The sequence below is a fragment of the Pteronotus mesoamericanus genome, unplaced genomic scaffold, assembly GCF_021234165.1.
Source record: "Pteronotus mesoamericanus isolate MK-2021 breed Mesoamerican mustached bat unplaced genomic scaffold, CSHL_Meso_final contig_1201, whole genome shotgun sequence".
NCBI classification, from domain to species: domain Eukaryota; kingdom Metazoa; phylum Chordata; class Mammalia; order Chiroptera; family Mormoopidae; genus Pteronotus; species Pteronotus mesoamericanus.
Window position 1 is genome coordinate 217,655 of NW_026555042.1, and position 66,346 is coordinate 284,000.

At 69.6% G+C, this 66,346-nt stretch overlaps 3 protein-coding genes across 3 annotated transcripts in view; all 3 read right to left on the bottom strand.

Moving 5' to 3' along the window:
- Nucleotides 1–13,200: 13,200 nt before the first annotated feature.
- Nucleotides 13,201–14,349, bottom strand: UTF1 (undifferentiated embryonic cell transcription factor 1). Its single transcript, XM_054585062.1, has 2 exons — nucleotides 13,803–14,349; nucleotides 13,201–13,679 (listed from the first exon to the last, which is right to left on the bottom strand). Exons 1-2 carry the CDS (start codon nucleotides 14,347–14,349, stop codon nucleotides 13,201–13,203), a joined length of 1,026 nt encoding a protein of 341 aa, XP_054441037.1.
- Nucleotides 14,350–18,743: 4,394 nt separating this feature from the next.
- On the bottom strand, nucleotides 18,744–58,212 carry KNDC1 (kinase non-catalytic C-lobe domain containing 1). Its single transcript, XM_054585064.1, has 30 exons — nucleotides 58,111–58,212; nucleotides 52,955–53,153; nucleotides 52,478–52,536; nucleotides 47,498–47,638; nucleotides 47,024–47,141; nucleotides 45,473–46,125; nucleotides 44,504–44,618; nucleotides 43,753–43,824; nucleotides 43,593–43,654; nucleotides 40,102–40,260; nucleotides 38,917–38,994; nucleotides 38,328–38,421; nucleotides 37,684–37,846; nucleotides 36,938–37,614; nucleotides 36,565–36,709; nucleotides 35,819–35,919; nucleotides 35,019–35,425; nucleotides 27,862–27,955; nucleotides 27,680–27,777; nucleotides 27,252–27,472; nucleotides 26,412–26,525; nucleotides 25,665–25,812; nucleotides 25,412–25,591; nucleotides 24,683–24,889; nucleotides 24,081–24,163; nucleotides 23,803–23,953; nucleotides 21,270–21,392; nucleotides 21,135–21,194; nucleotides 20,343–20,500; nucleotides 18,744–18,975 (listed from the first exon to the last, which is right to left on the bottom strand). Exons 1-30 carry the CDS (start codon nucleotides 58,210–58,212, stop codon nucleotides 18,744–18,746), a joined length of 5,214 nt encoding a protein of 1,737 aa, XP_054441039.1.
- Nucleotides 58,213–64,443: 6,231 nt separating this feature from the next.
- Nucleotides 64,444–66,346, bottom strand: part of ADGRA1 (adhesion G protein-coupled receptor A1) — a 3,906-nt gene continuing 2,003 nt past the window's right edge. Inside the window, exon 3 of the mRNA XM_054584916.1 lies at nucleotides 64,444–65,656. Within this exon, the coding sequence (XP_054440891.1) occupies nucleotides 64,444–65,656 (1,213 nt within the window). The remainder of the gene's footprint in view (nucleotides 65,657–66,346) is intronic.

Consider the following 66,346-nt stretch of genomic DNA (forward strand, 5'->3'; position numbering starts at 1 on the left):
CCCTCCCCCCCCCCCCCCCAGCTCTGGAAGCCCTGTGCCCAGGGGGCCCCAGGAGCGGCAGGGGCCTCTGAGGGCCACCTCTCCTTTCCCCAGCCCACAGGCTCCCTTCCGCGTGTGAGGCCTGGGGCCCAGATCTGGTTTCCTGTCACTTCAGCTCTTCGAGCCCCGTCCTCTCGAGATTTAGCAAGTAAAATCCCGGGACGTCCGGCTCCAGGGAAACAGTAACTGACTGTGACCCGGCCTTCCTCGCAGCTGAGCCGCGCGCTGGTGGGGCTCCCCGCCAGTGGGCCAGGCAGCCTGTCCCGTGCGCTCGGGGGGGACACTGGGAGTGGACCTGCCGGGTCCCAGGCCAGACAGACGCGGAACCTCGTGGCTCCCAAGGGGTGGCCGTTGCCAGGCCTTGGCGGCTGCCCCTCGGGGTGGAGGGCGCCTGGGTGCAGAGCGGGGCGGACCGGGAGCCGGCGCAGAGGCCCAGCGCGCCCTCAAGGGTTAATGGCAGGCCGCAGCGGGGGGGCGGGGGCGCAGACAGCTGTGGGAGCCAGCCCGCCCCCGCCGGACCGGAGCAGGGAGGGGGAGTGCAGAGTCCCGAAGGCCGCGGCTTATCGCGCGTCCACTGCGGCTCTGCGCCGAGCCCATCCCCCGCGGCCCACAAGGACACCGACTCCCAGGCACAGGGAGGCCTGGGCGCGGCCCGCCTGACGCTGCAGGGGCCGCGCTGGGTGTTCGGTGCCCGGTGTTGGGCCGGGCCCAGCAGGGAGCCCTGCTCGGGGTGAGGGGACCCGGACTCAGAGGCCGGCCCGCCTTCCTGGGCACGAGGTCGACCCGGAGGGCCCCGAGCCGCCCTCGCCTGGCCGCCTGGGGTCGGGCCCTGGAGCCTGGCCTGCAGGGCCTCCCTCGCTCCCTCGCAGCATCCCTGCCCCGCGCTGCCCCTGGGAAGCCCAGTGTGGTCCTGAGGGGAGAAGCAGGGCCGCGCGGCCCCGTGGTGGGCTTCCGTCCACGCGCTGAGCCTGGGTCCGGCGGGGCTGCGGGGGAGCTGAGTGGCCACGGGGGGCCCAGGGTCCACCGGCTGGCGCCTCCCGGGCCCCGCCCTGCAGAACAGGCACGGGAGGGGCTCCGACCCCGAGGGCAAGCTCTCCAGGGGACGGGGCCAGGCGGGTGCCTGGGATTGGAGCCCCTCGCTGGGTGTCCCCAGCCACCTCCTCCCTCTGACCGGCTCCACACGCAGCCAGAGGTGGGCTCCTGGGCACAGAGTGGACTGTGTCGTCCCCTGGCCTCCAGGACACGCTGCCGGTCAGGAACCGGCCGCCCCACGCAGGACCCTTGGCTCCCCAACTTCAAGTGGAAAGGAGGTGTTGGGGACAGTGAGGGGGCGGCCGGGAGAGCAGCGAGGCCCTCGAGGGCAGTTCGGGGCCCAGATCCCCGTCCTTGTCTGTGAGATTCTCTGGGTTTTCAAAGTGCTTCAGCGCCTGCTGGCCCGATGTTATAATCAGGAAAAGCAGCTTTTTAAGTAAAATGTGAGGGACTGAGCACCAGCCTGTGAACCAAAGGGTCGCCGGTTCGATTCCCAGTCAGGGCACAGGTCTGGGTCGCAGGCCAGGACCCCAGTGGGGGGTGGGGAGTGAGAGGCAACCACACACGCGTGTTTCTCGCCATCTCTTTCTCCCTCGCTTCCCGTCTCTCTACAAATAAACAAACAGAATGTTGTTTGAGAGAAAGGAAACGATGCGAAGCCCCGGCCGGGTGCCCCGCGGGCTGGAGCATCATTCCCTTGCAGGAGGCTGCGGGTCGCTGTCTCCCCCCCCTTCCTCTCTATCTGAAATCAACAAGCACCTCCTCAGGTGAGGGGTGCTGAGCTTAGGACACTCAGGCCCTCGTTCCGCCCCCGCCGCCCTCTCTGTTTGTATCCACGGCTCCCTGTCCGGTTGCCTCCAGCCCCTCGGCCCCCCCCGCCCTGCAGACTTGGCCGGAGCCTAGATCGATGGGAGTCAGAGGGGAGCGGGGTCCCCACTCCTTGGGGGCTTCACGATCAGCCTGAGGCCCAGGGGGGGGTGGGGGATGGCTCCCCCCAGGGCCTCAGAGAGGTGAAGACTCTGAACATGAGGAGAGTGTGCCCATGAGGGCTCGCATGGGGGTCCCCATTCGCCGAGGCCGCACCCTGCCGGTCCCCCGCAGCCTGCGGCCCAGCGGCCGGGTTTGGAGGAGGCCGACCCCGCCCAGGGACGCAGCCCACACTCCAGCCCCCGGCCCCTGCTCCCACTCAGGCCAGCGTCGGCAGCCTCTCAGGTGCAGCCCACAGCCCAGCGGGGTCCGGGCCATGGCGGGGCCCCGTCAGGGGGGCCTGGGTGTGTCCTCCGACACCTCTCACCTGTCCACCTGCACCGCCACCCCCAGGACCTGGCTTTGTGCACCCGGGAGCCCACAGCCTCTCCAAGGGGCCGTGGGTGCACAGACACACACCACATGCAGGGGAGCTGGCCGCCTGCCTGAGCCGTGCGGGGAGCCGGGTGGCGTGTCTGTCCGGACCCCCGCCCTCCCCGCTGTGAGGCAGCCTTGGGCCTCGAATCGGCTGCCCCTCCTCCTCTCGCCCCAAGACTGCAGGGCCCCTGCCCCACTTCGGAGGCCCCCGGCCGCGGCAAGCGGAGACTCGCTCCTCCGGGCAGACTAGGGGGCAGGGCGGCCCCTGGGCTCAGCGCCCTGGGCCATGGGCGGGGGGGGCGGGGGTGCTGCTGTCCCCGAGCTGGGCGCAGGGCGGCGGAGACAACCGTGTGCGTCCTCCGGCCCTGACGCAAGCAGCAGCAGTCGGGAGATAAGCGCTGGAGGAGGGTGGCCAGGCTGGCTCCGTCCCAGGGCCCAGCCAGCAGCCCCCAGGCTCCCCGCGGCCCCGGTCCCTCCCACCCGCCTGTAGGGCGCAGCTTGGCGATCGGCTCAGAGCAGGGCTCTGTGGCCCCGTCTTGCAGATGCGGGGGTGGCCCGGCCCTTTGGTGACCGCCCCTGCCCTTGCGCCCGCCCCAAGGTCTCCCCGGCGCATAAATGGGGTGCGCACCCCTGCTGCGGAGCCTGCAGACGGCTCCGCGTGCTCCGCCAATGCACCCCCAGGCTCCGCTGAACGCGCCAGCAGCCCAGGACGGGCATCGAGGCAGCACCGGGTCAGGCGCGGCTGGCGGCCTCGCCGCCGGCGGAGCTCGCGCCCACGGGACCCACCGAGGCCCTGCAGGGCCCCGCAGCACGGCCGTCACCACCCTCTCGCGGTTCCTTTTTCCTATGCATATACTTCTTTGAAGATCTGGCTTAAAGAGGTGTAAGGCATGGGAAAATGGGGTGACGAGGTTCTTCTTCACCGGTGCGGCCTGCGGACACACCCTCCACCGCCGGCAGGATGAGGAACCGGGAGCCGTCGTGGGCGGGGGGGGGGGGGCCGGAGGTGTGGGGACGCCCCACGCTGCCTGGCCTGCGCCCCTGGGGCCAGGGCCCGGGGAGGTGAGGGGGCGGCCCGACGCTCGCGGGGATTGTCGGGGGGGTGGGCACCCCTGCGGCGGCGGCTGCCTCCTACGATTTTGCAGCGACGAGCAGGAGTGGGTGCTCCGACCCCAAGTGTCAATAAAGCCAATTCCACAGAAGCTCCGTGTGGCGCCGGTTTGACAGTAAGTTTAAAACAGAGCTGTGCTTTGGTCAGGGGTGGGGGGGCCCCAGTGGGAAGGACGGTCTTTACGAGGGAACCACACACGCAGTGGGGGGGGGGCGGTGAAATGATTCGCACGCACTTGGTGGGGTCCCCCGAGGCGGGACACTGCCGGGGCGCGCAAGGGGGGAATGGGGAGGCCAGGAGTGCAGGGGGCCCGCAGGGCACAGAGTGCCCCGCCCCTGCGCCCGAACTTCCTAGTGAGAGGCGCCTGGGCATCGAGTTGGAACAACAGGCAGCCTGTCAGCGATCAGCCCAGCAAAAGGAGCAATTAGCTCTTTATCAGCCAGCGACCCGCCCAGGCAGCCTCTCCCTTCCCGACAGGCATCAGCTCCTCCCTCAAAGGACCACAGCCTGCGTGGGGGCGGGGCCAGTGCACCAGGGACACTTTGGGGGACAGCCCCCTCCTGCCCCGCCCCCCGAGGGACAGGGCTGTGCTGCTGAGCCGCAGGGGGCTCCGGTGGGGCTCCTGGGTAAGGAGGGAAGGGGGCGTTACAGTGCCCCAACGCATCGGCCGCACTGGGCCAGAAGCCTGGGTCCCCCACGACAGGGCTGCCGGCACGGCTGGGTTCGGGAGGCCAAGGCTCTGCGCTGCTCCCCACTTCTGCCCTGACAGCAGCCGCAGGAGCAGCAATGCTCCTGGGTGCAGGGAAACCGAGCTGCCCGGGCCTCTGCTCGGCCCGAGGGTCGCGTGCTGTGCCACAGGGTGGGGGTCTCGTGGGCAGCTCCCTGGGCAGGGAGAAGGGCACCAGGGTCCCGACCAGGACGTCAGGTGGCAGCCTAGTGCCCCGGAGAGTCCAATTATTAGAAAAGGTACTGTAGAAAGGGGGTTAGCCCCTCACGGGTCTGCCCCCCTTCAGCAAGCCCACCACATCCATTTACTTCCCTGTGGGCTTTGTGGGGGGCCCAGGGGGCACACACCGCCTGTGCAGCTTTCCCTGCCCACCCGAGATCAGTGTGTGCACGAAAACCGGGGGGCTCGGGGGCACCGAGTGCCCAGCCCAGGGAGCGAAGGGGCCGCCCGCACTCTTTCCGACGCCTTGGGCTGACCAGGCCACCTTTTATCAGATGAACCGCCACCCAGAACAAGTCCCCTCTGGCTTTTGATTCTGTTCACTGAGCCACCAGGAACCTCCAGCAGCTCTCGGTGAAGGGGTGGCTTTACAACGTCTTCAACGGCAAAGGCTGCAGCCTCCTAAGCCGGGTCACGGTCCCATGGCCCCAGGGTCCCTCGTGCCTCGGCACGGGGCCCACAGCAGGGCGCCAGCGTGACATAAACAGACAGGGGCACCATCTCTGCAGGCAGATGCCAGGCGCACTCTGCAGTCAGTGTGTGGGGGAGGGCGCGGCGTGCAACACGCCCCTGCTGCGGCTTTCTGGGCGGGGGCGCTCCCTCAAAACGCGTCCCCGGTCTCCGGCAAAACACACAGGCCCCAGGTTTCCCTGGACCAGGCTGGGCCCAGGGTGTGTGCCCGACTCCCAGGGGCCGGGAGGCAGCACATCAGAGGCTGTTCGCGGCCCCTGGCCCACGCCAAGGCCAGGGAAGCCTGTTCCACTGAGCAGGGGCCCCGGAAAGAGCCACGGGGCTGTGCTGGAGCCAAGGGCCCAGGCAGGGACGCCCAGGGCTGCAGCAGCTGCAGGCAGCTGCCCTGGGCAGCGGGCAGCGGGCACAAAGCCAGGGGCGTGCAGGCAGCTGCACAGAAGGGGACGCTCAGCTGCGAGTCCTGCAGTTGCCGCTTATGTTTCATCCGGCGATTCTGAAACCAGGTTTTAATCTGTGGGAAAAAGAGGATCAGGGAGGGCGACCGGGCTGCCCCCAACCCCGCTCGGCTGGCAGGGCCCAGGCGCCTCACCTGCACCTCAGAGAGCCCCATCTGCCGGGCCAGCCTCCTGCGCTCCAGGGGGCCCAGGTAACGCTGGTGCTGGAAGCTGCTCTCCAAGGTGCTGACCTGTTCCTCCGTGAAGGCCGTGCGGGCGCGCGGCAGCCGCGTGCTGTCGGCCTCCTTGCTCAGTCCTGGGGGAGGACAGAAGTGCACGGGGTCCATTTGGCCACAAGTGACATGTTCCCGTCTCTCGGCGGGCGCCACAAGCTCTGCAGCGGAGGACGGGTGGACCGTGCTCCCCGCTCCTTGGCCTTGATTGCCAACAGCAGCCTCCAGGGTTCTGGGCCACCCCTCTGCCAGGCCCAGCGCACAACGGGGCCCGGCTCCGGACGGCACGGGGCGTGCGCGCTGCCGGAGGAGCGCTGCGGCCTGAGCAGCAGCAGCTGCGGCCCAGACTTTCGGCTGCCGTCCCAGGGCACTAGGTTCCTTCCAGAAGGCAGTTTCTTTCGCCAGCACACCAGGAACCCCGCCCCGCCCCCCGCCCCGTACACAAGGTGGGAGGGGCAGGCGGCGGACGGGCGGGTGGAGTCCACACTAGGCGAGGCTGTCCCCCCAACTGCGTGTCTGGTCTGTCTCATAACTTCTAAATTAAGAGCGGAGGGCCGGAATTCAGCACCCCCACGAGGTACAGACAAGCGGCGTGAACACTGTGCAGAACACGAGGCTGCCCAACAGCCCACGGTGGTCCTGGGAGCAGCAGAACTTCCGCAACGAGCCGCCACGCCCACCTGAAGCGCCGGCCGAGCGCGCGCTCCGGGGGACCGCGGGGGTGGGGCCAGCCGGCAGGGTTACGACGCAGGCGATTCGCGGGGTCTTTTGGGGCGGGAGATGGGCTACTGGTTGCAGAGAATAAAGTTAAAAGTGTCACCTCACTTAAGTATAAAATTACTCAAAGATTAAACTTTAAAAAAATGAAAACTTAGAGATAATACCAACCCCACTTTCGAGTCACAAGTAAAACACAAAAGGAGAACGGGTCGCCAGCGATCGAGAGAACGAGCGAGGCCCCCGGAGCCGAGCGGGCGGAAGCAGCGCGCTCGCAGGCGCGGAGAAGCCAGGCCGCGTCGGGGGCGTGGCTGCCCCGAACCCAACCCGCAGGGGCCCCGGGACGGCGTGACAGCCTGGATGCGACACCAGGCGCCCGCCAGAGGAGCCTGGGCAGGTGTCATCAACTTCACGACGATCTCATCCGCGAACTGGGGCCTTTGTAGACGTGGGTACAGGGCTGTTACGACCAGAAAGCTGTGCGCAAAGGTGCCAACGCCGGCGTGACGGCTCACAGGGGGGCCTGGGCGCGGGCAGCAACGCCTGGACGAAGCCCGACGGTGGGCCGCCGGGCCCCGGTGACAGGGCAGGGACCGGCCCCTCCAACATTTGCTTCCCAGGAGGATCAGGGGAACCCCAGATCCTTATAAGAACGTCCCCTCCTACCCTAGGACACAGGAGGCGTCGGGGGTGCTCGGCCCCTCTCCTCCTGGACCTCCCCCGCTCCCAGCCGTCTGGGAAGGACCGCTCCCTCCGCCCCCGACCTACCGGCCGCGGACGTCTCCTGCGCAGACCCCACTGCGGACTTCACCGCCTCCTTGACCGGGATCCGAGGGGGCTCCCGACCGCTGAGCACTCTGGCTGAGGCAGAAAGGCGCCCCCCGGAGACCTCGGCCGGTCTGGAGGCGAGCGGCGGCCCCGCGCGGCTGCTCTGGGAGAGCCAGTCCACGGAGCCGAAGCTGGAGGTCGGCCTTTGGCCACTGGGCAGGCCGGAGGACGGAGGCATGCCTGGACGGCGGGAGCAGCTCAGGGTCCTCTGAAGGGCAGACGGTGGCGGCGGGCCTCCGGGCGGGGCCGGCCGGGCGGAGAGCACGGGGTCGCCTCGGGCTCAGCAGGGCTGGGCCGCACTTATAGCGCCGGAGGAAGAGGGGTGGGAACCAGATTTGCATGAATGGCTCAAATCCCCCCAGATAAGTAGCATCTAATTGCCTTCAATTCAGAGGCACAAAGGAGACCATTCACACCTCCCCAGGCTCCACGACGTCTGGGGGAGGGGCCGGTCACCTCCCCGCCCCCACCCGGCGGCCTAGCTGCTGCGAGGCGAGGAAAGCCGGTTCCAAACTCGGCACCCAGGCTGGGGACCTGTACCGTGGGGCCCGACCGTCCCCTCTGCCGTGGCTGCTTCTCCTCCCTGCCCCGTGGGTCTGCAGTGCCCGAGGGGCAGGTGTACGACTGAGAAGGGGCGTCGCCAGCCTGCTTTAGGGACGGGGTGGGCTCAGCCAGTGACGCCGCGCCTGCTGCGTCTAGGCCGTCTGGTTGCCTCGCAGGGCAGGGAGGCCGGCCCGTAGGCTCTGCTGTCTCCACCTCCTCCGGCCCCCACCCCCACCAGACCTCCGTCTGAGATGGGCCCCAGGAGCTGCCTCCGGGTTCCGGGGACGGAGGGGGAGGGGCCACAGCGCCACCCCCTCCACTGAGGATCGTGACCCAGCGGCGCGCTCTTTGAGCCGGAGCCTCGGGGACGCCCTAGGGACGGTCACCCAGTCCCCAAGACCGGTTCACTCCTGAGCTGGCCAGGACCGCTTGCAGGGCACCTGTGTTGGGGGCGGTGGGGGGGGACGCCGCGCCCCGGTCGGCGCGTGCTTGTTGCGTCCGAGGCGGAAACCCACCCTCTGGCCGCGGGCTTCCTTCGAGAGCGGGCGCTGGTCCGGCCGCCGAGCAGCGGCGGAGCTTCGTGCTGACCGTGAGGCCCGCGGCCCGGGCCCCTGGGGCGCCGGCGCCAGTCTGGGTCGGGCCCCGACGGCCGCTCTGCGGGTGGAATCAAAGGGCTCGCGGGCTTCGCCCCAGGATTCACACCCAGCCCCGCCTCCTAAGCTGCGAGGGGCCTGGGACGCGGGAGCCGCCCGGCGCCGCCCCGGGTCTTCTTCAGGCCCCTGCGAGCCCGCGGGGTGAGGCCTGGCAGAGCCCCTCTGGGTCGATGGGGTCGGCCGAGGGCTGCCTGGAGCGCTGTTTGCGCCTCACGCACGGACAGGTCTGTGCCGAAGGGCCACGGGGGCCGGTACGCGGCTCTGCAACCCGAAGCTGTGATGGACGAGGCGGCCGCCGCGGCCTTGCGCCCCGATTTCCAAAGCTGCTGTTAGCGACTTCCCGGAGGCCTCCCGACCCTATGCCCGCACCTTCCTGCGCTTCCCGGCTGCGCCATTTCCTCCCCAGTCAGGACCCTCTGAGGCGCCCGCCCCGCCTACACCGTCCGCTCCCCGGACTCCTGCGCAGACGCCCTGTGACCCGCCTCACACGTGGAAGCCCCGCCCCCGCCTCCACACGCGGGCGGCTCCGGGCCGATCCAGCCCCTGACAGCCGCGTCGCCCCCGCCTGGGCCTTGGAGGAGCGTTCGGGGGCTGCTCGGACCCTGCCCCACCCTCGGCGACTCGTGGACGGCAGGCTTTGGCCGCTATGTTGTTGCGACGCCCCCCAACCCCGCACCTGCCCCCGCAGGAGTGCTGGGCCGGGGCCGAGCGGCCGCGCTCTGCACGCTCTCTGTCCCCGTAGGCCCCTCCGAGGCCTGGCAGCCCCGGCCCTTCGGCCCTCCCCCCTGCGCCCCGCCCGCCTCTGCGGCCGAACACTTTCGGGGTAGCCCCGCCCCGTCCGCCATGTCTGCGCTGCCCACCCTCTCGCCTGCCCTTCACACTCCTGAGGCCCCGCCCCCGCTCCCAATCCCCAGTGCGTTCGTGAAAAGAACCGAGTGGGGGCTGGACCCCGGCTGGGGAGACAGCACCTGGTGGGGGGTGGGGGTGGGGATGGCGAACCCCAGATTGTGGGCCCCCCACCCCCATCGGGCAGGTGCTGCGGTTGGGAGGGCGGGCTCACTTCCCTCTGGCTGTTCGGGTCTTCCTGCCTTTGGGTGGGCCCCGCTCCCAGGCAGAGCTTCCCTGCAGTTGCCACGGGAACTGCCTCCCTCTGGCCACCTCCATCCTGCCCTGGGGGGCGGGGCGGGAAGGCAGGGCCCCGGAGGCCAAAGTTGAACCCTCACCGCACGCGGGGTTCTCTGTCCCCAGGGAAGTCGGTCCAGAACCCAAGCAGGCTGGTGTGTGAACGTGCCCGTCAGGCGAGCGCCCTCGCGCCCGCAGCGGGCACCGGGGCACCTGCCCCTCTGTGGAGGCGGAAGACTGTCATTAGGCGCGCGCCGTTTAAAGACAAAATAAAGGGGCGTGGGATTTTAAAAAGCGGCGAAGAGCTAGCGGGAGGAAGGCCCTAGTGTTTTGTACCATGGTGGCCGGGACACGGTGGAGGGAACTTCCACCGGAAGGTCTCAGACTCCAGGCCTCGGACTTCGGGGGAAGGAAGGGGATTTGGCAACTGAATTAAACGTCCGTTGAAAGGCAGTGTTCGGAAGAGCGACCTTGGGCCGAGGAGAGGGAGCACGGAAGCACCGGATGGTTTTATGGAAAGGCCTGAAGGTGGGGCCCGAGGCACACGCGGGGACTTGCCTTCATTTAGATTTACAAAGTCAACGTCTCAGGGTCACAGCTGCGTCTGCAGGGCTCAGTGGCTGGTGGCTGTCGCGCTGGACAGCGCCGTTCTAGAACGTTCCCACATGAGAGTCCTGGCGCACAGGGAACTGCCGCGAGCCGGCACCTCAGACAACCCAGGGGCAGTGCTGCATCCCAGAAACCGACGAGGACCTGGCCCCGGGGTCGTCAGGAAGCGGCTGGTTCGAGGAGCTTCTAGTGGCAACGATGACCGTCGGTGCGGATGGCAACAGCCCTGGGGAGAGATCGGTGCCGCCGGGGAAGTGGGAGAGGGGAGGGTCTGCTGAGAGCTGCTCCGACGGGGCGGGGCGGGGGCTGGCGGGCACCGAGGGCCCCCGGGGGAAGCCAGGCAGGGGCTGTGGCTCTGGCGTGGGACACTGTTGGCACAGGCCAGAGCTGGTCCCAGTGCCCGGGCTGCCCACCCAGAGGGCACACGGCGGCCACAGCCCTGCACAAGGGGGCATGAGGCGAGGAGGGTCCGGGTGAGTCCTCGCGTGGGCCTCGCTCCGCCCTGGACGCCCGGTGGGGGGCGGAGTAAAAGAACGTGGGGAACAGTGCAGCGTTGTCCCGGACGCTGCTCCCTCCCATGGTCACAGCTGGTCCCCAAGCTGGGGAGGGACACGGGTGATGCACACACTTCAGGCCTCAGCGCAGAAGAGGAGGATGCGGTGAGGTCGCCCGGAACCCACGCCGTCAGCAGAAGGGCCCACGAGCAGCTGGACAGCGGGCACCGCGCTGTCACGTGTGGCGCTGCGGTAACTGCTCCTGCCCCAAGAGTCACTGAAGGGTCGGCCACCGTCGACGAGACAGAAAACACGGTTGGCGAGGACGTGGAGAGACTGGAACCCTGGGCACTGCTGGTGGGAACGTAAAGCGGTGCAGCCGCCGTGGGAGACAGCGTGGGGTTCCTCAGGTCGTGGCACACGCAGCTGCTCTTGTGATTCGGCGATTTCGCTTCCATGTCTTTATCCACAAGAATCAAAAGCAAGGTCTGGGCCAGATACTGGCCCACTGGTGTGCAGAGCGCCATGCGTCCCAGCTGCCAAGAGGCAGAAGGAGCCCTGCGTGGAGGAGCAAAGCGGGGGCCGCCCGCACGCGGACTCGCGCTCGGTCTTAAACAGGAAGGGGGCTCCACCACACCCGCAGCACAGGGCCGCAGGGCGCGGAGCTCCCAGCAGTACGCCCGCCACACAAGGCCCGTCCGGCGAGACCCCACTTAGGCAGGTCCTGGAGGAGTCCCGCTCGTCGACAGGAAGTGGGGTGCTCGCAGGGGCTGGGGCTAGTGCCTGACGGGGATGCGGTTTCAGCGGCGGGGGCGGGGGTCAGGAGTTCTGGGGATGACGGTGGGGAACCGCAGGCTTGGAGACGGGTAGCGGGAGCTGTGTGCGCATTTTACCACAACAGAAGGGAAACGTGTGCACCTGCTGGCCAGGAAGGCGGACCAGGGGGGACCCTCTGAACAGCGATCCCGGGAGGCCTGCGGGTCGGGCACCCGGAGGGATGTGCCAGGGACTCCGGTCCCAGCGGCGTGGGGGCGCCTCACTCGGAGGGCCAAACTCAGGGCGCCCGCACAAGACGCACAGCCACTCGGGTACAGGGCTTACCTCGCAGGACCGAGGGCCACAGGCAGCGGGGTCGCGGGCAGGGCCGGGGCCGAGATGGTGGAGAAGCCAGCCGCCAGCTGGGGTGGGCCGGGGCAGCGGCCGGCCGCCGGTGTCCCTGCCCTGCAGGCCGGGCCGGGGTGTGCGGGCCACCCCTGCGAGGGGCGCCACAGTCCATGGGGTAGTACGGCCCGCGGGTTTTCCTGGTGTCCTCAAACTCCGAGCCTGCAGCTGATTTTTCTTGGTCCCTAAACAGCCCTTCTCCAGGGCACAGGGTCCCCAGTGACTTGGCTGATGGACACACCAGGCCACGCCGCCTGGTTTGCTGGGATTCAGCCCCAGGAGTGGGGGGCGCAGACTGTTTGCAAGCCGGACTCCCCGCACAAGCCTCCTTCCAGCAGCTTGGAGGTCTTGGGCCCCGGCGCCCCGCAGGGACGCCCTGGAGCTGAGGCAGCGAGTCTTAAACGAGGCGACCCTCGGAGTCAGTGCCCGGGGTGTGGTCCCCCGCAGGACCTGCCCCGCGCACACCGCGCAGCTGGGCTCACCGGTGAACCCGGCCGGCCCAGCGTCCACGTGAGGCCTCTCCAGTCTCACGAAAATGTCTGGGGGAGGGGCCGCCAGCTCTCACTGAGCTTTGCGGCCGCAGGCGACCCCTGAGGTCTTTGAATGAGCCCCTAGTCGGGGGGAAGCCCCCACCCCGCATTCCCCTCTAGCGCGTATTGTTATGCTGGCGGCGCCTCAGGGCACTTCCTATCTCCACCCGGGCAGGGGGTGCCTGGGGCCCCACCCAGCGCGCTCCTCCCAGCTAGACGCACAGCTCGAGGGTGGGGCTCAATTGCTGTTTGGAAAACACTCCCAATGATTTTTGCAAAAATCCTCTCAAAATTGCAGGGACCCCGGTCTCGGCCAATGTCGAAAGCCTCAGACCCCAGCCCCAGCCCCCTGGGCGCGCCTGGGCCGTCTCCTTCCCTCGCCGGTGTCCCAGTCCTGCTTCCAAGCCGAGCTCGGGCTCCGGGAGCCTGCGGTGCGGCCGCTGCCCGCCCACCATCCCCCACAGGCTCCGGCCCAGCCTGGCGGCCATTCCTGGGGTGAGGTCGTCTCCCCCTTTCTGCTCAGCGGGGCTCCATGGGAAGGCGGACGCGGTGCCCGCCCCCACAGCTAGTCTGCGCCAGAGTCCGGGCGGGCAGGCCGAGGACCCCGACCTCGGATTCCACAGCCCCTCCCCCCAGCAGACTGATCGCCCAGGTAAGGAAGGCCCCAGGAAGGCCCCGGCTGGGATCCCGGTGAGCCCCAGCGCAGCCGCTGCGGGTCCTCCCGCCCCACCCTGAGATCCCGAAGCCGTTTTAGCCTCGCCTTGCCCGCAGGGCGCCGCTCCTACCTAGGCGAGACCTGCACACAATAAGACGATTAAATTGAAAAAAGGCAATCTTCTTTATTGAACGTACCTAGGAGTGGGGGGAGGGCAACAGGATGGGGTGCGAGCCGAGGCGGCCATGGCTACGGAAGGGGCGGGCGAAGGCCCAGCCTCAAGGGCGCGGGTCCCCCAGGACGCCCCGCTCCGCGGCGGCGCTGCCCAGAATGAAGCCCACGGCCAGGGACACGGTCTGGTCGAAGGAGCCGCGCAGCTGCTCCACGTGCTGGTTCAGGGTCAGAAGCTGGTCGCGCAGTGGGCCCAGCACGGCCACGATGTCGCCCAGGTGCCCCAGGGTCTGCAGGAGGGCAGCGTTCAGCGACGGGGGCGCGGGCTGCGGGGGCGAGGGGTTCTCGGGGCGGCCGGGCGGTGAGTCGGGCTCTTCCCAGGCGGGGTCGAGGGGCGGCGGGGAGTCGGGGGCGTGCAGGGGCGCATGGTCTTCCGGGCGGCCAGGCCCGGGCGTTAACGTGGGGAGAGCCGTCGGGGAACTGGCGGCGCGGGGGGCCTCCGAGGACTTGGACGGGGACGAGTTGAAACGGAGCGTCCAGGCGGAATCCACGTCGGGGTCACGGGCGGCGGACACCGACTGGACGTCTGTAATGCGGGGCGGGTGTGGGGTCGGGAACCTGGGCCGTCGCCGTTTCCCCACGGCCAGTCCCCTCCCCGCCCTCCCGCTCCTCTCGACCGGCGTGCCCGCCCCACCCCCACCCCACCTACCCTGCTCGGCAGGCGCGCCGGGGGCTGGGCGGCGGCCGCGCGGGGGCCGTCCGGGCCCGGGGGAGCGGCGCCGGCCGCGCCTGCGCCCCGTGTCGCCGAGCAGCCCCATGAGCTCGCGGATCTGCGCGTCGAAGGGTCCGGGCGGCTGGTCCTGGGCGTCTCGGAGCTTGTCCTTGAGGAACTTGTAGCGGCGGCGGCACTGAGCGGGCGTGCGCCGCACCTGCTGGCGGGCGAGTTCGGCCGACACGCGCCGGTAGGTGGGCAGCGCCCGGCGGCGGTCCAACAGGAGCGCACGCCACACGGCCGGTTGCAGCAACGTGCCCAGCAGCAGCTCCGTCTCGTGGGCGCTCCAGGGCGTGCGCTGCGCTGAGCCTGGAGAAACTGGTGAGCCGGGGGGCTCGGGGGCCCCTGAAGAGCCTGGCGAGGCGGGTCGTCCAGGCGGAGTCCCTGGGACGTCCCCGGCGGTCCGCGGCTCGAGGTCTGGACTGACGTGCGCCAGCGATGCGGGGGGCGCGGGCGGGGGTGGCCGCCGGGGCCGGAGCAGCATCCTGGGGTCGGGGAGGGGGAAGGGGGGCACGCGGCACGGTCCGGGCGGCAGCCCGCACGGCCGCCCACACGCGCTCTGCGGGGTCTGCGCGCTTCCGCCCTCCGTCGGAGCCGCAGCGGGGTCTACGCGGCCCTCCCCCAGCCCCGCCCCGTCCCGCCCCCTCCGCGCGCCAAGTTCAACTCCGGCTGTGCCGGCGCCTCGGTTTCCCGGCAAGCCTTCCGGGCTCCTAGGCCGCAGGTGCCGGGGGCGAAGCTCCGCCCCTGCCCGACGGGGAGGAACCTGCTGCTCTACTGCGGTTGGACTCTTTCAAAGGGTTAGATTGAGGTGCAAACTAACACGGTTACGTGCTTTAGGCGCAAAGTTCAACCGGTGTTCACGCATGTGCCATGCCCTCTCACCGCTGCGCAGAGCTGCTCTGGAACCTTCCAGCCTGAAGGCGCCCCCCGCCCCCCGCACCGCGCGGCTACCCCCTGCTGCTTGGGTGGGTCCAGGATGTCGTTTGCAGATTCGTCTGGACGCTTGCTCTCTGCTCCCTGTTGTTTGGTGTGGTTTGGGGATGCGCACGGGAGGCGGCTTTCGTCGCCGTCTTCAGGCGGCTTGGGGTTGGATCTGTTCAAGGGTTATAACCAGCGGTCAGAACTAGGGTCGTAATTCACGCACTTCACAGAAAGAAACTTCTGGCAGTTCTGGTCGATGCGGAGTTTCCACTGTTACTCTTGGAGGTTAGGAGTCAGGCTGAGATGGCCACTTTTGCTGAAGGTTGTTCCAGAAGTCCTAGCCAGAGCGATAAGACAGGAAAAACGAGTGAGCGGGATGTAGGTCGGAAAGGAAGCAGTCGGACCGTCTTCCGTGGCAGATTGTGTGACTGGACACGGCAGATACAAAGTCATCTGCCACCACCTCGTTAGAATCAGTACGGGAACGTCGGCTCGGGTCACTCAATGACCAGCGAACGCCTCCGTCGTATCGCTGCCCACGAGCTGTAACAGTTCTTGCAGCTTCTTAGATTGGGCGCATGGTAGGTGCGCGGCCGCGGCACAGACCGCGCAGAGCCCCTGAGCCCCCCCCAGACCGTCACACCCGGCCGCCCGTGTCCCATTTCCTGCCCCGGGGTCCCAGCCAGAGCCTGCCTTCGGCTGCCGTGCCTCCGCGGTCTCCGCGGGCCGTGGCCCCCTCCGTCCTGCGCCCTCGCCCCTGAGGACTGGAGAACACTGGGCAGGAACTGTGTGGACGGTCCCGCCGTTTGTGCTGGACTGGGGTCTTTTCGTGGTTTCTGGGAAGGAGGCCACAGGAGCCCCGAGCTCATCTTGCGTGTCATGGGGGCTGCATGGCTGTGGGAGGACAGGGCCCAGCAGGTCTCCCTGAAGGCGGTGCCTTTGTCCGCTGCTGCCAGGTCACCGCTTCCCCGTTCCTGGCCTGCGGGCGGGGGCCGATCATGAAGTCGCCACTCAGTGGGGAGTAGCCAGGCTGCGCCCGGGGCCGGGGGCGCCGGGGGCCCTCCCGGACGTGTCCCTGCCTGTGATTCACGTGCTCCTCCGGCGATGCCGGCGTGGGACCCCGCGCGTTCCTCGGTTCCCGGGCTGCAGGCCCACAGGGGCGGGCGCTCAGGTGCCCCGACGGCCCAGCTCTGGACGCGGGCAGGTCTCGGCAGCTCGCCCTCCTGCCCTCTGTCCTTGGATGTGTTCTCCCCCCCGCGCCCCCCCTGCTCCCCTTTTAGCGCTTCCTCGCTTCTGACACCGCAGGGTGCGCCTGGCCACGTGGAACCTCCCCCCCCACGCCCGCAATCAGCTGTTCAACCCTTTCTCGAACTGTTGTGTGTTTTTTGTTTGTTTTTGAGACCGGGATCTAGAAACCAAGGTCTGGGAGCGGGGTCTGTCCCTCCTTCTAAGCCACTGGTTCTGGGGGTATCCTCCCCCAGGAGATGTTTGGCGGAGTCCGGAGACACCGCTGGTTGTCATGACTTGGGGGTGCTGCTGGCACGTAGCAGGTGACCAGAGATGCTGCAAATCTCCCCGCAGGGCACAGGGCGGCCCCCAGCACTGAGTGACCCCCCGAAGTCGGTTAGACTTTTCCCAGAGCACCGGCGCCACACACTGGGCCCCCTGTAGTGCAGGAGGGGACCTCGGGGGGCTGGGGAGCGTGGCTCGTTGGGGGACCTGAGGGGTCGTCGCTGGCTTTCGGTTCTCGCCGATGGGGTTGGATGGGTGCGGTGAACGGTCGATGGCACCTTACTGCGTCTCAGGGGGGAAGAGGTACCAGGGCTCAGCAACTTTTAGGCTGGCGGGGGCCCAACCATCACCCCTGTGACAGGGACACTGGAGCCACCGCGCCACGCGCAGCTGCTGTCCACAGCAGCGTGACCTTACTGTCGTCTTCTGCCAAACCTGACTCTTCCGAACTTGCCCGCGGGCAGGGTTCCTGATCATTCAGAGACTTGTCCACGCCTCTCAGACTCCGCCAGCGCTTCACGCCCTAAGCGCTGCAAGCCCTCGGCCTCCCACCCCTTCCGCGCGAACCCCGCCCAGCCACGCCCGGCGAGGCCGCACCCTGGGAGCCTCCCGCCGCCGCCCTCCCCGCAGGCGGCCTGAGCCTGGGTGCCCCGTGCCCACGGGGCGTGCCAGGCGGGAGCGGCAGAGCAGCCTCGGCGGTGGCGCTGGGAGGCCTCGGGGACTGCGCTACGAGATTCTGCGGGTTTGCAGTCTCCCCTGGAGGACGTGTTTCCTGCAGAACGAGTTCGCTGTCCACAGGCCTGCGCATCCTGGTGGGCTTCCCCACGCGCCCAAGGGTGCGGCTGCGGCCCAGGCCCCCCGCCCTCGCGCCTGCACAAGCACCAGCCTCCGTCTGGCTGAAGGAGCCCCCGCTGCGACCACAGAGGAGAGAGAGCCTGAGCGGCACGGAAGCCGTCTTGGTAGAAAGGACTTTATTTAGAAACCTGTGCGGCACGTAGGAGGGCGCCATGCAGACCTCGTGCTGAAGCCGAAAGCCCGTCCGTGCCCCTGGCACTCGTTGCGCATGGACGTGTATTTGTGCTGGACGCTCGCATGGCCTCAGGCTTTGTGGCACTGCCTGGTTAAATTCAAAACCTGGAAACGTAAGCGTCGATCGGCAGAACACGATCCTCCTATAAAAGCCTGAAGGGAAAATAAAGCCAGGTGGGCAGGGCCAGCAGGACCGAGTCCCCGGGTTCCGGTCCAGCGGGACTGAGCGTCCGGACTGAGTCCACGTGGGAAAGCACATCTCGACGTGGGTGGGGCAGCGCTTTGTCACCGTGACAGCTTCCCTGGCGACAGCGGTCGCGGGCTGCTCCGCAGTCACTCACGTAACGCTCCGAAGGCCAGGTGCGGGTCTCGTGGTGACGTGCAACGCAAGAACCCGGGCCCTGGGGCGGGCTGGCCTCCTCGGGGTCCGGAGGCCCTGGGGTGCCACCGCCCAGCCACCCAGCCGTGCTCAGCACCAGCGAGGGGCCGACTTCCTTTCCTGGGCAGTTCTGACGAAGCGCGGACGGCGGCGGCGAGCGGTGGAGCCTGGTGGGGGTGTGCGTGCTGCGTGCGGCGGCTGGAGGCGGGTGGGCTCGGCCTCCGCCCGGGGGCACCCAACAGGCAGGTGCCCCTGGCCCCCGAGGCCGCCTCTGCCTGGGAGCCACTGTGTCCTGCGTGGTTTGCGGGGAAGCAGAGCCTTGGCCGGGACGCAGCTGTCCCGCCAGGAGCTGCTCTGAGTGGCGGGGGGCGGGGGGAGGCAGGCACAAGGGCCCCGGGGCGGCAGGGGAGCAGCTGGGGGGGAGCTGCGAGGCGCCTGTCGGCAGCTGGGGGCCGGACAGGGTGGGTGGTGGGAAGGGCTGTAGGGCTCTGGTGCCCACTGGGTGGGCTGAGCCAGGGCAAGTGGGGCTGGGGGCTTGGGCCACTGGGAAGCCTCAGAGGCCCCAGAGGAAGGGCTGGGAACCCCCTGGGACCTGTGGTAGCGCTGGGGTCAGAGGCCAGTCTTGGTCCTTCGTTGCTGGGCACTGGGCGGCGAGACCCGCGGGAACGCGGTTAAACCTGCGTCTGGTTGGGCGGGAGTGGAGGGGGGTGGGCCGGGCCACTGGGGAAGGCGGGGCCCCCCTCTCTCTGATCCTGGGCGTTCGCTCCTTCTGTGTTCGTTTAGAATTTTAAGTTTTAACTTTTCTAGCAGAAACGCCTGGGCCTGAGCTGGCGCCCAGCCTCTCCGGGTCGCGATCTGAGCCCCGCGCTCCCCCGTCCTGGCGCCGAGGCCCCGACGGGCCCGTGTTGGGGTCCCTGGTCCAGGGGGCAGATGCGGCGCCTGCCGTGCTGTGGGGCCTGCAGCGGGCGGCTGGCGGGCCCCCTCCTGCCAGCGCTGCCTCGCGGTGTGCGACCCCACGCCCCGACCGCGGCCCTGCATCACTGGAGCGTGGCTTTCATTCTCCGTAACTTGTCCTGGATCTTCCGAGAATGCTTCTCGCTGGCAGCCTGGCGGCTGCCGGGCCTGCTATCAGCAGCCAAGAGGGCCACGTCGGCACCGCTGAACCTCGCCATCCTCTGCCTCAGGCAGGACTGCAGCTTGGCGTCAGGGGCGAAGGTGTAGGGGTTCTCCTGGAAGGCGTGCACCTGGCTCGCCACCTTGGCGATGTTCCTGGGCCGGGGGGAGACACGGGACGTGAGCCCGCGGCTCGGACACCCCCGGCGTCCCTGGCGTCCCCGGCGGCAGGAGCCGAAGCTCCCAGGGGACACACCCTGGGCTGTCTGGGTCCCCAAGGCCAAACCTCATGCATCACTTAGGCCGGCCATCCATCCCATCTCATCTCACAAATGCCTCCTGAGAACCTGCGTCGCCCCGACGGGTGCTAGGGATCCCAGCGTGAGTAAAGCCCACGGTCCGTCACTGGGGACGCAGAGCAGATGGGTGCGGGGGACGCGGGTGGCGGAGGGGGCGGTGCCAGCGGCCTGCGGGTGCGCCCCACGCGGGGCTCAGGGACGACGGCTCGGGCCACCACCCTGTGAGTGTCTATGCTGGGAAGCGGCCAGCGCTGGGAACCGGGGCCCTTCCCGGGAGGGCTGTGCGTAATACAGCGACCGGCAGTCCCTGCGTGTCACCAAGAAGACTGGGGACTGCGAAGCGAAGCCTGTCCCTGTGCCCGGGGGTGGAGGGCTCTAAGAGACATGGCCGTCCTGAGTTTGGAGGAAGCGGCAGCTCGTCTAGAACGAACGGCTTCCTTCTCGTGAACGGGGAGACGGCCGGTGACACACACACGTGGACCGGCCCCGCAGACCGGCCTCGGCCCTCGCCCTGCTTTCCGGCGTGGCTTTCAGTGTTTCTCCCCCACTTCGCTGACGCGGGTTTGGCGACCTCCCACGTGAAGTGTGCACTGTGGTGTCTCTTAAACACGGGTGCCTGGGGGGCCCGGCCCGGGGCTGGCTCTCCACAGAGCCAGGCCGCCTGCAGGACCTGAGGGTGCGGGGCTGGGCGGGGTCTGACCAGCCCGCCCCACCTGCCTGTGTGGTCGGTGGGGAGGGGACGGTGCGGTGCAGGTGGCGGGCTAGCCCCAGGCGGCTCCGGACGTGGGCCGCAGGGGCCGCGGGGAGGCCCCGAGCCCGGCTGCAGGGAGCGCGTCGGCCTCGGCGGGCGGCGCAGTGCTGGTTTCCACACCGGCCCCCGCTCTGCGCCTTCCAGGGGAGCGCCCGGCTGGGCGGGGCAGGCGAACAGCCAGGCTGCAGCTCTGGGGGAGGCCGGGGGCGGGCGGGGAGAGGGAGATGGGAGCCCCGGGGGGCCGGGGTCTCCCAGCAGGGGGTCACGGCGACCTGGGGACGTCGCTTTGAGACCACAGGTGCCCCGCGTGTGGGACAGGCTGGCCCCGCGCGTGTGGGGGAGGGGCCGCAGGTCACAGGGGAGGGAGGTGGGGAGTCCCTGGGCTGGGGTGAGGGTCGGGGGCCCAGGCCTCGGAGGGGGAGCGGGGGTGGGGGGAGGCCACCGCCACGTGCGCCGCTCCTGTGGGCCCTCACCTGAGCTTGTTCCACCTGTGCGCCCCGTTGGTCATGGTGAAGCCCCCGGTCTCCAGCTGCTGGATGTGCATGGCCAGCAGCCGGGCCGCAGGCAGGGTGGGCTGGGCCCGGAAGCGGCGCCCCTCCATCAGGCACAGGCTGTCGCTCTTCAGGAACACCTGGGGGCCCCGCCGGGCAGGGGCGGGGAGGGTCCGGGGTCAGCCCGGCCCGGCCCACACCCGTGCTCCTGCAGGACGGTGCCACCGCCTTCGGACCCGCGACCCCCCGACGCACTGTGGGGCGGGGGTCACACGTCCCCATGTCTGAGGGGAACCTCGGCCCCCTCCGAAGGCTGCACGCCTCCCCCCACCCACCTTCCCACGGGCTCCGGGCGCGACCGGGCGACCCAGCTACCCAGACGAGACCCAGACCGGGCGGCCGGAGGCAGGGCCCTGTGCCGGGTGGCCGCCGAGGACGCGCACAGCGGCCGGCGGGCCGGGCCTGCTCTGGGGCCTCATTTGGGGGAGATGCCCCATCGCTCCGCACGCTGTTGCCTCGGGATCCCGCGAGGCCGTCTCTGCTCGCTGCAGGCAAGCCCAGCCCTCGGCACCGGCGCCTGTGCCACTGGCCCAGCACGTGGCTTCCGGGCCCCTGAGCTCCTGGCCGCCTCTGCCCAGGCCGGGCGGCTCCGTGCACGACTCCGAGGAGGCGCTGTGCTCGGGGGGGCCGCTGCCGGCTCTGCCCCAGCGGCGCAGGCCGCGTCGTTACGGGGGTAGGGGTGGGGGGCCCAGGCGCATGCAGAGGCGGGAGTACCTCCACAGCTTTCAGCTCCTCCATGACCTCGGCAATCTTTGCGGGTAAGATCCTCCAGGCCTAGGACGAGAGCACCAGTGAGCCCGGCCCCACGGCCGTGGGCAGCGCCGCCGGCCCGGGGCCCCGCGGACTCACCGGGGACTGCCGCACGGCGGGGTGCTCCAGGCCGTCCAGGATCTGCATGGCCGTCGCAAAGTTCCTCTGCTCGTAGCACAGCTTCGCGATCAGCAGGAACTTGGACAGCAGGTTCACCTGCAACTACAGGGGAAAGTGCGCTCAGCGTCCTCGGTCCCGGCGACGCGGGGGGGTCATCGCGGGCCCCATGCAAGGTGGCCGGCGGGGGCACAGGCCTGCACGGCGGAGGAGGGCCGGGCAAGGGGCGGCATCCCCGGGGAACCAGAGGGCAAGTGCCTAGGGGGCGCGAAGGTGGAGGATGAAGGCAGCCTCAGGCCCCGAGGGGACTACCACGCCGGGACAAACTTGTGCTCCAGGAGCCGGGGACACTGGGCTGCAGGCGGCCCAGGAGCTGGGTGGGCGGCTGCCCAGGGGAGGCGGAGCCTCTGCGGCCACAAACGGGAGCTTCTGGCGTCGCCCAGTGGCTCCGTGTCCCGTGCAGGACGCGCCTCAGCGCCTGACCAGGGGCTGGTCCCCCACGGCCCCGCGGAGTCCTGAGTTTGTTGCCTCCGGCGTCAAGGTCACCGGGCTTGTGGGGAAGACCCCTGAGCGGCCCCGAAGGGAGGCCCCTCCTGAGGACACCCTGCTTCACAGCAGGCCCGAGGGGCGGAGGGGACGGGCCCACGGACGCCCAGGAGGCTCTGGGACGTCACCAGAGCCCTCGTTCATAGCTGCCCCTGCCCCCGCACACTGCCCCCCGGCCGAGGCCCTTCTTCACGCGGACACAGCGCCTGCGGGTCCTGAGCAGACTGCCTTCCATGGGGCTTGACCCTCATCTGCCGTGACGCCGACGCGCAGAGGTCCAAGGTCACGTGAGCGGTCCCTGCAGGCTGTTTGCCATCGTGACCTGCCAGCTGCCTGACTCGAGAGGCGGCCGCGGGCTCAGACGCTGGGACCCACGGAGGCGGCCTCTCCGTTCCATGACGGGGGTTTTATGTCGAGCTGTGTCCCCAGGGCTCACCCACATTCCGCCTGCGCCGCAATTTTATTTTGAAGGCGGAGCCGTGGGTGACTGCGCGGAGGAGCTGGGTTGGCTGCTTCCTCTTGGCTACGATGTCCCGAAACTTTTAAATTTGTCTCATGACATAAGAGTTCTGTTTGGCTTTCAAACTCACCATTTCTCATCTAAAAAAGACAACACGCTCTTCCTTAAGGCAAGGGACGGTACTCGGCTGCTCTGTCCGGAACGCACTCCCCGCCCCCCCGCCAGGCTGCCGTCTGGACCGGAGGTACCGTCTTCCCGGGGGGCTCGTCGGTCACCCCATCGCATCCTGAGGCTCCACGTTTAAAGCTAACGCTGCGCAGTGACCGTAGTTTTCAGGTACGCATCGGTCCCTGGATTGCTCTGACGCCACGGCAGGTCCCTCGGAAGGGACAGGCCCTGCGGCGGAGCCCACGTCTGGGTTTATCAGAAACGTGCCCCAGCGCAGATGCCGGGGCTCATCCTGCCACAGGCTCCTGCGTCGCGGGGGGAGCTGTTCACCGGAACCTTCTGTGGACGGACGTGGGGGGCCGTCCGGCTGTGCCTGCCCCCGCAGGCCAGCGTGAGCGTGGGCTCCGTCACGCCGGCTGCGGGGGCCCCTGTATCGCCCTGTTGGACGGCAGCTGCCGTCGCAGGACGGGAACCCGCTGCTCCGCTGCCTCGGGGCTCGGGGTGGAAAAGCTCCCGGGAGGCCGGGGAGGGGCGGTCCTGGGTCACGTGCCTGCGGAGGCCCCCAAGCGAAGGCCCTGACCCGGGGAAGCTAAGGCTGACATCACAGTACGTGTAACGCCGTGGATGAGGGCAGGCTGGCGAGCCCGGCTCCCTGCTCCCACATCCTAGCGGAAGTGAGGGTGGGCCAGTCTGTCCACTCCTAAACTCCTAACCCGAAAATTCACGCCAAAGGGGAAAGAAGTAGAAAACGGCATTTATTAACGGGACTTGAGGCTGCCCTGCGGGGCTTGGGACACAGGGCATCGGAAAAGGAAAAAAAAACGCAGATGCTGTTAATCCCAGGAGTGGACGTGGTCGTGGTCTTGGCTTCGCCATCTGACGGGAGGTGGTGGCCTCCGGGGCAGTTCCTGGGGCCTAGACCCAGGTGACTCTCCCTCTTGGCCTGCCCAGTGCCTGCCTGACGTGGGGGTGTGTTGAGGCTGAGCTACTTCGGTCCAGCCCGAGCCCCGGGGGCCAGGAGCGGCTGGGCCCAGCCCCCAGAATGTGGGGGGTCAACCTCGATGGGACCGCGGACCTGAGTTCCTTTTATTCCGCCGCCTGGCTGAGGGCACCCGACATGCTGCCCGCAAAGACGTGGGGCGCGGCCCAGGGGGCGTCCTCTGAGCGTGTGGGCAGGACAGGAGCTGCGTGTGGACTGGGCAGGACAGTGCACACGGGTGTGAGGCACGTGGGGCTGGGTAACCCACGTGTGCCGTCCACGGAGGCCTGAGGCCTGCGGCCCCCGCCCCAGGGGCAGGCAGCGGGGCCCGAGCGGTCGGAGCCGCGGAGGCGCCCACCCACCTTGGCGCTGTGGCTGGTGACGATCTCCGCAGCCACCCAGGTGCTGACGTCATCTGCGCTGCGTAGGAGCTGCAGCAGGTACCTGTCCTGGATGTAGTCGGGCAGGAACAAGCTGCAGGTTTTGGCCGACAGAGACTCGGAGGAGCTGGCTCTGGAAGAGACACGGGTGGCGTCACCGCAGGGCGAGTGCGGGGCCGGGAGGGCCCAGGAGACACTTAGACGAGGCCGCACGCCCCGCACGCCGGGGCTCTGGGCGACCCCCGCGGGCCGACGCTCACTTGGGGATGGCCGCACTCCTGTCCATGACGCCCAGGGCCCGCGAGTTTAAGAAGTGGACGGGATGGCACCTTTGAAACAAGTCCTGTGGAGACAAGGACCCGGGCGGTCAGGCCCCCTCCCCAGGGACCTGTGCTCAAGGCAGCATCCCGGGGGCTGGGTGGGGGGGCACCCAGCTCAGGCAGGCGTACTGCCAGCCCTGGGTGGGGCCCCAGGCACATGGTCACCCCCCGCCCCCGTGGTCCCGCAGAGTTGCTGCCACTGCTGTCACCGGTTGAGTGACACGGGGGATGAGGAGCAAGGGGCCTGGAGATGCAGCAGCTCCGAGAGGGGAAGACGGACGGTCCCCACGGCGTCCAAAGGGCACCCTCTGGTGCTGGGAGGTGGGGTGTGGGGGACGCAGGGGGTGGGCGCCAGGCCCTGCAAGCCAAGGCCCCTCCTCCCCGCAGGCGGTGCCCCGCCCCCACCCCGGCCGCTGCACCTGGACGCCAGCCTCCCTTTGCTGCGTGTCCATGTGTCCCTCCAGCAAAGCCTGTGGGGGCCTGAGAGCAGCACCCCCGGGTGAGCCACGGGGCCCTGCACCCCCAGGCCGCCAGCCCCGCACCTGCTGCAGCAGCGTCAGCTGGGCGAAGAGCTGGTGGGTGCTGTACTCGGTCAGGAAGTAGGGCCCCTTCTCGCTGGCCTTGGCGTAGGGGCTGCAGCGGTCCTCGAGGAAGCAGGGCTTGGGCAGGGCGGACGCGATGCTGTACTGGCGCTGCTTGTGGTGGGGCAGTGCCAGCCCGTTGCCTCGGGACAGCCTCCAGGGGAAGCTCTGCGAGGGGGGCGGGCGCGGCCCTCAGCCGGGCACAGCTGGAGCCGGGGCGCCGGCCCCTCCCACCTGCGGCCGTGTGGGCGCGAGGACGCCCGGCCGGCCGTGTCAGGGGCCCCCGCGGGCACAGTCCCGCGGACTGCGGGGAGGTCCCCTGTCCCCACGTTCACCCCCGGGCGCTTCCTGCCGATGCGCCCTCCCGCCTGACCTCGGGTGGAGGGGCAGGAGGGTGGGGCTGTTTCAGGGCCTGGCCTGGCCCTCTGCTGTCCTTGCCCGGGGCCAGGGGGACAGGAAGTGCCAGCCCCGCGAGCTGGTCCTGGAACTGGCAGTGTGTGCATGGGTGCCTGTGTACACATATGTACACGTGTGCATGGGTGCATGCCCGTGTGTGTGTGGGTGTCCTCATGCTCACATGCCCACACCAGCACATGCATGTGCGCGCCTCATGTGCCCACGCACACCAGGTCCTTGGGGCCGGGGCAGTGCTGTCCTGGGAGCCCCCCGCCCCCCGGGAGAGGCCCCCACCTTGCGGGCGATGCCGTCTTCCGAGAGCCTCTTGCAGAGGGCGTTGAGGGGCCCGGCGTCCTCCTCGGCCGGCCTGGGGTCCTCCGTGTCGGGGCCGCGGGGGCCGCCCTCGGCCCGCCGGTCGGCGCCCGCCTCCAGGAGGCCCAGCAGGCGTTCCGCGGAGCCGTCCAGGGGCAGGATCTGGACAGGAGCACAGGGTCACGGCCGTGTCCCGGGCGGGCGGGGGCCGCCCCCCCCAGCACCGCCGGGCCACCTTGGAGGAGACGAAGTCCGCCAGCCCTGCCCGCAGCCCGGCGTTGCCGGAGAAGTCCACGGCGTGGCAGTCTTCCACCCAGGCCTGCAGCAGGCAGAGGCTGCGCCTGTAGATCTTGGTGAAGGTCGAGGTGGGGTCCTGCTGGGCCCTGCGGACAGGCGGCCGGGCGTGGGCGTGGGCGTGGGTGTGGGGCCTGGGCGCCACTCTGCCCTCAGGAGCCGTTCAGCCTTTACCCGGGGTCTGGGGAGTGGCAGCATCCGCCCCACGGTGGGGCCCGGGGCCTGGTGTCCCAGGGCAGGACCCAGCCCGTCCTGAGGCACCCACCACCCCAACAGCCAGTGCCTGGGACAGCAGGCTCTGCGGGTGGATGGAGTTGGGGGTGGGGTGTCTCCCGTGAGCCCCCCTCCAAAAGGATGGGCTGAGGCTGCCAGGGCTCCTGGCCTCGGGAAAGGGGGCACCAGGGAACGGGCGGGGGGCTCAGAGGCCAGCTCAGCCCTGAGGCGGTGGGTGGGCTGCCAGGCCCTCCCCCTCCGCCCCCAACGCCCGTCCCTGTCCCCGCCCCCGCGCCGTGCCTCCCCCCACCCCTGCCCAGTGGCTCCTGGGGGTGTGCTGGCTCCCTGCCCTGTGGCAATGACCCCTGGCCGCCGCCGTCCCCCCGTGACCTTTCCCAGCCCTCCGCCCTGTCAGGGCCGCCAGGCCAGGGGCCCGGGGTCCACGCGGCGGCGCACGCCCGGCGGGCGGGCGTACCTGCCCAGGGTGCTGCTGATGCGGTCGAGGAGGAAGTGCAGGAAGTCCTGGGGCGTGCAGAAGTAGCGGAAGGTGTACAGGAACTGCTGCACGTAGCCCTCCAGGAAGGCGTCCCTGCGCAGAGGGGCCGTCAGGCCGGCCCGCGGCCGCGCACCGCACCTCGGTTCCGGTGAGCCGCGCCCTGCTCTCGCCTGCGGCCTGTGCCGGTGGCTCTTGGGGGCGTGGCAGTGTGCATGCGTGGGAGTGGGAACGTGTGAGTTCCCTGTGGGATGGCGGGTCACTTTTTAGGGCCCCATTTATTCTCCTAGAACCTATTCACACACATTGGTGCACACGGTCACCAGTCCCAGGGTGGACATCACTGCGTTAGGAAAGAGCAACGATTTGTCCCCAAAGCTCTGTGCTGCCGGGGGCTCATGCCCACGCGTGGCAGCTGTGCACGCCCCAGTGAGTGCGCCCAGCCCCCAGGCACAGGCCCTGGGAGCCAGACACTGTGCCGCGGGGGCTCTGACCCGGGAAGGCGGCCGGTCCGGGCCTCCTGCCAGGCTCCCGTGTGCGTCTGCCCTGCGAAGCCCGCTGGCACTTTCCTCCGAAGCGCCCGCAGGGGCGCCTGGGGCCGCAGATTCGCCCCCGGTGGGGGCCGTGGCTCTGAGGCCTCCAGGAGCCCAGCCCAGGAGGCACGTGGCCACCCCACCAAGTCTTCCCTAGATGGAAGCGGCGCAAACAGCTCCGCTCTTCCCTCCTGGGGGCCTGTTTCTTTCTCTGTCTCCCTTTCCCTCTAAAGGCCTGAGGGGTGATGGGGAACCCCCGGGCCCCCGGGCCCCAGCACGGCAGCCACACCTGGAGTAGAGGTAGGCCATGAGCCCCAGCGGGGTGCCTGCCTGCAGGACGCGGGCCTTGCGCTGCCTGCCGCCGCGCGGGTGCTTGCTGACGTTGTAGAAGATGAGGGAGGAGGACTCGTCCAGGGGGCTGAAGTCGGGCGCACCGCAGTGGGCCGCGGCCACGTTCACCAGCAGGGGCAGGGCGCAGGGCTCCAGGCCCCACTGCTCCGCGTGCAGGACCTGGGGGCCGAGGGGGCGGCGCTGTCTGGCTGAGCCACACCCGCAGGGGAGCTGTGGGGGGGGTGCCCAGTCGGCCGGCCCCCACCCTGGGCCCAGCACAGCCCGGCGTGTGGCCCCATGGGGTCAGCGGTCGTCCGCACGAGGGATTCTCGCTGCAGGAGACCTACGGCTGGGGGTGGGGCGCTTGGCGGGAGGAGGGCTACTCGCCTGGAGGTACTTCTTGACCAGCCCGAGGAACTGCACCTTGGATGTCGTTTCCTCCAGCTGCCCCTTCAGTTTGGACAGCATCATCCTCACCTCGGAGCCTGGGGGGGCGGCGGCGGGCGCTGTCAGCACCCCGAGGCCTCGCCCCCAGGGCCCCGGGCGACCCCGAGCAGGCTCGGCCCTACCTTTACTCCGCTTCTCCTTCTGTAAGAGCTTCTGGTAGAACTTGAGGGTCTTCCGGTAGGTCCTCTGCTCCATCATGAGCTGCTGCTCGAGCTCCTGAGGAGGACAGAGCTGGTGGGCAGGGCAGAGCAGGGCAGGGCAGGGCCGCGTGGCCTCAGCCCCCTCGGACACACGTGCTCCCCTCTGCGGTCCCGGAGCTCCCATGCCCGCAGGACCCCCGCGAAACGAAAGCACGGGAGACCCACCGCACGCGGGCGCCTGCAGCTCACGGCCAGGCCCTGGGGGCAGCTCAGGCAGCAGGGCCCACGTGGAAGTGGGGATCGGAGCCCCCTGGCCCCTGGGGACGCTGAGCCAAGGTGCCTGTGAGCAGGGGGTCATTTCAGGACACTGGCCCTTGCCAAGCAGATGCCACTGGCCCAGCAGGAGGTCAAGGTGGGCAGTTACCCTCTGTTATCTGTCCCCCCAGAATCCCCAGTCCCCAGGACGGGCTGGTGGGCAGATGAGGGGTGGGGTCAGCACCCGATGCTCAGAACTGCCCCTGCCTACGGGGACCCAGCCCTGTCCCCCAGGAGCTTGCCCTTCCGGAGAGTTCTACAGTAGACATCATACTCAGTGCAGAGACCAGCCTCCTTCAGGCCTGTGGTCCTGGGATCAGCCACAGGGCCGGGGCTCGCCTGGCAAGCGGCGACTGTCCCCACCCGACACGTGCTGCTGGGCCAGGCCCCCCCACGGTCCCGGCGCTCGAGGGGAACCCACCGAGGCCCCACTCCTGCTCAGGGTCTTGCTTCCCAGCAAACCCAGGCTCGTGGAACGAGGTCCCCCCTTCCCAGCCCCACCGGGCTGGCCTGGCCACCTCCCCTCAAACCGCCGTGTGCTGCAGCCACCAGGGGGTGCGACCTCCCCAGGGTGGCTACTGGGTGCCTTCCGAGGCCCCGCTTTTAACGTGGACCTTGAACACACCCAGCCGCACGGCGCGCGGCCACGCCCACTGCCCGCAGAGCCGGGGGCAGAGCGGGGCTTCCACCACGTTCCCAGCAGTGCGTCGGACAGGCTCTCTCCTGGGGAATTTTTATCTTCGGGGACGGGGTGCCCATCCCCCCATGAGGAGCCACAGGCTCGTCCGGTGGGGACGGCCCCTTCCACGGTCTCCACTGTCCCGTGGACACAGTCCCGGTGCCCCTCACACAGCGTCGGGGGGGGGGCAGCCCGAGCGCAGGGCCAGTTCCAGGCACCGAACGTCCAAAGTGACCAGAGTCCAGTCACAGCCTCTCCTTTCAAGCGAGAGGCAGTGTCGCCACGGCGGTCTCCGGGCCCCAAGGCCCGGGCGGAGGAGGAGGTTAGACCCTGAGTCTGACCAAGCAGCCCTTGCGCACCCCGGGCCGGGCGGCTCGCTCTTCCTGCAGGGGGCGGGGCCGCGGCGAGGGGCGGGGCAGGGGGCGGGGCGGGCAGGCGCCCGCTCAGGCCCAGGGGCCTTCAGACTCCTGGGGGAACTGCCTCCTGCAAGCTGGGCTCGGGGCCCCGGTCCTGAACGCCCCTCACGCAGGTGTGCTCACCTGAGGACAGACGCGTCCAGGTGGTCACTGTGGGGAGTGTAAGGAGCTCCAATGCGAAGAGGCTCCCCGGCCTCCTCATCTACAGCTGTGAGCGCGTCCCTGGGCAACTCCTGGGCGGGACGGTGCGGTGGCGCTTGCTCAGATGTGCGAACGCCCCCTACCTGTGCTCTCTAACCGGCTCGGCCCGGGGCTGCCTCCGCCCACACGCTGCTCTTAACGACGGGGCCGTAGACAGACCCCTCCAGAGGACCGCCGGTCAGAGCCCGCGGCCTGGGCGGAGCATGCGCCCCTCTAGCTGTTAGTGCAGATCCCTGAGGCCTCCGGATCCTTCCGCAGCTCAGCCGGGTGCCAGCCGCAGGGGAAGCTGCCACACCGGGCCCTCCCCATGGAAACGTCCGTGGAGGGAGCCGACGGGGCCCCCAGAGAGACGTCCACGGGCGGCGGGCGCTCGCGCAGTGGGCTTCGTTTCTGGGGACAGCGCCTCCGAGGAGGGCTTGGGCTTGGATGTTGCTCAGCCTGGGCTCCAGGCCGCCTCCCGCACTTGACAGCTGGCGACCCTGACACCTGTCCCTCTTGCAGGGACGACACCAAGCGCTTTGTGCGCCAGGCCTGTGCCCCGGCGCGGAGGCCACGGGTCGCGGCGCCCTCTCCAGTGTTGAACAAAAGAGAACGTCAGTGCCTCCGCTGTGGGGCCGCACTGCAAGTGCTCGGGAGACCCTGGACGTTCCAGCGAGGGACGCCCTGCCCGATGGCGTGGCCGAGACACGCAGGCGGCCCAAGGAGCTGTGTTTGTAGTGGACCCCTCCGCCCCCGTCTGCACGTCTGGGCCCAGCGAGGCCTGCCCGCGGGGCCCGCCCCCGCACCGCTGAGACCCCGGCTGGTGTTCCCAGCCCGAGCGCAGGACAGCTGGAGCCCCGCGTTCCAGGACGCGCCTCCCTCCGGGGCGGCTGGGGCGGTCCCTCTGTGCAAGGCTGTGGCCAGCCCACTGTCCCCTTGTCCTCTGTCCAGACGCTGAGGGTGACAGCCCCCGGGAGCGGGTCTGTGGACGCAGGCCACGGACGTGGCTGCCGTTCTGCAGACTTGCTGTCCGTGTCTCAGGAACCTCGGTTTCTATTGCGCGAGGTTTGTCAGCAGCACTTTGCATGTTATCTGAGCCATTGAGAAGGGCTGTTTTCACGGATTTTAAAGATAAACCCACGTGGATTAAAATTCACACACCACCTGGGATGACAGGGAAGCAAATCCTCGCGCTGGGCGTCACCTCGGTGGCCACGCGGCAGCTGAAGTGCAGGGAACTCAGCTGCAGGTGACACGGCCCGCTGGGGTCCCCGTGCAGTGACTGCGGTCACCTGAGTTGAGGCCTTTCCCTGGCCTGACCCAACCAGAACTTCACAGAAACGAACGAGCGTTACTTTGGTAGAGAAATAAACGCGAGCGATCTGAGGCGCCGTCTAGGCCCTGCGGTGGCAGGTGCCACGGGGACCCGGGGGAGCCCGGTTGTTGAGGAGCGAGGAGAACAAGCAGGAAGGGAGCCGGCAGAGCCAGGAGTCAGAGGGGGAGGGAGGCCCAAAGCGGGGTGCGCTCACCCAGCCGCTGGACACAGAGCCCAACGGTGGGCGAAGGCAACCAGGCGTCCGTGTGGCTGGGCACCAGGAGACACGGCCGCGGCCCCAGCAGGCACGCCTCAGCCCACATGGGAAGACCAGCACGCGCGCACCCTCGGCGCCCCCCGCGCCCCGCCACCCCCCCCCCCGCCCCGTGCCTGGGCCGGTTCTGCACGTGCTGTTTGGGGCTGTGAATGAGAAACGCGCCCACTGGTGTTTTACACCCTTTGTGCTGTGAAGCCCACGCAGCAGGTTCCCAAGGAGAAACGTGGAACGGGCCCTGGCTGGTGGCCTCCCAGCCCACGCCCGAGGCAGAGGGCCCAGGAAACTCACCTGCCTGCACTCAGGTTCCAGGAGAGACATCTTCCCAGGTGAGCAAGAAAAAGGGGACAAGAAGTCACTGCTGGCTGTCTGCGCCCCACCCCCCCCCCCGGCGTTTCCCCCAAATTGCCCGCCTCCTGCACACTGTCCCCACCAGGACCACCCGCAGGGAAGTCGGGCTCAGCGCGGCTCCCCGGGCCGGCTTGTCTAGGGTGGCGTTTCAGAGACCGGAGGCCCCGGGGTCCTGGCCCCAGGCTCACGCCCAGGAGGAGCAGACGTGACCGCAGCAGAGTCCTTGACCCGGGCTGGCCTCAGTCCATGTTCAGGAACAGTCTGAGGGACAGGCAGGGGTGCCGGGCGCCCCGGGAGGACACAGGTTGGGGAGGCCCATCCGCCCAGACCAGGCAGCCGGCAGGGAACCCAAGGGCACCCCTGTCCCCACGCTGCCCACACAGACGTGAGCGCCCCAGCAAGGCCGACCCTGGCCGTGGCCTGGCCGCTCGGCGCCCCGCCCTTCCCTGTGGTTCCTGTCGGCGGCGGGCACCCCGCCCCCTCTCCCGGCCCCGGTCAGCAGGGCTCCGTCTCCGCGGGCAGCTGCAGTCCGTGTGGCAGCACAGCAGTGCGGGGGGGGTGGGGCACCCAGGCTCGGAGCCGAGGGCACGGCGCCCGGCCCCGGCCTCCGGCCACAGGGCAGCCCTTGTCTGCCCCTTGTTGTTCCTCCACTCACTGAAAAGTGTTTTTTCTGGGCTTTTTGTACAGTGACAAAATATACAGGATATAAAGTTGACGGTTTTAACCACTTTCTGTCCTGCGGTTTGGTGGCGTCAGGTACACAGAGTGGTGCAGCCGCCACCGCCCCCACTCCCACCCCCAGAGCTTCCTCGTCTCCCCAGACACTCACTGCCCCTGCCTCCCTCCCGCCTCTGCCTCTGGGGCCCTGGCACCTCCAGGGGCCTCGGGGCGTGGGCCCACCCAGCCCGCGTCCTCTGCCAGCTCCCTGAGCCCACGGCCCCTGGGCCCCTCCGGCAGCAGCAGGGGTCAGGGATTCCTGCCGTGTGGTCTGAGGGTCGAGCGATATGCCATGGGGTGGGGGGACCACACCTGGCTTATCCTTGCACCCCCGGGCTGCTTGACCTTTGGGCGACCTAAACCAGTGCTGCTGTAAACGCAGGGGCGGTGCCTGTGGGTGTCCCCGCCCTCAGGCCTTCCGGTCTCTGCCCAGCAGCGGCAGCTGCCCCAGCTTTCCCTCCCGCCAGAGCGCGCATGGTTCCCATCCCTCCACGTCCTTGCTGACACCTGCCATTGTCCTTCTGGAAATTTTAATTTTTATACGAGCCACCAGAGTGGGGACAAAGTGGCGTCTCGCGGTTTCGATGTGCTTTTCTTCCCTAATGACACACGGTGGAGCATGTGTTCATGTGCGGTTTAGCCATTTGTGTGTTTCCTTTGCGGGAACGTCTGCTGAGGTCCTTTCCTCGTGTTTTCGCCTGGGCGTCTGTTTTGCTGCCGCTGAGTCTGGGAGCCGTGGGCATGTTTCGTATTAAATGCTGATCAGATACGTGACTTGCAGATGCTTCCGCCCACCCGTCCTTCCGCGCACAGACGCTCTGCAAGTCAGTGAAGTCCCGCGTGTTTTTACTCCTGTTGCCTGTGTGTCTGTCAAACGCCAGAAATCAGTGCCAATCCGGCGTCGTGAACCTTCCCCGTTTTCTTCCGAGAGTTTTAAAGTTTCAGCCCTTGTGCACAGGCCTCTGATTTTTTGGCTAATTTCTGCGTGTCGGCGTCCGGTTCTCCCAGCTCTGCTGTGGGGAGTGGCGCGCCCGCGCCCGCGCCCCCGCCCCGGCCGGCAGTTGTGGCCGCCTAGTCTGGCCACAGCCGCGGGGGCTTGTTTCCGAGCTCCCTGTCCGACCCTCGGCCCGTGTCGACGCCGGGCCAGTGCCGCCCGGGCTCGGCTGCAGCAGCTCCGGGCCAACGTTGGCGCTGGGAGCCTGCGCCCTCTGACCCCATTCTGCCCCACGGCTGTTGGGTTATTCGGGGTTCCCTGAGATTCATCATGAACGCTGGGATGGGTTTTCATCTTTCTGTACACGGTCCCTGGGCACCTGTCCCGTTTTACTTCAATTGCCTGCATCTGTGCGGCGCCCGGACACCGGTTTCATACACTGGGTTAGACTCCAGTGCTGCGGCATGTCTTCTGCTGGTCAAGCACTGCAGCTGTGGCCACTGGGGGCTCCTCGGTGGCCGCGAGACCTCTCATGCTCCGGCTCGCCTGGCGGCTTCCCAGGGCAGCCCCAGATCTGCCGCTCTCCGAGGGGCCTGGCTCCTTTGACTGGAGGCCGCTGTGCCTGGCCAGACCCGGCCCCGGCGGCGGCTGCTAGGCCGTCGCTGCTTCTGGGCCGTGGGCCAAATGAACTAGGACACGTGGGTGTGCGGTTAGGCAAACCGCTGGTCCTCCACCGCCTTGCGTCAGCGCCTGGAACAGTTGCTGCCCACGGCCCCCGGGGACCCTCCAGCGTAAGGACAGCCCCGTCCGGGGAGGGTGTGACTCGCGTCGGTCACCAGGCCCGCTCGCCCTGGACGTCACGCGCGGCAGCTGCCACCTGTGCCCCCCTCTGCCCCTCACCCTCCCGAGCCTCAGCTCTCCCGTGGCGGGAGGCGGCAGTGCCGCCTGCTGCGCTGGCCTCTGCCGCTCGCAGTCGGCTGTTTCCCGCTCCTGGGAAAGGCCACACCAGACGAGGACACCCGGCGGTTCCGAGCAGGTGGCAGTGAGAGCGCGGGAGTGGGCGCCAGCGAGCGGGAGGAAGCGGAACGTGTCCAGCCGGGAGCGTCCCCGCCGCCCCCGGGCTGAGCTCCGGACTCCAGCACAGTAACCTCGGGTCTCGGGGGCTCTGTACGCCGCACCCCTGCCCGGGGCACCCAGCACGGGGGCCAGGCCGCCTTCCTCCCCAGGGCCCCGCGGGAGGCCCCAGTTCCCCACCCCGCGCCCCGCACACGCCGCCGGGCCCGCGGTCTCGAGGGCCGCGACCCGCAGGCTGGGGCCCCGCCTCCCACGCAGCCTGGAGCCCCGCCCCGCGAACACGTGACATGCGAGAGCGGAGCAGGGCCTGGGTCTCTTCCGGGCTGGGGTTGAGTGACAGGCAGGGCGGGCAGCGGACGGGAGAAGCACCGGGGAAGCCCGGAAGGCGCCGCAGGCCGGGAGGCGCGTTTGCTTGGCTGGCGGCCCAGAGGCCGGACGGCGGACCGGCTCCCTCCTGTCCGCCGCCCGGGGACTACGGGGCCCGGCCAGGTGGGCGCGGGCCTGGCTGAACTGACCGCCACAGCAGGTGCTTCTCAAAGGCATGCTGCCCAGGGCCCAGAGCCCCGAGGGCCGACCGGGCAAGGGGGCTGCACCTGCCAGAGCCAGAGCCAGAGCCACCCGAGCTTGCCAGGTGGGGGGCGGCCGCCTGCCAGCTGTCTCCTGGCGACCACGCGTTCTGCTGGCGGGGACGGAAGAGCCATTTCCTGCCTGATAACGGGGAGGGCATGTGCCGACGAGTCCAGGGACGGTGCCCTGGCCAGCGTGGGGGGCACGGGGGGGCAGGGCACCAGGAGTGGGGTGCCCAGGGAGGGGCCCCGTGCCCTGTGAGGCTGGGACCCGCTGGGCCAGGGCCCCCCCGCAGAGGACGGAGGCCCAGCACTCACCAGACTGGAGGCGTCGGGGGCCCCGCCGGCCTTCCGCCCGCCCAGCTCCCTCACGTAGTTGTGGATGTCGGTGCCGAAGCAGTCGGCCTCGTAGAAGGCGCTGCTCCAGCCGGGGCTGCAGCTCTGGAACTCGGCCGGGCCTGGGCTCATAGCCGGGCCCCCCTTCTCGGGCCCGGCCAGCCGCGCCATGGCCTCCACGTCCGAGGCCCCTCTGGCCGGCTCTGCGCCCACCACCGGCCGCCGGTCCTCTCCGGCCTCGGGCAGGTGCTCCCTCTCGGCTTTCACTGACGTCTGAGGCCGGAATCCCACCTCCAAGTTCCCTCGGGACAGCTCGTCTGAGTCAACCTCGGACAGCGAGGGGGGCGGGCACAGGGGCCTGCTGCCGCGAGTGGCCGGCGTGTCCTCCCCTGGAGAGAGGAAAGAGGGTCGGGGGCAGCGGCCGCAGGTCACGCAGGGAGTCCGCTGTGAGCCGTTTACAGAGAGGCTGCGTGCACGCAGTTGGGGACGCGAGGCCCTTTGGGGTGGCCCGGTGGCCCCGCGTCTGCTCTAGAGGGTCCACGGGGTCTGGGACAGGGTCTTAAATACACAGGAACCTTGGCTTGCGTGCAAACAGACAGACACAATAGAGCCTGTCTGTCTGTCTGTGGAGGGAAGGTCAGAGCAGGTGAGGGGCCCCAAGGTCACCTGGGTGCCCGCGGGACACACCCCTCACAGTGTGGACGCCAGGGAGGTGGACAGAGGGGCCAAGAGAAACCTGCCGTGGGAAGCCCCCCGCCCCTGGCACCCCCCCCCCCCCGTACCTGCTTCCTGCAGCGCGGGCCGGTGGCTGGAGGGCGAGCAGCCGCTGGGTGTGCCGGCCCGGCCGCTGGCCTCGGGCTGTGATGCTGCCTCCTCCGAAGCGCTGCCACCAGAGAGGAGGACGCGCAGCTCCGGGGCCCGTCCCCATACCGCCCCCAACTCCACAGGTCCCCTCTGCACCGCCTTCCGAAGGGACCCCCCGCGTGCCAGGCGCCCCCTGCACCGTGACTGCGCAGTGTGACCAGGGGGGCCACTGCGCGGGCTCTGAAGCAGCTGCCCCGCCCACGCCCACGCTTCCAGCAATGACCCGACTGGCCGCCGCGGGCCCCCCTGGCAGGGCACACGGGCCCTTAGGCAGAGGCTCCCTGTGCCTCCAGGTCTGGTCCCAGACGTCTGTCCCAGTGCCACAAAAGCGCGCGGTCTGGGGATGCAGCGCACAGCGCACGCACCTCACCAAGTGCTTGTGGAGGGGGCAGGGGGCGGGGGGCAGACGCTGTTCCCTGAAGGAGCCTCCCTCTGGGGTCCTGGTCATCGGCCTCCTGCAGCCAGTCAGAGGTTTCCCTCCTGCCCCTTGGGGCCCCGCAGGCCCCCTCTCCCTCCCTGAAGGGGCCAGGTGCTGGAGCAGGGGCTGGGCACACGGTGGGTGCCCCCAGGAGAGGGGCCCTGGGCGGGGAGGTGCATGCCGGGCGGGAGGGGAGTGTGGCTGGCGCACCGCGGGTCGGCCCCAGGGGCCCAGGAGGGCGCTCACCCCTTGGGGGGCGGCGCCGGCCCGTTCACCACTTGGAAAAGACTCTGCAGCAGCCTCTCCCCCCAGTAGAGGTCACAGAACTTCTCGGCGACAGCCCCGCAGAAGGTGGCGTAGGTGAGGTCCCTCAGGGCGTGGATGTACTCCCCTGGGTGCACAGGGACGGGCGAGTTACAACGTGGGGGGCTGCCTCCGGCCCCGCCTTCTGCAGAACCAGGCTGGCCGGGGGCGGGCAGCTGGGCGCGGGGGCCCTCTCGGCTGCCAGCGGTCCCTGGGGGGCCCGGCGCTGTCGCCTGCTGCGGACGGGGGAGCCGGCCCCTCTGTGGCGACTGAAGCCCCTTGCGTGGCCCCCCGCCCCGCGTCCCGGGCGCGGTACCCATGATCAGCGCCTCCAGCCCGTTGCCCAGGTAGCCATCGAAGGCGAACTCCTCCTGGATGAGGCGCGTGGCCTCCTGCAGGGATGGGCAGGCCACGCTCTTCGGGGCGGGCGAGGCGTCCGCCCCTGGTGGACGCAGCTTGCGGTCTGCCGGCCGGGGTCGCTCGGGGAGACTGTCTGGGGCGCCCCTGGGGCCGCCTGGACTCATGTCGGCCCGGGAGGGGCTGAGGGGGATGGACGGGGGGCCCTGGGGCTCCTGGCTGGGGCCCTTGGCGGCCCTGCTCCTGGGTGGCTTGGCTGGGGGGAGCGGGCCCTGGGGGGCTGCGGCGGGCCCTGGGGTGCGGGGCCCGAGGCCACTGGAAGATTGTCCAGGTGCGACCGGCTCCTGCGCCTTTGGGGGTGGGGCTGGGGCAGAGGATGGGGGCATCACTGATGAGGCAGGAGCTGGGGGGCAGGCGCCCCCCGAGGCCAACCCCCTTGGCACCAATGCTCCGGAGGGTCCTGGGGCTGGGCCCCCTGACCCGGGACCAGGCGCCAGCTGGTCAGGCGTCTCCAAGCTGGTGGCCACGGCCTGGCCCTCAGGAGCCTTCTTCCCGTCCACGTCCCCGTCCACATCTCGCCTGCCTTTCGTCGGCTCTGGCCCCTCTGCCGGCCCTGAGGACCCGGCAGGCGCGTCCCTGTGAGCAGAGGGGCGCTCAGGAGGGGCTCCCGGACGCATCCGGCTCCCGGCCACACCTGCCGCTCACCTGGCCACACCGGCTCCTGGCGCGAGGACGATGGGCCTGAAGGGCGTGGCTGGGGAGGCGAAAGCCACGGGCAGCTCCACGGGCCCCTCGCGGCCGGCGGGCAGGGCGGGCACAGGCCCCTGCACGGCCGTGAGTCTGGCGTCGCTGCCAACCTGCACGGCGCCTGGGACAAACTTGGGGTGAGCGCACGGAGGCGGGGGGCGGGGCCGGGGCCTCCGGGCCAGGCTGCGGTGATTCCTCCGGCCACGAGGGGGCGCTGGGCCCCTTCCGCGTGTCTCCGAGGGCGCCCGGGCGTCCCGGCCCCCGGGGAAAGGAGACGCGGTGGAGAGCGGCCAAGCCAGGGCCGCTGGCGCTGCGGGGGAGGGCTGGAGCGGCGGAAACCCCCATGGGCGGGCGCCGCGGAGACGGCACAGTCGGCTCCGAGGAGGGGACACGGGGCAGGACGAGAACTAGGAGCGGCCGTGAGGACGTCGGGGGTGGGGGGTGGGGGGCGGGGCCGCTGCTCTGGCGGCTGGTGACAAGGGGGAGAACTGGGGGCCGAGGGGGAGTGGGCTGGTCGGGGTCCCCGCAGCGCGCAGGTGCAGTGTCCCGCGCTGGCGGACAGCAGGGCCCCGGGGTGGGGTGGGCGGCCCCAGGGCACCCACCTGAGCTGGGCCTGGGGTTGGGCGCTGTGCCGGGGGTCAGTTCCAGCGCCGGAAATGCGTTTTGGAGGCTGATGGTCTCCTCCTCCTGGTCGACCTGGGACAGAAGGACACAGCGCGCGGGGCGGTGACGCCAGAGGCCCAGCACGCTCGGCCGCGGCCGAGTCTCAGAGCCCGGCCTGCTTCTCCTCGGGGCGGGAGCCCTTGCGCCCCAGTTCAGCAAAGTTTGGCAGGTTTCTAGGGCGCGGGGAGTAGGCACCCTCGGAGGCCCTGGTGGGCGGAGCGTGCCTGTCTGCTGAACGGGGGCCCCTGCGTGGCCGCCCGGGCCGCTGCCCAGGAAGCCGACAGGAGCGTGTGTAAGCGACGCGGCTACCGGAGGGTCGGAGGGCAGGACTCCGGGGGTGCCCCTGCCCAGCCCTGGGTCAGCAGGGCCAGGGCGTGGGGCTGCCGCTCACGACGACGGGAAGGCTGAGGAGAACGTCACGTCGGAGTCACCCCCCTCCGCACAATAAACGGTGGAACGAGACCTCCCTCCCCGGGGCCCCAGGACGTCCGGGGGCTCGTGCCTGCGCCGTGGACGTGGCCGCCGCACCTTGCAGGTCGACGCCCTCAGGTGGGCTAGAATCTTCCTGCTGTCCATTCCTCGCTGAAGGAGGTAACTGCCACACACCTGGAAGCAAGGACACAGGCCACACGTCCAGCGCGCGGCGAGGCAGGCGGCACAGCCACCGGCCCCACGCCAGGCCAGGCAGGCAGGCAGGAGCCCACCGGCGCACGTGGGGCACCCGCAGCTTCTCCACGGGAAGTCCGGCCGCCCGGGGCGGCGTCGGCCCCCGCAAACCTAGCGCGGTCACTGTCCTCCCGGCACGGCCTCAGCGGAGTGAAAACTGGACAGGAGGGGCTGCGGCCTCGCCCCACGCTGCCCTGCAGAGAATCGCCCCACACAGGGGGGCAGCGGACGTCGGTGCTGAGGCAGGGGTTCAGGGACACACGGCTGCCCCAATGCCCCTTGAGAAACGGCGAGAAAGGGCGAGGTTGCAGAACCATCGCCAGGGGGGCCGAAGCACCGAGCTCGCACCCCCCAACCCACCGCCCCGAGCTCAGCCTGGAAGGGAATGGGGCCCTGGTAACTACAGGAAAGGGGGCTTGACGCGGGCGAGCCAAGCCCGAGGGACTGGGACGGGCAGAGGTCCTCGTGGGGCAAATGCTGGCGTGGCCCCAGTCCCAGGCACTCAGCGAGTGTCTGTCCCTTGTCCTGAGTCTCTGCAGGACGAGACGCTTCCCCTTCATTCAGCTACGCGCCCCATGAGCTCAAACGCTCGCGACCGGGAGGCAGACGGTCCCTGAGCCCAGGCTGCAGCCCCAGAGCCGGCCCCTCTCCCGGTCCACACGTGGCTCCTCCCCCAGGGGTCCCGCAGCTCTGGGTCAGGGAAACCACCACGCCGCCCCTGCACTTGTCACTTGGAAGGAGGGTCAGGACCCGGTCCTGCGGCCCCACCCCCAGCCTGCACAGGGCGAGGAGGGAAGGACTTGGGGGCATGCGGGAGTCAGGTGCAGGGTGCTTGGCTCCTCCCCGGAGGGGCCTGAGACCGGGGTCCAGGCTGGCCCCAGGGCAGCCCCTGCCCACTCTCTGAGGGGGATGTTGGGGGGGCGGGCCCTCCACAGAGGAAGCCCATGCCCTCCCGGCCCAACCCTCACTTTTCCTGGAAGCCGCGCCCACCCCCCCTTCCCTGTGGGCACTGCCCGGCCCTCCAGCCTGCAGGGCCCAAGCACATACCTTGATGGCCTCGGCCACCGACGGCCGCTCCTGGGCGCTGCGCCTGGCCATTTCCAGCAGGAGGGTCTTGAGCCTGCGTGGCAGGGCCAGCTTGTGGTCGCGGGGGACACTGAACTTGGCCGCTGTCCACAGCACTGCGGCCACACAGTACACCGAGGCCTGGGGAGGGGAGACGCCGGCCATGCTCAGCAGACTGTCCCCGACCCCGTCCCCACCGAGCTGCCCTAGCTGGGGCCCAGAGGCGCCTCCTTGGGGCCCGGAGCCTCCCGGGCCCAGGGCCGTGCTGGACAGGCGCCCACGGCCCCTGACACCCGGGGCGAGCCGGCCAGTCGGCGCCCGAGGCCACGAGCCCGACCCGGGGCTGTGCTGCCAAGCGGGTAACACCAGCTCTCTGAACACAAACGCTCGGCTGCACACGTGAGTCTGCTCTGAATGCGCTGGTGTCGAGCAGGGGGCACACAGGTTATTCGCAAAGACACACGCACCCTGATGCTCAGGGCGGCGGCATTCACGGCGGCCGAGACGTGGAGGCACCGCGGCGCCTCCGGCAGAGGGCTGGGCGCAGACGCTGCGGCGAGTGCACGCCATGACCCCCACTCGGCCGTGAGCAGGGACGACGCGCTGCCCTTTGCGGCCACGTGGAGGGCTCGCGAGGACGTCATGCTACGTGGAGGAAGTCAGCAGGAAAAGCTAAGCCGCATGATCTCACTCATCTGCGGGACCGAAACTCCCAGCGTGCAGTGGTTCCGGGGGGCACGCGGGTGGCGGGCGCACACACGGCGTGCGGGGCGGGCCACGGAGGGGTGCCCTGAGGCCTATGGGGCCTGGCAGACCCAGGCCGCCCGATACGCTCCTAAGCCAAAAGGACGTGTCGCACACAGTTTAAAATTAACAAAGGGTATCGTCTGCCTTTTCTGTAAGTTCCACACAGCGATCGATTCTCGGGGGTTCGCACAGGCGGAGCTGCTCTCACCGGGCACCGGGCACCGGCAGGGCGCTGCGCGGACGCCTCTCGAGCACGAAGGTCTGCTGCCTGTGTGGCCCTCGCCGCCTCCGTATTGTGAGACGCCAGCCAATGTCCCCACGGGCTGCCGCGCGGTCGCTCCCCGCAGCGCTGAGGGCGGGTCCGGCCGCCCCGCGTCCTCGCCGGCCTCCGGGGCTCTGCGGGCCTGGGTCTTCGGCGGCCTGACAGCAGCGCCCGGGCGCCTCGCTGGTGGGCGCCTTGCTGGTGGGCGCTTCCTGGCGGCCCCGAGGCGCTGGGCACCTCCAGAGGCTCCCCCGCCGCGTGGCCGCTTCTCAGGTGAGGTGTCTCTGCAGAACTTCCGTCCCTTTCCCTGGGTCGTTTGTTTCCTTACTGTTGACCCGTAAGGGTCCTTCGTAGGTCTGGGACACGGGCACGTTGAGAGGCGTGTTTGCGAGTGCTGCCCCCGGTCCGTGGCCTCCTGTCTTCTCCGTGTCCTGACAGCACCGTCCGTCGGCAGCAGTGCGCGCGGACCTCGCTTCCAGCGTGGCCGGGACACGCTCACGGCCCAGGGCTTTCAGAGTCTTGCACTTCACATGTAGGACTGTGATCAGTTTCGAGTCCGTTTTTGTGGAGGGGGAAGGCCCGTGTACAGACTGTTCCTTCCGCGCGGGGACGTCCCGCTGCCCCAGCAGCGCTTCTCCAAGAGGCTGCGTCCGTCCGTTGCGTTGCCGCCGCCCCCTTGTCGAAGATCACAGCTGACGGTGCGCGTGCGGGTCTATTTCTGGACTTTCTCCTTTGTCCCACAGGCCTTGTTGTCCAGTCCGTTGCCACGGCCACACTGTCCCGATCACCGTGGCTTCACGGCGAGACCCGAGGTGGGGGCTGAGCCCTGCGACTTCGCTCTTCTCCTTCCGCAGAGTCGGCTGCCCTGGGGGTTCTGCCTCCGTGCACCTTCGGGGTCAGTCTGTCAGCGCCCACAAAATAACGTGCTGGGATTGTGATTGGGCTGCAGCTGAATCTGCAGGTCAAGTCGGGAGGAACTGACCTCTTGACCATGTTGAGTCTCCCTGTCCGTGAACATGGAACATGTATCTCCGTTTATTTTGATCTTTGTGTGTTTTTTTTAATCGGAATCTTGTAGCTTCTCTCATGCAGACCTTGTACGTGTTTTGTTAGGCTTACACGGTGAGTTTTGGGGTGCCAACGTAAACGGTATGGGTTCTAATTTCAAACCCTACCTGTTCTCGGTGGGTGTGTAGGAGGGTGTTGACTTCTGCGTGTTGCCCTTGCACCGCGGGGCTTCGCTGCGATTGCTCAGGAGCTCCAGGGTTTCTGTTGATTCTCCGGGATTTTTCTGGAGACAGCCTTGCCACCGGTGAAGAGAGCCTGTTTTCTTCCTTCCTTTCCGGTCTGCGGGCCGCTCACTTCCTGTTCCTGACCTGCTCGGTTTGCCAGGACGCCCAGCACATCGTGGGAGGGAGCCCCCCACCTTTCCCCGGCCTGTGGGGGAAACCCCTCATTTCTCACCGCGAATCATTTTCCGGAGGTTTTCATAGGTGTTCTTTATCCAGGTGAGGATGCTCTCCCCGATTCCTGGTTTGCTGAGTTTTTATCGTGAACGGGTAATGGATTTTGTCGAGCTGCAGGCATCTACTGATGTAAACATACGGTTCTCCGTTGGTCGGCCGATGTGATGGCTGACGCGCAGACTTTCGGCTGCCGAGCCAGCCTTCCGTACGTGGAATGAACCCCATGCGGCCGGCCTTGAACTTTGCTGAAGTGCATTTATCTGTGTATCCTCTTGTGGGTGAATTTATGGACTGTGTTTCTGGAGTCACGCCCAAGGCCTCTGCCCGGCCCTCCGTCCCAAAGGTTCTCTTTAGTGTCTTTCATCAGCATGTTGTAGTTTCCGTCATAGGTCCTGTACCTGCTTTGTTAGACCTACGTCTACGTATTTCATGTTTTAGAGTGATGTTAAACGTAATATAGTTTGAATTTTGGTGTTCACACGTTCACTGCTGATGTTTGGAACTACAACGGATCCTTCTGAATGTTTATCATACACCCTGTGGCCTTTCAGAACTCACTTCCAAGTTCTAGGAGTTTCTTGGTAGCTTCCTTGGGGTACCTAGGGCTTTCCTATGTAGAAAATTGCCCCCTGCCAACAGCATTGTTTCCTCCTCCCGGGCCCTGGGGCTGTTCTCCTGCCCTTCCCACATGCCTGCTGGACAGCACCAGGCGAGTGGGGGCGTGGCAGGGGGCCTGTGCCCGGGGCCCTCAGGGTGCACGGCCAGAGCCAGGCCGGCCGGGGGGGCGCTGCCCTGGTCAGGCTGAGCGGGGGTTTGGACCCACGTGCTGCACGGGGCTGCCCGAGCTGGCCCCTTGCTCCCCTCAGGCACTCTGGACAAAAGGGGGTGGCATCGCCGGTGGGGTGGGGGGCCGGGTGCGACGGGGCGGGGGGGCGGGAAGGGATGGGGGGCCGGGTGGGACGGGGCGGGGGGGCTGGAAGGGATGGGGGGCCGGGTACCTTTTCAGTCACCAGCTTCTGCTCTGCAACCTCAGGGGCCAGGAAGAAGGAGTTGGATGTGCCTATGAGAGAGAAAACCCCAAACCCAGCTGAGCTCTCCTCTCCGCTCGGCGGCAGAGGCGGGGACACGGCCGGGGGGCGCCCTCGCCCGCGGACCCACCGTCGGCAGCGGGGGCCCCGAAGAGCACAGCCCCGTCCTCGGCCACCAGCACGGAGTCCGGACACAGGCAGGCTGCAGCGGAGGGCGGGTCAGGCAGCGGGTTCGCTGCAGGGGCCTGCGCCCCCGGGGCCTGCAGCGGTGCCGTCGGGGGGCAGCCCCCTCGCCACCCCAAGGGCCCCTGGGTCAACCCTGGGGACGCAAGGGCACGGGGTCCCTCGCTGGTGGAGCAGCGGGCACTGGCCGGCCACCTCCATTCCCCGGAGGCGCCAGGCAGACGGCGAGGGGACAGGACAGGGCCCCCGGGCCACGCCCCCCCCACGCCGCCTGCTGGGCCCAGGAGGCAGGAAACAAAGAAGAGCCAAAGGAAGAGGAGGGCAATGGGGGGTGCGGCCCACACGCGGCACCCCCAGTAGGGCCCTGCGCAGGCTGGGGGCCCGACGGGACCCCAAAGACCTGGGACCCTGAGACTCGAGAGGGACCGGAGGGCTGGGTTGGTCGCCCCCCCATCACGTGCGGATGCCGCCGAGGGCGCGGGCCCAGCACACTGGCCTGGGGGCCGCGAAGCAGAGTGACGTCTGAGCCCCCCGGGCCACGTCCCCCCCGTGGGACAGCGCCTCCCTGCTCAGAGGCCTGCTGCCCTGACCGCCCGTCCGGAGGCGGGAGCAGGCGCCCCCGGGCTCCCCGGCCCACGGGGGACGCTGTGTCCCCCCGGCCCGCGGGGCTGGACGCGGAACCGCAGAGCAAGCGTCACCTGGGTGCTGGCGGGGGGCGCGCAGGGCGCTGAGGCAGGCGTGGGCCAGGGCCCAGAGCTCGTACTCCTTGAAGGGCCGGCCCAGCTTGGACAGCAGGTCCTGCAGGGAGACGCCCTGGGGGAGCGACAGGCGGGAGCCACTTCAGACACGCGATGGGCCTCCCACGCGGCCCTCCCGACAGCTGGGACACAGCGTCCCCACGTCAAGACAGCAGGTGCCGGGGGGCGCAGAGACGCGGCCCTGCGCCCGGGCCGGGCGTGCGAAAGAGGGGGGCGCCGAGGGGCCCCGCAACCCGCTCCTGGGCGTCCGCCCCTCCTGCCGTTGGCAACAGGCAGGAAGTGGCGCGGCAGCGGCCGTGGACGGCGGACGGCTACGGAAAACACGCCGGGCGGACGCCGGGCTCAGCGGGGCCAGCGCCTCCGGGGCCGGGGGCGCGGGCTCTCCCCCCCCCGGGCCTGGCCTCCAGGAGTCGGGCGGCCGAGCCCCACCTGGCGCGGGCAGCGGGGCCTCCAGGGCAACCTTGTTTTACGGTCACCGCACTGTTCGTGTAAATCACCCTCCTCAGGCGTGTCAGGACATGAGCGAAAATGTGAACCACGGGCTCTGCCCCCGTCGTGGGCCGACGAAGCCTGTGGGAAGTGAGCTGTCGGCGCGGCCCCGTGGGCCGCGGGGCCAGGCCAGGGGCTGCCCCTGAACACGCCGGGTGTGGGCCACCGGCACCCAGGCGGCTCTGTCCCGGGAGCTGACGGGACACGGAGCTTCAGAGAGTGACTTGCTGGGAGCCGAGCAGAACAGCGTGCTCGGCCGGGCTCTGCCCAGCGTCCACGGCCGCAGGGGGCCCCTCCGAGTGCCTGCAGGGACGCTAGGCAGACCCCCGGCCCCCGGAACAGGCTTCCGACAGAGTCCCCGCCCCTCACTGCCGACTCCCGGCCACAAGCCACACGCCATGCGGAACACACGGCACCCACCTGCTCGGCGGCCGCGCCTCCCGGCTCCCCGGCTCTTTCTGCAGCCTTCCCGTCGGCCCCCGGGGCCCGGCCTGCATCCTCGGTGTCCTCAGCGTGGGGCGGGCGGCGCTGCGTCACGGGGCCCTGGCCGGGCGCCTCGGTCTCCCCGTCCCCACTGGGACCCGCCCCTCGAGCCCCTTCCTGCTGGGGTTCGGGCTCCTGCCCCGGCTGCAGCCTGGTCTTGGGCTGGGCCTTGAAGCCGGCAAGGCTGTTTTTCCCTTCAGGGACGGCCTTCCTGAGGTCCGGCGGGAAGAAGTCAGACGCGGGCAGCTGGTTTTTCAGGCCGGTCAGCGGCAGGCCGAGGGCGCTGACCTCGGGGCCGTCGGGCAGCAGCCGGGGGACCGTCTGCACCTTCCGCAGGCGGCCCCTCTCTGCGGGGCGCTGGGCCTCCAGGATGAGGCTGGCCAGCCCCTCCCGGCGGTGGCTCTCTCCGTTTCTCACGGGCGGCGACAGTGGGCGCTTGCAGGGCAGGGCCCGGGGGTCGCAGGCCGGGGTCTGCGGCCGGCCCTGGGGGGTGAGCAGGGCCTCCGGGCCAGGGCTGAGCTCCCCCGGCTGCCTCCTGGGCCCTGGGCCCCTGGGAGCCGGTCTCCCCCTCCAGGCACTCTCGCTGACCTCTGGACAGAAGCAGACGGGTTGGACCTCTGGCGGGGGGTGCAGCCCAGGATGGCCCCCCCGCCCTCAGCCCCCGCCCCCACCAGCCACGGCTCCCTCTGGAGCGACTCCTGAAAGACCTGGCCCCCCAGGACACGCCTTCGCCGCCTCGTTAATCACATAATCCCGGCTAATTAACCGGCAGCCGGTCCCCGGGGGCCTGGCCGGCTCCCCGCAGGGGCGCCTCAGCCCCGTCTAATCATCTCAGCCAAAAAGCACATCGCATTCCGTCACGGGGATTCAGGCGCGATTCCCCACAGGAAGCCCTGCCCGCCCCGGCGGCAGCCTCCGCAGCTCTGTCTCCCTGGGAACCGCCAGGCACAGGGCCCCCCCGCGGGGACTCCTTCCTGCGCTTGGCACTCGCGGGCCCTGGCCACAGGCAGCCCTCGCCCTCCCACTGCCCCTCCCCCCGCAGGCCCCGGGCAGGGCAGAGGCTGGCGTTTGTTCACAACGTGATCGGAGGTGCCCGGCCCCACGCGAGCTGCGGAAACCCAGGCGCCGCAGCAGCAGCGGGCGTGGCGCGGGGCAGTGATGGGCCCTCCGAGACGGCGGAAGCGGCTGCCCCCCTCCCTGGCCAGGCTGGGCGCCAGCCCCACGCCCGGCCGTTCCTCAGCACCACCCCGGCGCTCAGCCCTGCTGGCCCCGCGTCTGCAGGCTGAGTCTCTCGCGTGTCCATGTGCAAGTGGGGTTGGGTGTGCGTGGGTGTGCGGGGCTTGGGGGTGAGGGTGCGGTATAAATAGGTGTGGCCACGCTTGCACCGGCTGTTTGTGTGCGTGACCGTGCGAGTGACCGGCGTTGACGTTTGTGCACATTCACGTGGGTGCAGGCGCGGGGGCGTGGGCGTGCGCGCGGCGCGCTCACCTTGGAACGCCCCGAAGGACTCGATGGAGAGCACCCTCCTCCCGGCGGCCGAGAGGCTGCGGCACAGGCGGCAGGAGGAGGCCAGCTGCATCTTCTCCTCGCACAGCGCGATGACGCTCTGCACACACGTGCGCGCGTCACACGGGCCCGCCCCCTCGCCCCGTCTCCGGCGTAAGAGGGCAACGCGTCCGGGATGACAGGAAACCGGGACTATTTAGCCCATGAGAATTGGAAGCCGCGCAGCTTCTTTGCAAAACGTGTAAAAAACCAAGTTATCGTTGACACAAAATGCGAAGCCGTCAAACCCCAGGGAGGGGCCGGGCAGGGGGACAGGTGGGCCCCGTGCGTGTGCGTGCGGCATGCGTGTGTGTGGGGCACGTGTGAGCGTGCGTGCCCTCGGCTGCGAGGCATCGGGCCACAGGGCAGGGGTCAGGGCTCAGCCCTGGGGGAAGCGAGGGGCAGCCCCCGCGTTACCTCGAGGTCCGGCCGGTCCCTAGGGTCCTCCGCCTGCATCTGGTCCAGCAGTGCCTCCAGGTCATGGCTCAGCCTGGGCTCCGGCTCCGCCACGTACTCGAGGGCGGCCTTCAGCGTGGCCCCCAGGGAGTAGATGTGCGCCTGCCGCACCAGAGAGCTGTGAGCGCAACGCGTCCCCCCCGCGGCCGCCGCTCCCCAGGCCTGGCCTGTGTTCTGGGGGGCCACGCCTGCTCCTACAGCCGCCTCCCCAGCGCAGAGGCTGAGCCACGCCCAGGAGCGCGGGGCTGCGCGGTCCCCGGACCCCCTGCCCCGATGGCCCCGCGGCCCCACAGGCAGAGCTGCTTGGCTGCTTTCTGTGCTCTATTCATTAACAAGCAGGTGTGAGCCAGGGGAAAGACAGGTCCTCTGACCTTGAAAGTCGGGGTACACGAGAGTGCGGGCTCCTTGGCCTGAGCGTGCAGGGACAGGCAGCGTGGGGCGCACGGCGCTGCCCACAACACGCGGGCGGGGCCCCTGTTGCCCCACTTTGCCACCAGGAAGCGGAACCCAGAGAGGTTCAGAAACTCGCCCGGGGCCACGCAGCAGGCGCGGGCATGAGCCCTGGGCTGTGTGGCTCTGGGAGGCAGGTCACGCCACGCACGGTGGAAGCCGGGCCCTGAACCGCAGGCAGGCCCCTGGCCACCCTGCCCGGGGGTCCCCGCCCCGGCTCAGCCCCGCACTCCTGGCCCTTGGTGCCCGTGGCCCACGGTCACGCGCCCTCCGGGGCCAGACCCAGCGTGGCTGCGGGGGGGCCCGGCGGCCGGCTCTGTCCCGGGGTGGCCTCGTCGCACGGCCGGGGGCTCCGTCCCCGCGGCGGGTCGCTGGGCCTGGGCCCAGCCGGGGCGGCCGCGCGGTCTCGTGCCGCTCGCCGGTGTGCGGCCACGAACGAGGCGGGACCCGTGTCCACCCCGCTCACCGCTTTGATTTCCCCCCTTCGTGCCCTTTCACGGCCCTGCCTGCTTGGGGGCTCTGGGCCCTGGTCTGTGCGTCACGTGTTTGCTCCGTCTGCTCACATGTCTTGTGACGTGCAGAGATTTTAATGTTTAATTTGCGAAATCAGATAATTTTCTTCAGTAGATTCCTAGAAGGCCCTTCCCCACCCGAAGACGATAAAAACAGCTTTCTACTTCTAGTATTTTTAAAACCTGTCAGCTTCTAGAGCTTGAATCCACCTGAAATCTGTGTGCACGCTGGACACTGGCCTCTGAGGAGCCACTCCCAGGCCCCCGCCCGGCGCCGGCCGCCCCTCCTCCCGCCGTGGGGCCTGCTGCCCCCGCCCCGCCCCTCCTCCCGGCTCTGCTGCTTGGGCGGCCTCAGGACGCACCTTCCTCAGCTTCTCTTACCCAAGAGGGTGTTTTCTCCTCATTTGGCAGATGAGAAAAAACAAATATAGCGTTGCCCATTCTCACCCAAAAAACAAACCAAAAACAGTTGGGATTTTATTCTGACTACACGAACGTTGCAGAATTTGGGAAGGACCCTTCGATGTCTTACAAAATAAAATAAATACCGAGGGCCTCAGCAAGATGGTCGAGTCGGGCGTCGCCAGGCGGCACCCCCTCGGACCCGTGTGGCATCTGGCCGTGGACAAAACGCCCTGGTGGCGGCTGTGGCGCCCGCACCCGTGGGGGGACGCAGTGCGGGGGGCGCCCCCGGGCGGCAGGTGGGGGCAGAGGGGCCTGGGTCTGCTCGTGGGCCGTTCGTCTGGACTGACGGGTAAACACAGGGCAGGCGAGATCAGAAGCAAAAGAAGACACGTCACCACCAGTACCGCAAAGACACGAAGGATCGTAGGAGACACGGTGAGCAACAGACGCAGGCACACTGGGCAACCCAGGAAAAACAGATTCATTCCTAGAAACAAACGACGTAGCAGGGCGGCATCATGAGGGCAGGGACGAGCCAACGGACCTTCAGTGGGGAGGGGCCTGAGCCACTCCTGAAACCCTCCCAACCGAGGGAGCCCGGGACCGGGCGGCCTCCTGGTGAGTTCTGCCGGTCGTGTAAGGAAGACTCAATACCAGTCCTCCTTCAGTTCCTCCAAACACATGCAGCACGGGGAGCCCTTCCAACCTCATCGTACAAGGCCGGCGTCACCACGCTACCCAAGCCAGGCTGGGCTGTGACAACAAAAAGGGACCAATATCCTCGACAGTTGCAAGTGTATCGATTCTCAACAAAATGTTAGCAAACCAGATTCAAGCGTATGTTAGAAAGATCCTACGTGGCCGAGTGGGGTTCGCCCCAGGGGCACGAGGCTGGGCCGCGTCCGCGAATCCACCACCGTGACACATCCTGCGACCGAGCGAAAGACGAAAGCCACGTGACCATCTCGACAGATGCAGGCAAGCACCTGACGACATCCAACGTCCTTCCGTGACGAAAGCTCTCCGCAGACGGGCATCAGACGGCGTGAAGCGCAACGTCCGAAAGGCCCCAGACAGCAGGCCCGCAGCGGACGGCGCCCCGGGGCGGAGCGCAGGAGGTCTGCCCCCCGAGACCAGCTGCAGCCGCACACCGTGCACACCCCCGCCCGCCCGCGTGGGCCGCGCCCGCCAGGGAAGCCGGGCGAGGAGCAGACGCGGTCCTCCTGGGAGGCGATGAGCTAGGACTGCCTGCCTGCCTGTTCAACGACACGGCCTTACGTGGAGAAGGCCCTGAACGCCCTCCGCCCGCCCCGCCCCCTGTCCGAACGAACCGCTGGATTCAGTAAAACTTCAGAACGCAAAGTCAGTGTGTGGCGAAATACCTGAAAAAGAAATAAACAAAACAGTTCCATTCACAACAGCATCAATGCAGTAACAAGCACCCAAAGGAAGAACAGGTAAGCGGGACCACGTCAACCTGAGAAGCTTCTGCACAGAGAAACAACAACGAAACCGAAAGCCTGCGGAATGGAAGAACAGGCTCGCCCACAGGTGTCTCCTGGGCAGTTAACATCCGAAAGCTGTAAGGGACTCTCCCGGCTCAACCGCAGCAGAACAACCTGGTTCAAAAACGGGCAGAGGGGCTGAGTAGATATCCTTCCGCAGAGGCCGGCGGGCGGCCAGCAGGCCCGTGAAAAGATGCTCCGCGTCACGCAGCGTCGGGGAGACGCAGAGCCACGCCACGCGGAGCTGCCACCTCCCCCCGGGCAGACCGGCTGTCCTCAAAAGGAGGAGAGACAAGTGCGCGCGGGGACGTGGGGAAAGGGGACCCTCGCGCACCATGGTGGGGGCATGGAGTGGGTGGCCACTGTGGACAGCAGGGTGGGGGCTCCTCAGAAAGGTGAAAACGGGGCCACCTTGGGACGCAGGGATTCCACTTCTGGGCACCGACCCAGAGGGAAGGACATCACCGCCTCGAAGAGACGGGCGCGCCCATGGCCCCCGCGGCAGCATGTGAGTGGCCAGCAGGTGAGAACGGCCTGACCGCTTGTCCCCGGGTGAGTGGACAGAGCCCTCGTGGTGGCCACGCACACCGGGGGAGGCTGCTCGGCCCCGAGGAAGGAGCAGGGCCCTGCAGGGCATCGTACTAAGTGACGGCCGTCGGCCAGGGAAAAGCACAGGCTGTGTGACGCCCGCAGACGTGGAACCTGGAAAAGCCGAACCCCCGGGACAGCGGGAAGGAGGTCGCCTGGGGGAGGGGCGGGCAAACCGCCAGGCTTCGGCCGGGGGCGCGCAGTTCCAGTGCCAGGATGAGCCGGCCCTCGGCGTGCCGGCCGTCGGGCGGGGCCGGGCGCGCACAGCGCTGCACCGGACCCTCCGACGCGGGCCCCCGGGCTCTGCGGGCGACCTGGCCCCCACAGGGCTGGCCACAGGCTCCCTGGGCCGCGGGCGAGCTGCGCCGCTTCACCTGGGCCGTGCGAAGGAGTCCCCGGGAAAACATCAAAGGAAGTCCCGGAACATCTCCTGCAGTGTGGCGCCATTTCATCAGGTTACAAACAGCGCAAGTGCTTTTCGGAATCTGCCTGGTGAGTTACGGATGGAGGGACGTGCGGGGGAGGTGCCGGTCGCTGGGGCGGGGGTGGCGCCAGGGACACAGGACGCCAGTGCTGCCGGCACGTCCGGGCTGGCTCCCCGCGCCAGCAACGCCGCACAGACAGAAAGAGGTCGGTGCAGGGAGCGGGGAGGGGACCTGGCACAGCGAAGGTTTTGGGGGCTCGCACGGGACGGCCCCAAAGCCCCCAGACCGGCGGCAGGGCGCGCCCGCGACCCGCGACCCCCGGCCCACGGAGCTGGGCCGCCGCCGCCCGGGGCAGGGCCCAGGACCGGCTTGTTTTCAAGTAGAAGCGAGCACAGCGGGGCCCACCCGAGACTTCTCATGGGGTTAAAAGCGGAAACGCATGTCTCTGAGCCAACGGGCTTTTCCCAGGAAGATTTCTGAGTCTGGAATTCCTTGTTTCTTTATCGACGACGGAGTTATTTGTCACCTTAGGGGCCTCTGGGTGCCATGGGGACAGAAACCACGGGCGCTGGTTTCCATGGCCACTGCCCACTGTGGGCCGGAGCCCAGCACAGCCCTTTGCGGACAGATGTGCGGACGGACGGACGGACAGAGGGCCCTGCCGTGCTGCACGGCGCGTGCGGGGCAGCCCTGCGGCCGGGGGACGAGGGGCCGCGGCCGCAGCCTGTGCGCGACCTCCAGGGTGAGCCCGGGCGGCTGCCGGCCCCGCGTGAACCCGCGGGGCCTCGGAGACGCGACAGTTCCTGCCACCACTGCTAGTTTCAGGCTCTTTTAAAGGGTTAAATACAGAAAATTCACGCTCTGGAAAGCGTGTTTTCAACTGTAAAGACGACGACGCGTCCACACACCACGGCGCCCCCGGGGCCCGAGCTGCCGGTGGGGGTGACGGGGGGGCAGCCGTGCAGGGACACCCCGGCCGCGCAGGCCCTGCCGACGCCCTTTCCCAGCCGCCCTCGGCGGCTGCCCGCCCACGAAGGCTCGCCCGCCGCCACCTACCTCAAAGGTGTTCCCGGTCACGTCAAACTCCGGGGGGACAAAGGCACCCTCGGGGTCGTCTGGGGGAGGAAAGGGATGACGCTGCGATCAGACGCCCCCGCGGGGCCCCCGTGGCGGGGGGGAGGGGCAGGCCCCAGCCCCAGCTCCCTGGGGGCCAGGGCTGCCCCCTGCCCGTTCTGTGTCCTGGTCCCTGAGGGAGCGGAAGCCATCGCCTTCCTGGCAAGGGTGGGAAGGTGGCTCCAAAGAGGAAGGACAGGCACTGCCTTCCTCAAGGAGGGAGGTGACGGTGCCAGGCACCCCCGTGGAGCCCTCCCGGGGGCGGGGCCCCAGGGCCAGCACCAGGCTGTCCTCGCTGCCGGCAGGCCCCGCCCCCTGCCCCCTGCCCCCAGTCCTTCGAGGGGGCTCAGCGACGGGGCTGCGGGGACCTGCGCCCACCCACGGCCCGAGCCCCGGGGGGCAGGTCCCACCGGGCCTCACCGCTGAGCTGCTCCATGAAGCACACGTTGCCGCTGGTGTTGAAGGCCAGGGTGTCGGGCGAGATGCAGAGCGTCCGGAAGAGGGCTGAGTGGGCGACGCTCCGCATGGACAGGCTGCACTCCAGGCACACGGCCCAGGCCTCCTGCTCGCTGAGGCCGCCGTCCCGCAGGGAGAGGATGTCGGCCAGGGACACGTTCTCCTGCCAACACAGGCCAGGCTGACGCGGGCCCGGGACGGGCCCTCGGCCCCGGGAGCCCGGCCCCCGCGCCACGGCCGGCCCCCGCGGCGCTGCTGCGTCTGGGTCAGGGCGAGGCTCTCGGCGAGGTCTTAAGACGACAGCAGAACGTCGCCCGCTCTTTCCCGGGTGTCAGCGGCCCCAGCGCGTCTGGCGAGAAGGCGAGGTGCCGCTGGGCCCCAGGCCTTGGTCCCTGCGGTGCCAGGGCTGGGCCGCCCGCTGGCCCCGACAGTGCTGACCACGCACAGCCCGGCACGCGGAGGGGGTGGGACACTGGAGCGGGGACCGGGCGGCTCCGGGAAGACGCAGCTGCGCCCAGGGCGCCAGCGACAGGCTGACGCGCGCGGGCCCACAGCACAGCCACGGGACACGCAGCAACACGCACGTGGCCCGCTGGCTGCGGAGCTCGCGCTGGGCAGGCCACACGGCGGGCACGGGTCGCCCCGCAGGTCCGAGCGGCTCCTGACCCTGCGAGAGGCCAGCTGCGGCCGTGTCACCAACGTGCACGCGCCGGCGCACAGGCCAGCACACCGTCACGTGCACGGAACACCCCCGTGCACACGCACACTCACGGGCACGCCAGCACGTACCTGCACACACGCTGACACAGCCTCACACACACATCGGGCACCGAGGACCTCAGCCCGGCCCTGCGCGCCCCGGTGCCCCGTGTCTGGGCCGCCCGGTCCCCAGGAGGGAGGGGCCGAGCCCCGGACTCCGCGCCCCGCCCCGCCACAGGGCTCCTAGGGCGGCCCTCCCAGCACAGACGGGCCGCCGGGCCCCAGGAGGCACCTCGCACCCGTCCTGAATGTCCCCCGCTGCGTGGCGAGGACCCCGTCCCCGGGACAGAAGGGGCAGGAGGCTTAACCCCCGAAAGGACGGGAGAACAGGGACCGGGGTGCATGTTGGCTACCGCTCAGGGGTCGGCCGAGGGGGTGGTGGGAGTGGGCTCGGGGGGCCCGGCGGAGCCCCTCCCCCGGCGCTGCCAGCTCTGTCTGGGGGGGCAGCGGGGATGAGGGAGGGCGGCCCGTGGGAGCCGGCTCAGGGCGCGGCCGCAGGGACACGCGGCTCCACGAGCTGACAGCCCCAGTGGTTCCGGACACGCGTCCCTGTGAGGCAGGTGCTGGGGGTGTCCAAGGAGAGGCCAGGACAAGCAGCGGAGCCCGCGACTGGGGTAGGGGGTGGGGGGCCCAGAAACCCCGGGTCCTGCCTCCAGCCGCCGAGTCCCGAGGGTCGCGGCTAACAGGTCTTTCTGATCGGGCTCGGCGGGGGCCTCGCGGCGACGCCCGCGGGCTGGGTCCGGGAGCCCCGGCCCCGTGCGCACGCATGCATGTGGCAAACACGTGTGCAGGCACACGGGCGTCCCGCACATACCCTCCCATAGCACGCAACAGACGTGCACACACACACGGGTGAGGCGCAGGCGAATACACAGCCCACGTGGCCGGCAGCCCCTGCTCACACCGCACGTGGCGGGCGCGCGGCCGAGGGGGGAGCGCGGGCCGGCCGTGCCCACGGGGGCGACCCCTGGGCCGCTGCTCGGCTCCCCGCTCAGGCCCTGGCCCTGCCCCGTAGCCCCAGCCCCCGTTCGGGGGGGGCAGCTAACTGGGCTTCTCTGCGTGATTTTATGGGGCGACATCCTCAGGTCCTGAGCCATTGCTCCTGTGGGGCTGAGCCCCGAGACCCAGCGGCCCCAGCAGGACGGCGTGCCGGCCCGGACGGAGCCCCGGGGCGCTGCGGGCTCCCCAAGACGGGGCTCCAGATCCCTGGGACCATGGGGCCTCGCGCCGTACCCCTCGCCGCCCTCGCACAGCAGTGCCTGGGTGGGGCATGCGATCGGCGTGGGGGAGGGGCCCCTGAGTCCTGCTCCTTGCGGGGCAGGGAAGAGCGGTCTCCATGCTGCAGCTGGGCAGGAGGGCGGCCCATCCCGGCTGGGAGGTGGGGCCTGTGGGGGCTGCTCCCCAGGGCGGCCCCGGGGGCGGGCAGGGCCGGCTTTCTGCCCAGGGCTGCGTCTGGTCGCAGCAAAGACAGACTGAGCCAGGGCTCCGTGGGGACCCAGGAGGGTTGGGACGGGGGCCTGCCAACACAAACCCTGGTTGCCGCTGGGGTTTGCCCACCACCCCAGGCCTGTCGGGGGGTCCCTCCAGCTGCCAGACGCCCAGGCCTGGGGGGTGCTGCACAGGGCCCTGCGGGGGCTGCCTGCTTGCACCGAAGAGCCCCCCAACTCGTAACTGTGACCCCATGCGGAACTCTCCTTGGTTCTCAGCCACCGGCTGCTCCGAGCGCATTTCCAGGTGTCGTGTGGCCCCTCTAGGGCCCAGTGGGAGTGTCCCCCATTCTCAGGGCTCCGCGCCGTGCGCTCCTCTGGACAATGACGAGGCCCCGCCTGCCTTCGGATCCCCGAGCCCGGCCCCTGCCCGGCTGCCCACGGGGGCTGGGAGGTTCTCGCGGAGCTGGGGACAGAGACCGACGCTCCCCACCCCTCAGGGGGGTCTGGGGGCCAGGGGACGGCCTGCCCCGCCCCCATGCCCACACCAGCGCGCCCCCTGCTGTCCAGGCCGGCCCGCCCTGCCGCCCCACGGTCCCCCGATGGCCAGCGTCCCGCCTGACCGGCTGCCCCGCCTGCTCCTGACGCCCTGTCCTTGGCTCGGGTGTGGTGCCGCCTGCTGGGGACCAGCGGCCACTGGGCGGCCACCTCCAGGGCCGTGCTGGGCGGTGCCAGCCCCTCACCGCGTGCCCCGGGGCCTCCGGCAGAGCTCCCCCACGCGTCGGCGCCCACAGGGCGCACACCAGCGCGGGAGTCCTCCACACAGAACGCCAAGCTGTTTTCTAGAGACCGCTCCCCGCTCCCCTGCCCTGGGCCCCCAGCAGGCAGGGAGGGAGGGCCGCCGCCCGGCCCTCTGGGGCCCGCCCACCTGGCTCCGTGGAGGGGCAGTCACAGCGGGCGGGTTTTCTATGCCTGTGACAGGGATGTCCCATGTGTATGTCTTCACACGCTCACGGGCTCTTCGGGTTTTCTCGGGGGACACTGGGGTGGGACACCCAGGGGCCGTGGGGGTCCACGAGATTCTATTTCCTGACCTCACTGTACAATCCATTGTGGTAGCGGGCACGCTCCTGTGCCCCGTGAGGCTTGTTCCTGCCCTGGGTCTGGTGCCTGCTGCCCCTGCCCAGGGGGCGGCCGTGTCACCGCCGGGCCGGCTCCCTGGGCTCTGTCAGGACGCCTGCCCAGGCCACGTGCAGCCGGCCCCTCCCTCGCCTGCACGGACGGCTTTCCGGAGGCCACCTCACCAGGTGTCGCTGTGGCAGGCAGAGTCAGGCGCCCCGACGAGACCGAGAACCGTTGCGCCAACCCCGCTGAGTCGGGGGGTGCAGGGGAGCTGCTGCGCCCTCGGGCCCGGCCGGGGTCTCTCCAGAGGCGAGAGAGGTCGGAAGAGCCCCTGGGACCTTCCCGCCGGCCGCTTGGCAGTGGGACAGCGGGGACGTCCTGCGTCCCCTGGAGGCCTCGGTCCCGGGACAGAGGGCAGCCCGGCCCCGGGTGCCGTGCACAGAGGGGGCCCCGGGCGCCTCCCGCGAGAAGGTGCCGGGACGCGGTGGGAGGGCAGACCAAGGCCGGGGGCAGCTCTGGGTCCGGCCCTGGCTCCGGCCCTGGCTCCGCGGCCCCCGTGCTGCTCGGGCGCCAGGCCCGGAGGAGGCCGTGAGCGTGGGCGGCTCGCTCTGCGCCTGCGGCTCCGCTCAGGACACACCTTCCCACAGGTGCCCTGGAACGCATCCCGGGGGCTGTGCCGGCCGCATCAAAGCCACGGAGATACGCAAGGGTTTATTTATTCCCTTGCCTCTCTTCTCCGCAGCTTCCGTCACCAAATCCAGGTCACCGTGGGGGAAGGGGGGGCAGCTCCGGCCCCCGGGCACTGGCTCAGCAGTCCCTCGGGCCAGCAGCGGCTTCCTGAGACAGACTGCTGCCCAGAAGAGCTGAGCTCCTTCAGCCTGAGCCCTGGGGGCTGGGGGCCTGGGTGCTGCAGCCCCACTGGGGGTGAGCCCCCTCTCCACCCAGGAGGCACCAGCCAGCCTGGCTCACCCGACGGGCACCCGCAGGGTCTCCACCGGCACCAGCCGCGCAGAGGGAAGGCGGCCAACTGGCTGCACGGCGCCGGCCCTCACCAGTGAGCAGGGAAGCCCAGGGCCCCCGTGCAGGCCCTGAAGCCGCGAGAGATGCGAGGGTCTCCCTGGGAGTGGCTGTGCTCCTGGGGTCACCTCTCGGCCAGAAGGGCCTGGCTCGTTCACAGCCATGGAGTTCACTGCTTTGACCCAGAGCCCGTGGGGACACTGCAGGGCCTCAGGGACCGACCCAGGCCAAGTGAGCGCTGGTCCGTCTGCAGCGGTCACAGGGATCCGAGGAGGTTAATGGCCAGAAACCCATGCGACAGGGACCCCTGTGCATCCGGGGGGCTCACTCGGGATCTGCGCGAGGGCCCTGCCCCGGGAGCCCGACGCAACCCCAGTCCTGACGCCGCCCCCAGCTGGTCTGCAGTCCGGCCCGGCCCAGCTGGGCTCGGCCAGCACCTCCTGCCGACGAGGACCCGGCGTTCAGGCCGCCAGGAGCGCCCCCACAGGCCGCCGCCCAGCCCCTGGCGATGGGAGCCCGCTCCTCGCAGAGCCTCAACTTCGGTGACGGCCCACCCACAGCTGTCCCGGCGGCATTCGGGGGCCCGGCCCCCAACAGGAGAAAACGTTTGAGGCCGGCAGGCAGCGGGGCGGGGGCGGCGCGGGGGGGGGGGGCAGTGAGACCAGCCAGCGATCCTCCTGCAGCCAAGACCTGGCCCAGCGGCAGGAGCCTGGGGGTCGGAGAGGCCCTCCCCGGGACTCTCCACGGACCCCTCCGCCGGGAGGGTGGGGGGCCCACCGTAGGGCCGGGACTCACCTCGTCCTCGGGCAGAGTGGGGAGCGGCTCGAAGTCGTAGAAGTCGAGGTCCTTGCCGTCTTCCTCGTAAAAATCCGCCGCGGCCGGCTCCATGGCCTGCATCCTGCGAGCGCGCCGGCGGCGCCAGCCTCTGCCAGGGCCCCGCTGGCTCCGCGCTCCGCGCCCGGCACGCGCCCCTGCCCGGCTCGCAGGGCCCTCCCGCGGCCTCTGCGCCCGGGTCTGCCCGGCTGGCTCCGCGCGGGTCCGGCTACGCGCTCCCCGGCGCCATGGCAACGCGCCCCGCGCCGCCCCCCGCGGCCTCCGCCCGCGCGTCTGCCGCAGTGTCGCCCCAGTAGGGAGGGGACCGCCGGGGGCCCCGCTGGGGGGCGCAACGCTCGCGAGGCCGCGCCCACTCTGGCGGGCGCTAGGCTCCCGCGGGGACCTTGGCCGCTTTCTGGGGGATGCGCGGCGGAGGGGGCGGCCGGCGGGGGCGGGGCTAGGCGCGCGGCTCGCGTGCTGTTCCCAGAGGCGCCGCCGGGGGGCCGGGCCCCGCCGGGCACGCGGGTGCCGACGGCCGTGGCGCACCCCAAGGGCAGCGCTGCGCGGGGCGTCCACCCTCCGCCGGGCCCCTGCCTGCCTCGCCCCGCCGGCCCGGGGCGGGACTGCCGCAGTCCCCGCGGGGGTGGCGGCCGCAGAGGCGCCCGGGGCCATCGGGACGAAGCAGACAGGGACCGGGCCCAGCGGCTGAAGGGTGGTCAGCCCCATCGCTCGAGTTAGGGTCCCACGGACGCCATGTGGGGACCAACAGTTACAGCTTCAGCCGCAGCTGGCCTGCCAGCCGCTAGGTGTGGGACAGAAGCCCAAAGACCAGACCCCCGCCCCCTTTGGCCGTCCTGCCTGCTCGGGGGTCAGCCCTTCGATGCTCATCAGGGTTTACTGGCCGGGCTGTGCGCAGTGCCCAGGCGAGCCTTGGCCCAAGCGGGGCCTGCGGCTGGGCAAGGAGCCGGGACCCACCCTGCCCCCAGCCTGGCAAAGAGCCGGGTGCCCGCACCCACATTCCCGTGGAAGGTAAACTCTCCACTGGGGCGGACCTGGGTGCCCCCCACCCCGGCTCCAAGGGCAGCGCTGCAGTGAGGCCTCCCCCGGGGACCAGCCTGGTCCCCACAGCCCGGCCTGGCCCACGTGCAGCCGGCGCCCTTCCCGTGTGAATGAGGCGGGACTGCGGCTGGTCTTCAAGATCCAGGGGGCGGGGCACTGGGCAGGGACGCAGATTCCTCACATCCTGTCCTTGGGTCCGGCCGGGACACTGAGGATGTGAAGGGCTCCCAAGGCACCGGAGAAGCAGGCGGGCAGTGGGTGCTGGGCAGCTTTACCTGTGGCCGATGCTGACCCTCGGGCTCCCCAGCGCAACTGAAGCAGGAATTGGGGGCAGCCTCCCCCGCCCCGGGGGCGTTTGGAAGTGGGGGCAGCAGCCAGGGTGGGAGGGGCGGGGCAGGGGCAGTAGAAACGGCGAGCAGGCACCTCACAGACGTGGGACTGGGGCCTGCTGTCCCTGAGCTCTCGGCGGGCGCCACGCAGGGTCTCGGAGGGAGGCTGACAGCGGCAGGCGGGCGTGTCCCGGGGCCCTGGGTCCGCAGAGCCGAGCGGCCTGTCCCTCTGCTGCAGGGGCCTCGTGGGGAAGGCATGGGGGCTTTGCCATCTGGCCCCGGGGTCACAGTGCAGCCTGCCAGGCGCCCAGGGTCTAGGGTGAGGACTGACGGGGACAGGGCAAGGGTCACGTCACAGCTGCGGGAGAAGTGACGATCCACGTGCTCCCGGGTGTAACGACAGGGCCTACGTCAGGAGAAGGCGCATCCCATTTGGGTAGAACTGAGACCAGATGGGCCGCTGACATCTGCTGAGTCAGCCGTGGCCGCGGCAGCCTGAAAGCACGTCCCGTCTCTGCTACAAGCAGGCCTGGCGCTCGCTTGGAGACGGGGACGGGCACAGGGACGCAGGGCCACGGGGCGGGGCCTGGGACAGAACGCCCCGCGGCTCCTGCTACCTGCCTGCATTCCTGTCGGAGTTTGTGGTCAAGGTCTCCCTGTTCACGGAGCGACATGAAACTTTTGCTGGAAGTTTGTTGTCTTCCCGCGTGTTTGCACACCTGCCGGCGACGCTCCAAGGAGCGCGTGATTTCGGCCTCCCACGCAGGAGATGCCGGATGAGTGCTGCGGGGTGAGGGCCCGGCTCCCGAGGTCGGAGCCGTCCAGACCGGGCAACGCCACGTGAGACAGCAAGGCGCGTGCAGAGGCGGCCGCCAGCCCTGGGTGTCCGCCTAGAGCGAACCGCCAGCTCCGCTCCAAGCGGCGCCGCCGCCTCCCCCGCAGCCCACCGGCACGGCCTCGGTCCCTGGGTGTCCAGGACACGGCTGTGGCGCCCCTCCTCCCGAGGCCCCTCCCAGATGCTGCCCGGTGCCCGGTCTTCTCACCTGTCTCGCTGACCGGTCACTCACGCTCTGCCCAACCCCGCTTCCTGCAGGCCCCTCCCTGCGCACAGCCACTTCCCCTCCTCGGCAGGACAGGGCGCTGCGGTCCGGGCCCGACCCTCCCGTTGGCCTCTCTCCCGGTCAGCGGCCCGGACAGGAGCCCCCACGGCCTCCGGCCCTTGTCACGCTCAGTCACCGTCAGGGCTTGGTCCTGGCCCTCGAGTCCTGTCCTCCCGCCTGAGGCTGCACAGCTGGTGCTCAGCTTGGCCAGGCCCCTCCGAGGCCCCGGAGCAGGGGCTCGAAGCCCAGGCGCTCGTTTTCCCTAACACAGTTTGAAGAGCCATCAAACCCTTTGTGTGTTTTGAAGTCGGCGTCCAAATTTTTTAAAAACCCCGTAAAATGTAAATAATCGCAGTGAATATCCTATCTGGTGTGGTGTAAACACCGATGGTTTGAAACGAAGCTGTCAGTCACGCTTGTAAATAAATACAGGAAGCTGAATGCCAGCGTGGCCTTGGTGCCCACCACCGACCACGGACAAAAACCGCAGGAACGCGGCTTCCTCCCACGGCCAGAAGCCCGCGTGCGGACCTCGCTTGTGCGACGCCTGCTGGCCGCCCAGTTGTGCCCAGGATTTTATTGCACTCTGACATTTTCATGCCGGAAAGTTTCTATACGTCCCTTATTGCACGTTTTGGCCACAAATACGCACGTAAGTTTTAACAAATGGAACGTTTACTAATTAAGTTGTGAAATCGTGTTCCCAGTGACTGCGGCTCTGCTACACCTTTGTGCTCTTGGGGTCAAGTCGGTGGCGATGTTTCTCTTCGGGGCTGCAGCAGAGCCAGGACGCTGCTGGGGGCCCGCCTGCCGGCTCCGTGGGGCGCGCCGAGGGTGCCGCAGGGCCGGAGGACCCCCCATCAGGGACCCAGCCCCTGTGGGGCCACCTGCCCCCACCCTCCGAGGCCTGGGCCCCGGTTCCAATGCCCCAGCCTCTCCTGGGGCCCCCAGGGGCCTCACGCTGCCCGCCTTCCCCCTCCGCCGGGGGGCCTGCGGCGTCTGACACGCAGCCCCCGGCCCGGCGCCCTCGCGGTGGGGAGTTGCTGGGAGGCTCCTGCTGGCCCAGGCCGAGCCGTGCCTTTCACCTTAGGGTGTCGCGTGGATCTGCTGCCCCCTCGTCGCAACCGCACAACGGTGCAGCCAAGCCACAGCTCCCAAGAGGGGACACATGGGGACCAAGGGCTCGCATCTTGTCCCACACGACCCCACGTCACTCGCCCGGGCCCCGGTGCCCCCCTGGGGACTCACGGTGCTTCTTTACAGGGCTTCAGGGACCGAGGGGACCCAAGTCCGGCTGCCCTGCTCCGTAGCACGCTTGGGTTGGGAACACTCGAAGACCCCAAATGTGACTTCCTGCTCTTGGGGAGCTTGAGAAAGAGCGGGGCCCCCACTCCGCAGGAAGCTGCCCGGAGGGGCAGCCTGGCAGGACCCCGGGAGAGCCGGGGGGCGGTGGCCGGCCCCGTGGCCCCGACCCTAGGGCGGTGCCGTGCCTGGCCGGGGGCGGATCCAGAAGCTCCGTCTCTAACCACCCAGCCCCACTCTGACACCAGGATCCCAACCACAGGAAGCGGGGCTCCCCTGGCGGCCAGGCTGCCCCTGGAAGGCACACAGGGGTGGGGCCAGAGCTGTGGGTGTGGAGGAACCTGACGCCCAAGACGGAGGAAGTGTTGTCATTATGCAGAACTCACGATGTCACCCTGGGCGTCCGACCCTGGGCAGGGGGAACACATGGCAGCAGCTGGCGTTTCCCCGGACACCCCGGTGAGGACTCTGAGGGGCCGGCACTTGCCAGCTGGCAGGCGTGAGGGCGGCAGAGGGTGGTGGGTGCCGGGACCCAGAGGAGCGGCCGCCCTGCCCCACCAGCCCGTCCCCGGGCCCGGGGGTTGCTGGTCCTCGGACTGACCTGGTCACCCGTGACACCAAGGCCTTTGGACCCACCGCCTGGCGGGGTCGCTGCCAGGGGCCCTTGGAGGACTGTCCCTTGTGTGGTGTGTCTCTCACACGTGGCTGCATGTCCCAGCTCCACCCAGCCCCCCTGGCCCACATGCCCTCACGCACACCCCGACGCACGCTCACCCATTCATGGGCTCCCACATGCACAGCCACACAGCGCAGACATGCAGACACACGTGAGCACCCATGCAGTCTCTTCACACTCTCTCACCGCACACTCACACACTCACACACAACGCACACACCACACCACCCACACCGCGCACACGTGCACAGAGCAAGGGGGGCACAGCAGGTCCGGCCGCAGGGAGCTGGGGCTCTGGCCCTCGCCCCGCCTTCCGGCAGCTCCTTCGTCATGGAGCGCCCGCCTGCAGTCGCGCCTTTCCATGCTCTGGAAACCTCGCACGCCCCTGGGGCACGTCCCAGCACCGGCCCCCAGCGGCCCTGGGGGCCGAGCCAGCACCCGCGAGGCAGCTGCTCGGTGCCGCGCAGCTCTGGGTGGAACGAGGCGCAGCCCCGCTCCGCGGGGACCGCTGGGCGCAGGGGGCGCTGGGGGCAGAGGGCCGGAGACACACGGACGCCATTAACCAGCCGCAGGCGGGCGGACGACGCAAACACTGTATTTCACCTGCCGGCACTGCCTCTGTGGCGTGGACACAGCGCAGCCTCGGTCTCAGGCTCAGTCGGCTGCGGGAGCGGGTGGACAGGCTGGACAGCGACGGAGGCAGGTCCACCCAGCGGCCACCTGGTTGCCCGTCTGGCTGACCTGTGAGGGCACGCGGGGTTTGCGGCAGGTACGGACCCCGCGGCGAGTCACGACTTCCCCATCAGGTTCGCGGGCATCCTGGGAGGTGAGGCTCCCCGGGCTCAGATGCTGAGCACGGGACCCGGGGCGCCTGACACACCGGCGCGCCCCCCTGGCAATGCCGGGCCACCCAGCGGCCGAGCACGGCGTGCCCTGTGCACGTGTGGTGGTGGCGGTGTGTGAACACGTGCACACACGTGGCACACGTACGAGTGCCACGTGCACGTGTCAGTTCCGGGGGTAGGGAAGGCCGGAGGGAGGGGGCGGCCGTGCCCAGTTGCACACGCACGTCGCGTCCCTCTGGACGTCCAGGCTGCTGCCCCGTGAGGACCCGTGGGCCCCGCCTGTGGGACGGGCCCGCCTGTCCCCCGCGTCGGGCTTTGTGCCCCGAGGTCCCTGGGAACGCCAGTCCCCCCCTCCCGGACGAAGGGAACTGTGTTTCTCCTAAATGCCACGCTGAGGCAGGACCCAGTCCTGACGGCGGTGGCTGCGAATGTCGGACCCTCGTGAAGGGGCACTTGGTCGTTTACAGGGCGGTGGCCCCCCCCCAAAGGGGACGGGCTCCCCGAGGGCAGCCGGTGCCGCTGTGTCTCTGAGGCTCCAGGGCCTGCAGGGCCTCGGCTGCTTCCAGGACGGGGGCCAAAGGTGGACACGGCGCCCAGCACAGGCTCGGACACAGGTCCCCCGTCCAGAGCGCACTGGACCGACCAGCAGGCTGCCCGCCCCGTGGAACAAAACTGCACACACGTGGTGAACGCCAGAAACCACCCATGGTGCGGGCTCCGCGGCTGCCGCAGGCAGGCTGGCTCTCCGCGCCGAGGCCGCGCGGCTGGGCTGCCCCGGGGCCGGGGGCTGCGGGTGGGAAAGCAGTGGCTGTGGACGTGGACAGCTTGTCTGACCTCGGGGTCAGGGGAGGCAGCGCAGCCCGAAGTGGGTTCCCACTGGCGCCCTCCAGTGAGGGGTCAGCGGGGGCTGCCAGCCGTGCCCGAGGCGCTGCCACGCGGCGCCCACCCCTTCCCCCCGGACCTCAGGGGGCCACCAGCCCCCGCCCTGCTCTGCCGCACGCCGGCTACACAGTCGTCTCGTTCCTCCAGGGCCCCGTGCGGATGTTGCCGGTGCTGTCGGCTCCGTACGGCACCGCCTTGCACACACTGCCCTGGAGCACCCCGTTCTGGCTGGGGCCTCCGAAGGGCAGGGACTGGGTCCTGCGGAGCATCTCGAAGTGGGCCGGGCCGCGGGCCGCCTCCCTGCCGGGCCGCACGGCGCAGCCGTAGAGCGTGGGGCTGATGCGGCCGCCCTCGGGCTGGCTGACCAGCGGGAAGGGGCCGCCCTGGGCGCAGCAGGCCAGGGCATGCGTCCCCGCCGGGCCCTCGAGCGAGCTGGGCGGGCTGTCCGTGCGTGAGCTGGGGAGGCTGCCGTCCAGGCTGGATGGGATGTGGTAAGCACACTCCTCGGCCGCGGCGGCCCGGTGCCGGCTGAAGTAGTGCGGCTCCGTCCCGCCCTGGGGGCCCCGGTGCCGGAGGGGGCTGTGCCCACAGGCGTCCTCCTCGTGCGTGTGGACCACGTCCCCCAGCAGCTGCTCGCAGTGCATTTCGGCACAGCAGGGCGTGGCCGGCGACAGGCAGCTGACGTGGCTCTGGGAGGCCTGCAGGTTGGTCATCTTGCAGCGGCCGGCCGGGGGGTGCCCGAAGCCCCGCAGCTGGCCGGGGCACGGCAGGCCCTGCAGGCAGGCGGTGCGCCCCAGCGCGTCCCCGTTGGCGTCGAGCGCGGGGTGGGCGCCGAGCTCCGCGGCCTGGGGGCCCCGGCGGGAGGGGCAGCAGGCCCACCAGCAGCGCCAGACGTCGTCCCGCTTGGCGCAGTGGTGGATGAGCACAAAGAGCCCCAGGGTGACGCAGAAGGCGCCGTACAGGCAGCTGAAGGCCATGTCCAGGGGGGGGCCCTGGGCCACAGCCAGGGCCCCGAAGGCCCAGGTGGCCGCAAACAGGAAGAGCGTGAAGGCCGCGGCCCGCAGCTGGGCTTCGAGCGAGTGCTCGTTCTGCAGCAGCGAGGCGGCCAGGGCTACGCCGGCAGGCGGCGTCCCCGGGGGGGCCCCGGGGCTGTGGCCGGCCTCTGGCCCTGCCAGCCGGTGCTGCTCCTCCGTCCGCTCCCGGAGCTCGTAGCGGCGCTCCGGGTGACGCCGCAGCTGCACGTAGGTGCCCAGGAAGTACCCGCAGGTGACCAGGGCAATGAAGGCCGCGGGCCCGTAGAACGCGCCCAGGCTGGGCTCCCAGGCCATCCAGCAGCTGCGGGAGGAGAGCCGGTCAGTGCGGGCCGCGCCCTGGAAGGCGCCTGGTGGACTAGGGCCCTTGCCCCTGAGCTGGGGGGACCAGGACGTTCTCTACAGCGAGTGCAGGCGACACGGCCGGGCCGGCCCTGGAGCCTGTCAGCAGCCGGCTGGGGTCGCCGGGTCAGAGCCAACGGGGAGGGGGCGGGGCGTGGGGAGCACGGTGGGCGTGGCCGACATGTGGCATCCCTGCTGCGTGAGGAGCAAGGGTCCCAGCCCCCTCCGGGGGCGGCCCGTGCACAGCGGAGGCTCCGTGGGTCCGAGGTCAGGGGAGGGTGCTGGGAAGTGCCTGGGTGCCGCGCAGCGGGGGGTGCGGCCCGTCCTGGGGGCCTCACTCAGCTCCTCCATGCAGCCCACTCTGCCAGCCTCGGCCCTGCCGCTGGCCCCCCCATCCCCACACACCCCGCCCTCGGTGCCCAGGGAAAGAGGCTGAGGGGGAACCAAGTCTGTCGGGGAGGAGCACAGCTTTGGGTGACCAGGCCTCATGCCATCAGCACGTGGGCACCTTGGGATAGTCACCGGGTGGCCCCGGATCCCCGCCGTGTGGGGCTCAGCAAGGCTGCGCCTCCCTTCCTGGCTATTCCAGTCCGTCGTCCCCGAGTGGCCGCGACGCACGGTGATGCTGCCACCGGACACCCTGCAGCCTGGG

Excerpts from the sequence above, each read along its gene's own strand:
- UTF1 (XM_054585062.1), bottom strand. The coding sequence starts at position 14,349 with ATGCTGCTCCGGCCCCGGCGGCCACCCCCGCCCGCGCCCCCCGCATCG. Across the intron at positions 13,680-13,802 it reads CGGCGCGCCTGCCGAGCAGG|ACGTCCAGTCGGTGTCCGCC; the intron begins GTAGGTGGGGTG and ends CCCGCATTACAG.
- KNDC1 (XM_054585064.1), bottom strand. The coding sequence starts at position 58,212 with ATGCAGGCCATGGAGCCGGCCGCGGCGGATTTTTACGAGGAAGACGGC. Across the intron at positions 47,639-52,477 it reads TGACCGGGAACACCTTTGAG|GCGCACATCTACTCCCTGGG; the intron begins GTAGGTGGCGGC and ends CTGGTGCGGCAG. Across the intron at positions 37,847-38,327 it reads CAACCCCAGGCCCAGCTCAG|GCGCCGTGCAGGTTGGCAGC; the intron begins GTGGGTGCCCTG and ends AGTTTGTCCCAG.